General features: G+C 42.6%; 2 protein-coding genes across 2 annotated transcripts; both read left to right on the forward strand.

Annotated features, from left to right (window-relative positions):
- Positions 1-25849: 25849 nt before the first annotated feature.
- LOC122399462 lies at positions 25850-32553 on the forward strand. The gene is made up of 10 exons (XM_043400161.1): positions 25850-26450; positions 27080-27450; positions 27575-27794; positions 27880-28099; positions 28252-28544; positions 29939-30457; positions 30603-30976; positions 31284-31503; positions 31570-31789; positions 31953-32553. The coding sequence occupies exons 1-10, from the start codon at positions 25967-25969 to the stop codon at positions 32251-32253; spliced, it is 3222 nt and encodes a 1073-aa protein (XP_043256096.1). The 5' UTR covers positions 25850-25966; the 3' UTR covers positions 32254-32553.
- Positions 32554-33309: 756 nt separating this feature from the next.
- Positions 33310-42640, forward strand: LOC122399463. Its single transcript, XM_043400162.1, has 17 exons — positions 33310-33830; positions 33917-34287; positions 34692-34911; positions 34985-35204; positions 35388-35678; positions 36218-36287; positions 36428-37001; positions 37095-37462; positions 37539-37758; positions 37832-38051; positions 38516-38804; positions 38902-38912; positions 39374-39900; positions 40056-40426; positions 40647-40866; positions 40953-41172; positions 41727-42640. Exons 1-17 carry the CDS (start codon positions 33350-33352, stop codon positions 42025-42027), a joined length of 4974 nt encoding a protein of 1657 aa, XP_043256097.1. The 5' UTR covers positions 33310-33349; the 3' UTR covers positions 42028-42640.
- The last annotated feature ends 21535 nt before the right edge of the window (positions 42641-64175 follow it).

The following is a 64175-nucleotide window of genomic DNA, read 5'->3' on the forward strand; positions in this document are numbered from 1 at the left end:
CGGATTCGTACTGGAATTTTCAATAATCCATTGATAGGAGAAAAATCTTTGTTGTTAAAGGTGGAATAGGAGGTTGGACTCTCCGCGGAGCAGAGGAAATTGGCTCTAATTAAGAGGAGACGGTGCGGCGCGGCGCGGTAGCAGCTTGATATGTTTACGCAGGGGCTGCTTTTTAAACACGACCCGCTTCAGGGACCCTTTGCCGGGTGAACGCTGTTTAAACGATAACTCGATTAAAAGAGCCGGTCTGAACCGAACAACGGCATTTAATTAACAAAAGTGCTCACCGAGAGCTGTACCTCCATCCCAATTTAGTCGACCCCCACTCACCACCCCTAGAGAGTGGGAGTTTCTCTTCGAATTCTTCTATAGTCTGCGACTCCCTCCCCAACCCGCCACCCTTTTCTTTATCCAGGCTTTTGTGTTCCTTTTCACCAACGGCCGGAGAATAATTGCGAGAATATAGTACCAACGAGTAGTCTTGCTAGATTTGCCTTCTCTTAGCCTCTTCGTCCTTTATTATTTCCCGTTCTATTTCAATTCCGCACCCACCAATTTCCACTCAGGCCTCTTGACCGTTGGAAACTCGCACGCCAATCGTGGAATATCGAAAATATTCTAGCACAAGAGTGGAAAGCTTTCTGGTATCGAAAAGCTGCCTGGCTCTCTTCATAGATTTCTCACGAGAACGCATCCTTCGTGTGCAGCGAATTTTCCAGAAATTATACAAAACCATTTACTTGACTATAAATTAATATCTGTTTTAGACCTCTCGTACCTATTGGCCAATTACTTTAGGAAACTCGTCAAGTCGGAGAACTTTTTATATAACTTTACGATCAATGTTACCGATTACGATGAGCACGACAAACAATTTAAACGTTAAGAATTATTTTTAAAGATCAAACAGCGGGCTGTCAGATTCAAAGGATTAAAGTAATTGGAAACGTGGCGGTTGGTCGAAAATAGACGAGTCCGGTGAACGTCCGAGTCGTATCTGGGGGAAAAAGGACGAAGAGACGTTCAAAGGTTCGTTTCCTTTTCGCGACGTTGGCTGTTCGCTTTCAAATCGTTCGAAAATTAAACTCGCGATTATTTGCGCTTCATCGGGTGTTAAAATTCCTGACAGAGAGGGCGGAAGGGAAATTCCGCGATATAAGCACGGAACTCGGGGGGGATGCAGGCGCGTTTGAGACATTGACAAATCGGCAACGGGGCGCACACATGGCCGCGTTCATCGTAAATGCTGCTTTCAGCGTTTAATTCCACCGACGAGTAATTTGAGAGCGACGTTTGTGGAGCAAAATGGTCTCTTTTTTTTCAAAGTCGACTTTATTCGGGAATCAGCAATTTATCCGCACGTAAATATACACGCGAAAGTCAAGCGTTCCACAGTACTCTGTTCAGAACTTTAATTTAAAATTGTTTATCAGGAAACCGCGAGATTTAAAAATTTATCTCGCTTTGATTTCAACGGCCTGCTTACGCCGGAATTAAAAGCGTTTAAGTGGTTTTCTGCGAATGTAAATAGGCCGCGTATCAATATTCAAAATGTCATTTCTGAGCGGCGTATATTTATAAGGATTTCCGTATGACTGCAGAATGTTAAACAAATATTTGTTTGATGTAACGTGAAAGATCCTTCGATTCATGTATCGCATAATGATTCTTTAGCTGGTTCGCAATCGGGTTAAGCGTTTTTGAACAAGCAATAAACTCTTCCTGCAAAAGTAATCTTCTCACAAACTGCACTGTATTTTACGACCTTGCAATCTCTTCAATAAATAACTCCTTTTTTATCGGCGTTCACTTTTTCGCTGGTCTGGATTTTGCGCCAAAGCCGACATCCATGCTTCAGGTCGCCATCCTCTTTCCGCCATCCCCCCAAGATTGCGAATATAAAGGCCTCGATGCACTCTTGATTAACCCCCGGTGTTGCTCGGCTAAGCGTCGTAAGGCGGTTTTCGACCAGTTCTACCGTGCTCCTAGTCTCTCGCAGCCGCATTAAAAGTCTCCTTCTTTTCTCGCGGCCACTTCTCTCCTCGGCAATCTCTTTTTCACGAACGATAACGTCGCGCAATCTCGTACGACACTTTGTCATGCGAGATTCGAGCGCCCGGGGAAATATGATGATCCTCGGACACCGACGAGATAAATCTCCTCGGACCAACAAGGACTTTACGTACCGTAACACTGTGCTCGGTTGTTTTTTCGCCGCTGCTAACCGAATGGCAAATCACGTTCGATTCTCCGCTCGACAGACCTCGATAGTTGTTCAACGATTCATTGGGCCACGCTCGCTAAATATATCGCCTCTAAGGAATGTTGACAAGCTTACTACGCAGAGGTACGCAGTTGGTCAGTGCCTTTGATTGGACATCGTATAATCTTCTTCCTATAGACCCAGGTAGTTGGACCTTCATAAATTAGATTATACTACGATCAGATTCGCCAAGCAAATTCCCAACACTTTGTGGTACCAGCCTCTAATTCCTAGTATTAATTAGCCAGGTAGCTGACAGAATCGGTATTGGGGTCTAAAAGGTATACGTATTTCGTGACTTTACGCTTTAGAATTGTCTCGGTTTTCGCCCGTTGTGCATTGTACGCCACAGAGCCCAATTCTTTAAAGAATTTTAAATCGCTATAGCTTCTTGAAATATGTATAAACATGTACAAAGTTTGAAGAAGCTATTGTCAACAGGGTCTAAGAAAAGAAAAATTCATAAAAAGCGCCTCTTTTTAGCGTTCGAAACTAGGAGACTCCCTTAATCAGAGGAAAAGTTTCCACTCGGATCGAAGCACGAAAAAAGAAAGCCGATGGGAGGAAGATAACCGCGGTCCAACTTTGCTCTTCGTTGAGCCGGTCACCACATGGAATTTTAATTAATAATCAAGAGTTTTCGGCGTATCCGAGATACCACGTTACGCTTAAATTTATGCTGCGTAGTCTTTCAGAAGTTTTCTCATCTTCTGGACAGCTTCGTAATTTCGCGTGCACATAAATTTCTCGTTTGCTCCACGAAAAACTGATGCAAGTGCCATTTAATTGCCATTGCTCCACATCCTTTGATATAAAAGTCGAATATTCCAAAACAAGAGGCGATACAAGGTACCTTTCTTTTTTCTCGTGGAATTTAAATTTCGTGGGTAAATCGTGTCGGCTACTGTGCTCGTTAAAACGATACTTCCTTTCTCCACAATTTTCCACGACGTACGGTCGCACGATTTTACGAGCACGTGAGTGGCGAGCGCTCAGAAGCTTCACAGAAAACCGCGGTCGATGCATTTCGCCAAACGAATCGACCTCGTTCGCAGTCAGCGAAACGGAAGAGGAAGTCAAAAAGGTGTTTCGTGCTTGCAGTTCGCTCCTATCACCGAAAACGGAAAATCCATTTCAGCCCGACTAACAAACTTTTGTAGGTTGAGCGGTACAAGTGTTTTATGCCAAAGTTGGTCAGTACTGCAGACAAGTACGCGATGGGTCGAAGCAAAATGCCGGGACTAGAGTAATTAGCGTACGCTTAGAAGATATCAAAGATAGATCGTATCCCGAGTTTACGGAGCTTTCTGATAATTAAATTTCTGACCGCATCGATCTGAAACTTTCTACAACGATCTGTGGAGAACAGTATCGTGTGGTATTGTAACGAATAATCGCATCGAACAAAGTGGCCCTAAATTCAAAGACATTGGTCGCAATAAAAACGTTTGATTAACGCTGCCTTAAAAGATATTGATAAAATGATCTCCAGATGCCGCGTTACGTTCGGATGGTCAATGTTCCGTAATTTTCTCTAGCCACGAGGCAAAGAATCGGTTTCCGAACCGTCGAAGCTCGCCATACGTTTCTTCGACTGGATATTTGGTCGTGTCCGGTCGAGCTCGCGTTAAAATTAGATCACACCGGCTCCGTTATCCTGTATCAATATAGCGCACCCCCTTACGGAATCGAACGGGATATTAGTTTACAATCAGTTTGAAACATCGTTTCGTTGTCGGATATCCGGTATCCATCCTAACCAAAGTTTCTACCGACTCGGCCGGAATACGTATAGATAGTCCTCACGGAGCAGACGTTGCGCGAGAGATCCCAAGGGACCTTGTTACCACCAAGTTTAAATGCTTTCAAGGTGTCGGTACTGACCCAGTTTGGACGGCGACATTGGTCTCAGCCTCCGTGGAGCGCGTCGGTTTCCACCTTGGATGATGGTCCCGGGATAGTTGACAACGCGAACAACGAAAAGGCGACCGATCGATGGATTACATCCAAGTTTTGGACGTGTAACCTTGCTAGAGGAAAAAAGTATTCGGATTCTAGAGACGTGAGAATCACGATTGATTGTCGCAGGGGTTTCCTAACGCTGCTGGATTTACGTTCGGCGTCGTTAGCGGTAGAATCGAGTGGGTCCGAGCCCTTAGATAGAGGAGAATGCAGGTCAGTGGTCCGATCCCAAGCACCGACCGATAAATACCGATTAGCAACGGCCGAGCAACTCGGCCGGTCGTTGGCTGGCAACGTTCCGCGATTTCAGCCCCGCTCGAAATTTTCCGGCGAAAAATATACCCTGGCTGACGGTAATTGCGCGGCGAGTTCGCGGGGGGGGGGGAAAACGCCACAGCGGCCGGCCGGGCGAAAGTTCAAGAGTGGCCGATTCACCGGAGTTAACGGAGTTTCGTTCCTCTTTCGATGAATGCTGCCGCCGCCGCCGCCGCCACGCCGTTGAAATTGTTCGCTTCGAGTGAGTCGAACGAACCACCCCAACTCAGGCTGAACAGCCGCGAAGGCTCCAGCGATTTTACGAGCCCGTCGAGTGCCACGGCCAACTTTCGGTCGTAAGAACGGTTTGTTTGAATCGCGCCGAGGGTGGAGGAACCGGAGGCTCGCGGTCTGATTTCTTCGGCGAATCATCGACAACGAGAGCCGCGCCGCGCCGATTTCGCCCGGTAAAACCAGCGAACAATCACGCGTTAATTAAAAGGTCCGTCGGTCAACGAATTATTCCGCGGAGATTGAATCATCGGGATTATTCATTTTTCGGCCGGATTTCGCGCCGCGTTAACCACCGCTTAATTGCTCCAGACTTTTCGACGTTCTGACTCTAGCAACGTAAAATAAAAAATGGGTCTGTTCTTGTCAAAATTCGTCTAAATGCGGAAGCTTCTGATGAACGATACGAAAGAAATATTATCTTGGCCTCGAGAACAATTTAAATTTGCGGGTACGTGTGATCGTTAAAGATTCGTTGTGGTGCAAATGAAAAGAAATCGAGGTTGTTCGTCGGGTGACGTTCGCAGGAGAGAAGCAACTGAACAAAAAATCACAAACGAACGTCCTAGCACGTGGTTTTCCTCGAGCAAAAGACCTATCGTTTGTGTTCCCGACGAGGACGATTAATTATGTAGGTGCACCGCGGGTACGAAGCAGTATCGGTAAATGAAAAATCCACTCGAGCCGGACGTCGACGTGTACTCCTCGCACAACGGAGCGGGGCTGCATCGATTGCCAATCGAATTAATAGCCTCTACGGCGCTGCTGTGCAACGGTCGGTGCAGACGGGCAAGCGCACGTTTATGGACAAATACGAGAATGACGCGTGTATGTGTGCCTCCGTCTCTATAGGTGTGCGCTATTAAACGCGAAAGACCGCGTGTTCGAAACGCTTTTTAAAAGAAAGAGCAATAGAAAAAGGACGAGAACTCGAGGTTTATACCGTCTCTGGAATAGAAAACAGCGTAAACGCGAGCCAGAGAAACAGCAAGGAAAAGGCAGTACATACGATGCTTCGTGAATACAATTTAAAAGCTTCTAGCTACGATCCGCGGAGATCTTTAATTACTTTCACGCTCGATCTTGTATCGCTAACTACGATTCTTCGACTGCCCTTGAAGTATTTTCCAATATTTCCGAATTCTTGCTACCGGAACGTAAACATTTTTTTCGGATAAAAAATTCTCGACAATATTTACACCTACGTATTTATTTAAATACGCAGAGCTGGAGGTTTCGAGTGCGCCCGTACACGATCACGTGCAGCAGAAAGGGAGCTGGTTTTTTATTTATAAAACGGTATGAAAAATATCAGTCGTTAATGCTACAGAAGGGAATACGTTCCGACGTGGAACAGCGGCCGTGGCACGTTTTGCAGCAGGCAACGGTACCATGTAACTTACTTAATGGGTTGTGTGTTAAGCGAGCCTTCTGTCCGGCGCAAAACCGAATCCGCTCTTCGGTGATAATAAATCACCCGAATCCGCGAGCCGTGGCCACTACTTGCACGATACACGCCAGAACGAATAGCGTCCTTTAATAAACGAAACAACGCCAACGTTCTGGAAAGGCAAATGATAATGTTCACCGTCATCTGCCGTCCAGCTTTTCCCAATTCTCCGACCCCGACTCGATTTCGGGTGGCTTCTTCGACGACGTATCGCGTTCAGTTTACGACGTTCCGCCGTGCTCGAGTGATCGCCGCGGTAGAGTGAAACTAATCGCGACGGAGGAATCTTCGGTAGTCGGTATCGCGTCGCGAACGCGAAATAATTTAATCTCGTAAAAGTTCGTAGCCGTGAAACGGATACTTGTGTTGGCCGCGCAAAGTTCCCAGGAATGGCAAATAAGAAAGTTCGCGTCTCTAATTATTAAGAACGTCGTGCAAGCATCGTCAAATATCCGTGCGCGCGCGATTCTTTCAGTCGCATTCGCCGGGTGTCCGGAAGTTTTCTTCCGCGCGAACGTTTCGCCAAGTTTCATAATCAGATAGGAAACTTTCGGCGGAGTTAAAACGAACGGACGAGTTTCTTGTCAAACTCCCTTTATCGTCGTGGAAAACCGATTCGTGGATCCCAACTGCTTCCTCCCGCCACCCACCTTTTCCCACCCATCGTTCGTATTTCCCGTCGAATGCCTCCCGTTCCAATACGCGCCCGGAAACTAACGCTGGTAACGAAACGCATACTTCAGCCGCGTCGCTTTGAAGTTAGATTACCCGTTGCTCGCGGCATGGTTAAACTCGTTTGATCTTTCCCGGCCCGCGAAATTGCCGCTAATATACAAAAGAGCCGGAAACGATTCCCTGTAACCATTGCGAAAGGTAACCCGGCTACTAGGAAACGGCCCTTGTCAGACTCTGCCTCTTTTATTACGTATTCAGCGACGCGTTCGTAATTTTTCCTGCACACCGCCGCGGCATCGAAATCGCCAACACGCGTCCGAGGGAAATTTACATCAGCCATTTCGCGTGGAACGCGGGCAAATGTATGGTAACACGATAAACGGCCCAGAAATTTTTCCCTCGAATATAAGACTATCTGTGGGTTACTGTCTGGTCCACGGTCCGCGGTGTTAATAGCGGTGTAAGTTGTAATTTCTGGATAACGATTCGGTCTTTCGGTGGATTTTTTTCCTCTCGGCGAACGTTTCGGGTTAAAACGCTCGAGCGAGGTCGCGACTTCGGTACATTTTGCTCGAACAAGGTAAATGTCAGTATAGATACCGTGTATTCCACGTATCATATTCACCCGAACGTCTTTCAAACTACCAACAGCCAATTTTCCTTTTCATTGATCCACGTTTAAGAAATATCTTAAAAGTTATTCTATCGGTCGCAAGGAATTATAAGCGGGTCCTTGACTCGAGCATTTCATCGGACCCTTGGATAGTTTCCGAGACGTTTGGCTGTCTCCGGTGTCCTTCGAGTTTAAAGAACGGATCAAATTGACGAGCTTCGCGAACTTATTCGGAAGCGAAACGGCACCTCTGGCCCCGAAAAAAGAAGAGACCGGATTAAAGCACGAGAAGCCCAAGAAATTTCGCGGAGAAATGAAGACTTAAATTCTGACATTACCCCACTCCCAGGAACGAATTAGCTCACGGAGCTCGTCGCAGTCGACAGACTTTTCTCTCTACGGGCACCTTGACTCTGGCATTATCCCCCTTCTTCGTCCTCCCGAAGGGAAACATCGTCGGGCGAGGGAAGGCGAAACGTGACAAGGAGGAGCGTTTTATGCGTTCATTAGTCACGTGGACCAGATTGAATTCCTCTTGAGTTTTCTTTCGAGCTACAATCGTGAAACGAGGAAGCCAGGGTTACGAGAAGTTTCTCCATCTCGAGGATTTTATGAAAGGGGACCGCGCGGATAACTGTGGATAAATGTCGATTCTTCTTCGGGCGGTTCCTTTTTCCATTAGTTTGGCTGACCGACGAGGATCGAACGATGACGCGGCTACCTCGTAACAGCGCCGAAGGGCCATCTATTATCTGGTAGGGTGTGCAACAGCCAGGATAAAATGAACGGCGCACGATGGAGAGATAATTTGTCACTTTGAAGATCTAATTTGTAGCTGGAGTGACTTTATAAGCTGATTCGACTTGCCTGCAATGGCCGTGGGGATACCTTTAATGTATAATGAATGTTAAAATTAAGTCGCAAAGCGGCCCTTTCTCGAGTCTACCTCTTTCACCTTGTATACTTCAATCTGTCTTCTCTCGTTATTATCGCTATCGTTTAAATATATATTTACATAACACTGTGTACGAAGAAACAGAGGGCCATCAAAGTCCATAAGGTGTTAAGGTGTATGTATTCGTATACCTTGTCTGTGGTGAAAGGTTAAAGTATGTATCGGCCGGTACGTACTTACACAGGCATCTTAAATTGTTCCATACGCGGTGACGTCCCAACTGGAATTCTCTGTCGGCCTGGGACCACGGTGTATGATTTATTGCCGGAGCTGAACGGGCTTCTCGTAATTTATGCGCGCTGACCACGGCCGCCTGCGTCCTCTCGTTCCGCAATACTGGCTGCAATTTCGCGGAATGTTCGACGGGTCGCCGCCAAGTTGCAAAACAACGACCTGCCCACCCACGTTGGACCTCCTGTCGAAAGGAGTCATTCGCTTTCGATTCGTGGTTTCGCGCGCCCATTCGGAATCGCCGTGTTCCGTTAATTGATCCGCCTCTGTTGCGGCTCTGTCTCCCGATTCTGATTACTTCGGCGTGTATGCAACGCGCGCAGCTGCGCCGTACAACTACCCTTTGAGGGCCAAACACGTCCGACGTGACGCTTTCGTGGTCGGAGTGCTGAATATTCTCAGTCGTTTTCACAACGAAACCGATTCCGTTTAACTCGAGCAAGAACATCCGATCGATTTTATTTCATTACTTTCATCTAATATTCTTTGCTAAGTGGCTATGCTCTGTATTAACTTCCGGGTTGCATTCGACTCGGTGAATCATCGATACAGAGATGAGAAAAATGTTGATTTGGTCCCCACAGTTATCGAAAAAGTTTAACACTGGGACATTAATCCGTTACACGAACGAATCGTTGACAATATATGTATTTCTGCACGAGCACACGAGCGGGTCATTCCGTGCTGCGGTCAGCCATCGTCTGGGGTCCCTCGTTGTCCGGATCTGCTTTTGAATAAACCAACTAGCTTTTTCATATTTAACCGGGAATGTCGGTGTGCGCGTACGCAACCCGATCGACGATCAAACATTGAACACCGCAACCCCACAGATCGCGTTGTCGGATGCGTATAAAATATCAACGACTTGTTTATCTATTCGAATTACAGGGATCGTTTCGTAATTCGAAGGGGCCGAGGTTCAAACTTTTTAATTGGAAACGAAGAGAAGAGAAATCTGCGAAGAACAGCTCGAGTTTAAAATTCGAATCAACGGCGATCAAATGTCTGAAAGATTGTTCTTTCGTTTCGAATTTAAGCTACGGAGTACCGCTTGCCGGAGTATTTCGACCGTCCTTTGTTAAGGATTACAAACGTTTTGTCCACTGCGGAATCCTCTTTCCCAAATTAACTTCTTCTGCTGCTTAGACGAACCGCGTCCTTACCAGGAGGCCATTATCGTCGCAAGTCTGTCCTCTCTGTCTGGAGCCTCCCTTTCTTTGCGTTGGTGGTTTTGGCAACAAACTCGTCGTAAATTCACCGGATAATTCTTCCACTCCGGCGTTAACCTATATAACACGCGATTTATTACGGCTTATAACGGGTCGGTTTTCGGTGTCTCCTTGTTGCCGGCACCCATGAATTCCCTGCTGAACGCCATTTAAGAATCTGTTTGCTTGCCAAGTGCGAATTCGCGTTGTCTCGGTAGGATTCTTCGCTCTTTATCGAGGGACACGACGACAAGCGAGAACTCTCGGTGCAATGGAAGCCATTAAAAGCCAGGCTATCAACCATTTATTATTAAATACGGTTATACCTTCTGTTTCTTGTCTGGAAAGTAAGCACAACCCTTGCGGCTATAGAAAGCGTAATTCTGTAATTCCGATCGGATAAGGGCACTAATTTAAACATGATCGTTTAAACTATTTTAAACAGATTGAATGACACGGCATGCTTATGCATGTTTCACGTATAAATTTATTCGCATATAATATACGAGACGAGAAAAAAATCTTCTCCGCCCCTGGCGTCGGAAATCAAATTGAAAGCCGGTTAAAGACAACGTCGCTCTGTGACGTGGCGTCGCGGAATTAAATTGCGCGAAATTGTCAGGAATTCTCGGTCGCATATAAATTTCGTCCTGGCCAAATAACAGGAAACATTAACGGAAATTTATCCACTCACTTACGCTCCGCGTAACTCATCAACGATTTAAGGGGCCGTTACGGTTGAATCTCCTGGAAATAAACTAAATGTAGCTTAAACAAACGAACGTTCGTGATAAAACTCATTGCCGTCTAGCGGAGAAGCGGCAGCAGCCAACCCTCGAACAGCACGAAAAAGTCCTCTTTTTCCATTAATTCTACCGCACGCGACCGATAGCCTCGTATTTATCTCGTTCGCGATGTTCACCGATGAAACTTCCATTCCTGAAATTACAGGAAGTCGATTATTCCTATTTTTCATTTTCATACAATTTCACGTTATACCAATATATTTTAGGATGAACCAAGTTATAAAAATCGACGATAATTTCGTGACCCCTCAATTTTTCTGTCGAGCGTACTCGTAATGATACGCACGGAGAAGCACTTAATTAATTAAAAGTACCGTTCGATCGGAAAGAACTTCTCGAAACTGAATACACCGCCTAATTCCTCCAATTTGCACACCTGTGCACAATAAGGCATCGATCACGTTACAAGACGTATGGTCCTCGTTCCTACACATCCACCGGGAATTTCCTACACCTGCCGTGTCAGCACGTTACCTTCTCCAGTGCTTTCTTCTCCACCGAGAACGGTCTCGGTGCTTTAACTTCCCCAAGAGTTTAAAACATCGTGTCTAAGACATTAATTTATATTACAATACAATATCGTGCACGTTGTATAATTATACGATTGAAATGTTTAAGGATATTAAAATGGAAAGTTGAAGCGTATCGTTTCGAAAGTATCTAACCACTTAAAAAGAATTGAAAAATTATTGACAAGTATAACCGAACGAAATACGATGGAATTTCATTCTATGAAGGGAACGACGATATATTTTTGACACCGTCACGGGCTGACCGGCCGTTTACCAGTTGTACTACCGGTGTATCTCGTTTACACCGACCATCCCTCGAAAAAGCACAATGTTCCTTTCACGCGACCGCCGCGAAATTTACCGCGCCGCGCCGGTCAGGATTAATTTGGTGTATTTCCATGGATACGGATTTTCGCTCAGAGAAAACTGGAAAGGGACAATCGGTGAAACACGAGAGCGAGTAATTTGTTCCGACCGATACTGGCAATTCGGAAGAATTTCCACGATGTTTAAAATCATAGTTACTTGGCTTATGCTTGGCTAGATGAAACTGGTACAACGGAATAATGGTGGTTAAAGGAATCTATTGGGTACCACCTCCCTTGTCCTCTGTCGTTACGCTAATCATCTTTCTAGTTCTGCACAGTACATTCGTATAACGACTTTCCGTTATGCTCTCTCATGTGACGACAGGATAAGACGCAATTATCGGACCATTGCCATGCGAGCGCAATAATTCCAAGCTAAATCTCGCGCTAAATGTCCTTAATACGTGATACTATTACGACGAAATATAGGTTTATACATGCACCGGGAAGACATAAAGTTACTTGTCCCATGCGGAATGCAGCGTGAAAATTAGGTTTGTTTGCCAAGATATTTGGGTTAATGAGCAGTTGGATAAGCTGCAACAACGGTGCCTTAATACGAGTCTCTGAATTCATACATGATGATTTGTGCGGGATATTCCCAAATTAAGCGATCAAATTCTACGAATATATTTTACGAGTAGAATAAAAATATGTTGCATAGCATTACTTTCATACTTTTGTTGCAATTTATTAATAATAAGGGGGTAAGAGGATTTACTAATTCAATTGCAAGAACGTAGAATCGTTACGCTGGAATTTTTAAGTAAGGCGTTACGAATCTCTGTTTCTACGTAGCAACAAAGTAGAAACGTAACAAATTGAGTTTCCTGCTGTTTTATGTAAAGATTCCTGGAAACATTAGGTAAGTATATACATATGTATACAGCGTTGTACTCGTCGGCAGTCGGGGCCAACCAAGATTCTAGTCAGGTTCGTTTTCCTGATTTGATTTGAAATGCAAATGATAGCAAAACGTTGGGTCTCTCATTAGGCAGAAGGTACGTTTTTTTTATTTGTAGTAACGCTACGTCTAATGCGCACAAGCCGCATTTCGAAGCGAGAGAAAGTAGGATGAGTCGAGTTTTGAATATCATTGTGGTAGAATATCTCATTAAGATCAATCTGTGAGAAGAAAATGCATAGTTGCATTTTGTCTGCAACTGTTACAAAACTGTTCGTATTTTTTTAATTTCATACATAAATGGAATACATTAACAATAGGTAGAACAGGAAATATTTGTGTAAAACAATAGAATTGATTTTAAATGAAACGTAGTGCTAGTCAAGCCGATTTTCAAACACAAAATGGTCTCGTTTATATAAGTATTTTAATCAGAGAGGGTATCGATTTCTTTGCGTCACAAAGCCCTACTAAGACCGCGTCTCGGTGACGTCGATTCTTAAAATTCTCTGGCCCCGAACGCGGTATTTTAATTTTAATGGGCGGCTTAATTAACGTCCCCACGGCCACCGGTGGCCAAGATTCATCCTTCCCGTGGACCCGTTCGCGTAATTCGATTTTACAATGAGTCGCGGACGAGGATTTTTGAACACGTTCCTCATTAGACGATCCCGTTCGCGAACCCTTTGTGGAATTCTTCTTTTCCAGTCGCTCGAGAATTCACGGCGACGAGCGCGCCGCGGGATTAATTCCTCTTTATATGCACCCACCGGCGCGGCGTCTCATTTTCTCTCACGAGCTACCCGAGAATATGACAAATGGATCCCCGATCGTGGTTCCACGTGAATTTCGATGGGAGATTCTCCCGAGGACACTCGAACGGCGCTGGATAGACGGGGGGACCTGACGAGCGCTTTCGTTCCAGTCCCAAATCCTATTTGGATACGATCCCTTTAATCCGTTCCGGTAAGGGATTACAGGGATAATTTTGCCGAATCGATCTTAATCAGCTTTTCATCTGGTACAAACCGACGAGAAATTCGACGATCCATTCGAGACCCCGCGCCGTCAAGTGCTAGACACGCTCCTAATAAAACGTTCCATTTCGTCGGTGGTTTCACGCGCAGTCGTTTCAACCACCCCTCGTCGGTCCAACTCTCTTTCTAGCCGCGATATAAACGAACCGAGTTTTGGGAAAGGGGTTGCACGATAGAAACGGACCAGAGTCGATTCACGATCTCGAAACTTTCTCGATTCACCGTGATCCTACGTACTGTTTGCGATGGAAAAGCGTACCGATAAGTTGAAAAGTAGGATGATGACAGTGGCTGGAACGATCCTCGACTCTCGCTGTGCCAGTGTCTACGCCATTGCAGACTGTTCCTGAAACCAACTCAATTCTACGTTTCCTCGAACCGTCGATTCCGTTCGTTCATGGTAGGCAAGCTGATCGAGATTAATCGCATTCCGCCGGTCGCTTCAGCCTCCTCTGATCGACGACAGCGATTAATGCAGGTCGTCAGATTGCGCTCATGGTACACTGGCGTGTCCTCGATGCAAACGCGTCCACGAGGAAGTGTGCACTTCTGGTACGTGATGTTTGCGCGGGAGGACCACGTTCTCATTAACGGCCAGATGGTTGTTGACGTATCGTTCGCGCGTCATCGGTCGGCTCTATAATAGGAACGTGTCTACGAACACTCGCAAGAGACGAGCGTCGTTACAAACGTCTCGTTCGTTTCCGAGAGGATCGGGAGCACGAATCGCAGATCCTGAATAATTCATCGAGCCGTACTTTTAGGAGAAACTAGGATTAACAACCTCCACGTCGATCGATTTCTTTTTTATCGCGCGAATTCATAGTTCGTTAGCGTCTAGCCAGACAAGAGGCAGATACATGCATGCTTGGCATGCGCACAGCGGGGCTACCCGTTGCTCGGAGGACTTCCGTCGAACAGGTGTCCTGAAATGCCACGAAACGTCTAAGCGTTAATGGGGGAAAATAGAGTCTCTTTGAGAACTGAATTCCCATTAAAGATTAATAATTACAGCCGAAACCGGAACAAAATCCGACGGACTTTTATTGTAAAAAATTATCTCTCGAGCGAATCGTTCTTCTCGCGTGTGTGTTTCCTGCGTACCGTGTCACATCCGCTTTTAAAACGTCTCGATATTTTTCAGGCAGCATTCTTTCCACTTGGACGAATTTCATTGAAAATGTTGAATGTATCTGTAAAGCGACGCAAACTCGAGCAAAACGCATTTCGCGAGCATCAAATGCCGCTTGCGTTCAAAAATTCCATATTTCCGAAGCACAAAAGCGTCGTCGACGATTTTGCCTTGAACATCGATTCGTCCCTTTGTATCGAAACAAACGAGTATGCGAACGTGGAATACCAAGTGTTTGTTGTTTCACCATTTTCATTCTCGGGAATCATGTCGACGGGAGCTCAAAGGCAGCCGTGTTTCGCGAAAGAAATAGGAAAAAACACGAAATGCCCGTCGTACGATGCTTCGTTCTCGAACGTATTATTTTTCCCATAACGAGCCGAGAGCTAATTTTACAAGCATATACAGAATATCTCTAAACTTTTCGAACAACACGAAAAAAGTAACTAAAAAAGCCATTCTATTTTACGTAGCATGTATCGTTTGTTCTAGAATTTCTGGCCGCACGGACGAACGAACGACAATTATTGACAATTTACCACTATCTATATAGTTCTTCGTTGCGTTTGTATGCCCCTTAACTAATTTTACAAGCGAACCCACTCGGTAGTTGGGTTCGAAACTATGAGCAACGACCGGTTATTATCTGCTGACATAGAATTGTTTATAAAGGCTTTCGACTATTTTCGACTATATATAACAATACGACAGAGTGCACCGTGCCTTTAAGGTTGAACGTCTCATAAGAAACAATACTGTCGTGGGAGTTAAACGAGCGACTTCAACGCGAGTTTGTCGATGTCAATAGCAGAGGACCAGTCCTATCAGGAAAAACTGTTCTTTCATCGGTGAATAAGTGGCGCGAGACCGAATCGCTTCATCTCTCCATCTGGTGACGTATCGTGGCCAGCAAGGTCTCCTGTTCCGTCTACCACTGGGGCTTTTTGTCGGGGGACCATCTCCTGTACCAAGAACCAGCATCAACAATGCCAAGAGAATTTGGTTGCGAGCAATACCGATGGTATCGCAAAGACCTCATCGTGGCGCAAATGGTTACAACGGTACCGTTCAGATTGAACCGTTACAATAGTAGATCCGCATCTCTGAACAGAGTTACGATTTATGCGAAAATAAAATTCGTTCTGCACCATCCATTGTACCGTGTCGCTAATCATTTTAATTTTATGCTCATTGTATTTTATCGCGAGGAGTAGAACCTTGGTAATGTTTCAAGGATCACGCGTCGCAACGCTACGAAAGCCATTCTTATATCGTTCAACCGTTATTGAGAAACGGGACAGAGTAGAATTCCATTACGCGAACGAAGCAACCCCTCTTTCGCGGTCCAAAAAGTAGATACTTACCGACGCGGGTTGCTAGCACCGAGCAGTTGGCATCGCCAGACATGGACAGAAAAACATTTTCGTCTCGATAAATTGTCACCGGCACTACGGGCCTCCGCTTAATCCAGCTTTTTCGACCATTTCGTCCATTCGTACGACGGACGTATCGATTATACTATACGCGCGACGGAGTGGCTTCGTTTGCCGCAACATGGAGGACCGCATGTTTTTTCCTGCTAGACAGCCCGATCTGTAACTAGTTTTTTAATGGCGGATCCACCGACTGAACGGGAAGAGAGACACCCATCGCGTGAATCTCGTTAGCGTACGAACGACGAAGTCATCGTTTTTCGAAAATTCGTTATTTCGACTGGCGTCTGTCCGTGTCACGCGCGAAAGGATATTACACCGCCGTGAGCTTCGTTCTGAAATATTTTTACGACTCCACGGTGTACGTCGATTTCATACGTTCCCCAATATTGGATAATATCAAATATTCCGACGACGAGGTAAATATTTTTCTGCGAATGTCTGTGAATCCGTATATTATGTTTGTCCAGTCCAGCAATCGTACAAAGAACTCTACAGTCAAACTGTCAAGGATAATTAGAATCGCGATATTCATATAATACATAACTTCTCTAATTTCTTATTAAGACACGTTACGATAAATTCTCGATATTGAACGCTCGAAGAAAATAAATTTTGATGTTGTTCTATGCGTACTTTCCATTGCCTGAAAAACTTGTATTCCTGGTGCAAAGGAAACACGTGGAAGGAGTTAAAACGTGTACTGCAACTCGGGAAAATAGCAGAGCTAACATTCCGATGAAGTCGTTTAGAAATAACAGTTCCCTCTACATCTCCCTATGCCGGAATTCTTCGGTGAAACAAAATTGCATCGGTAGGACGTACTCGACTGCAAACCATTCCAACGATTCTATAAACTTTCTACACAAATCTACGTCCTTGTTCGATAACACGAATTCGGTAATTCTACACGTTGCACATTATACACATGTATTCACGTTTATTAGATTTAAATCGTGTATAAGGAAGTATCTGCGGTATATTTGGTATAAATACGAACGAGGGTTTCTTTCCCGTGGCGCGGCAGCGAACGTGTTAAAATCCTGTTTCCCGAGATTACGACTTTGATTACTCGCCACAAAATTTCACGATACCCCAATACCTTCGAACGTCGATCGAACACGTAAATTACAATATCGAGACCATTCCCGGGTATCCCATACGTGCGAACGATTCGCCGTTTCCTTCAATCTCTCCCAAAGCACGCGCAAAAAATCAACCCGAGAACGAGCCCGTTCCTTTTGCACGGGGCTCTTTGAAACGTATCGCGAGAATCGTCGATTTCCTTATCGACGGCACGAGCCCGAGATAAAGCGATTCGACCGTTACTTGGCGAGAAATCAATAGGCTGGTCGCGTGTGTACACCGAGGGTTTGCGAGGGATTGGAAATGGAGAAAAAAAAACGAGTGTGTCAAAAACAAAAAAAAAAAAAAAAAAAAAAAATAGAAAACTCCAGCTGCCGTTATCGGACTCTCCCGCGTCGGTTCTCTGGACGGCTGCTTTTAATCCGTTAAATGCCATTTCCTTGTACACGTCAGCTGCGGACCAATGAGCTTTGGAGGCTCCGAATGTCCGCCACTTCTCCTGCCATTCACTGCCAGAGGCTAGGCATCCTCAAGTGCTCTCTTAACCTATTCCGACGGGATTCCATCGGGATTCCCCGTGCGCGCGTACACGGCACCGCGTGTACCATCCAATCCTACGGTATCCCCGTCGAAGCGATACCGGAACCAGAGTCCCTATCCAGGAAATTGCAGTCGATCCCGGGCCGCGGATTCGCACCTGACCGTCCCGATCCTCCAACCTTTCGTCGTAAAAAAAATACGTAAAAAAGACATACGCCCTCCACCCACCCATTAAGCTCACCGAACACCTCCATTTTTCTCATATAGCGAGTGCTTCCACATTAACCAATCTCCAACTAGTTAATTTCCTCGTGAATTTCGGTCGGGGAAAGATATCCAACGTTCTAGGAATTAGCAGTCACCTGTGTAATTCCACCAATCGGAAGACTACGTCGTCACGGGCCTTTTTTGCTTCCCCGTTGTATATGTACGTCGACACACGGATTCCTCCACCAAGTCGTCCGTGACAATTTCCACGGCGACAATCGTATTCCGTCGGGAAAATCGGTACGCTCCCGTGGACTGCGATCCGATAATGCACAGCCCCGTGCGTATCTCATTAAAATTCGTTGCGTGAAACGGCGTCGAAGGAATGGTGAAAAGTGGTAGAGACGCGGGCATCCGTAAAACGTTGCTGGTCCGATGATGTCGTGTAATCGAATTCTTTTTACACCTTCCTCGCCTTAGTTTTCCTGTTTGTTTCGAGGAGTAAGCGAGTATCGGCGTAAAGAGAATTCACGATCAAACGGTGACGTGCTTTTCGAGGATAGAGGCGATTGCAGGGATCACTCTTTTCGCGAACGGATATTTCCTTTGAACGGGCAGTGACGCAATACACCGGGAAAATCTAATACTGTGATTCGGGATTAAGTTCGTGTTTGCGGTACGACTTTCGACGAGATTCCAGGAAAGAAGTTGGGTAATTTCGCTGTGATTATATAATATTTACTCGTGGTGGGAAAATCAAAGACAGCTTTATCAAAGTAACATGATTATATCGAAAGTATGATGAAAGAAGTGATGTAAAGGATAATAGAAAGAATGTTTTATAATAAATTGCGTGCGGAGTACTTGACCTTTGTACTAAATTTACTCCACGCATTGATACGTGGGACCAAAGTTTCGAGCACCGGTGTAAATGGAATCGAGCACTTGAACGTGGATCGTAACTCTTAGATTGATATTCGAACTGATACTAAGTCACGTTCTATACATACATAATACGAAAGTTTCTTCCCAAGTTCTATCGAATCCACAACGTTACCACAAATAGCAATATAAATTTACCGTATGATTTATGGTAAGCGAAGAAGCAGGCAGATACCCCTTTGATTCCCTGTAATTGGGGAGCAACTAATATCGGAAACTATCGTTCTTTCTATCAGCGACGCTATTATTAACAATTCTATCGAATATTTAAAGGAATTATTCGAAATTCGCAGCCATTAGTTCGTCCTTACCCGGGACGAAACTACATATTTAGAATAGTTTCGCCGAGGGGAACACCGATTACCAGGTCTCACCGCGAGGAGGTTGCTGCGACTGGAATCAAAGTTCCATCAATCTCCTTTTAGCATTTTTACAATCTGGATTACTAAGCAAGCTCAATATGTTAAAAGAAAAATCTTATTCTAATCAATATCATAAAAATTCATGACACAGTATGGAGACAGAGATGGCACAGAGTCAACACAATCGTATGTATATCAAGACAGTCGTATCTACTATATCCTGCCCGAATTATTTGTCGGATACTCTATGCATCATTTCGTGTTAATTGCAATTCGTATCGTTTCGGTTGTCGTTCGTCTCTGTTCCAACGGAACGACGAGTGGGGGTCCACGGCTGGAAAATTTACGACCCCCACCGCGAGGGATGTCTCGTCCGGTCGCATCGCTCAAACATTTTTTCACCCTTCCTCTTTTTTCCTTCCGTTTATATGCCTCTGTCTCCTTTCGTATCCCCGGGCCCCCGTCTCTGCCTACCGCCGAACCCTTTTTTCCCTGCCAGGCCGGCAGTGACGTCGAGATATCTCGCGGCTGGCAATGAACGGCCGACGCGAACGTAACGAACGGGTTTCGGAGCTTTTCCAGGACGCGAGTCAAGCCACGGATAAACTAGGAAATATTATCCCCGGTTGTATACGTTCGGAGCTTGTCATCTGACATCTCTGTTCGGTGAATCAGTGCTCTCGTTGTTTCGTAATGAACGCCAGATGCATCGCAACGGGGCCAGTTCGGTCTCCTTCCTCATTTTTTAAGGCGGTCACAGACCGTCGTATTCCCTGTACTTTTCGCGACTTTGATTCAGTGTTCCTTTCTGTATTTATACAGAGGACACGACGAAGCTGTTGTCAAGCTTTCAAGTCAAGCGGTAGGTACTCGTAAATATCAGTAAAAGAGGCTGCACGAACGTGGATGAAAAATTTATTCGTTTACAAGTTAAACTGTGCTAGTCTAAACAACTTAACAGCAAGTATTATCATATTGACACTAGATAACGCCAAATTCTCTTAAATCTGTCACTGTACATTGAGATCAACGCCTTCACAAGGCCATAAACAATTAATTGTACGCTAATTTATTCACATTGAGTATCGTGTAATCGTATCTGATCGCGATAACCGCGATAATGAACTTGAACGGGTAGGCACAGGTCGAAGCGGTATATTTCCGCAGCCTTATTTAAACGTCAATCTAGTATGCCAAAGAAACAGCGTATAATTATATTTTACCGCGATTATTACGTCAATCTAATTGACTACAATGTATTTATGAATACTTAATTAACGTCTTCTAATACTATTTTAGCAAATTACTAAGTAAACAATTCATTATTTCATTAAATATAATAGGTATATATTTTCTTCTTGGCATGGTATTTTCCAATAAAAAAAACAAATTGCATTGTCATGGAAAAATATGCAAGTCTACGTATATGTATTAATAGTGATATTGATTTGCAATATCTTCTTCTCATCGTTCAACATTTTAAAGTGTTAATATACGACCGTTGAACATTTCATACTTTACTAAATATCTTATAATTTGTGTCTATATTCAATGGCTCGATCTTCGTGTTAAAATTGTATTTCAGATTTGCATAGAGTGCACTCTTGTTATGATTGCGTAATGATACTTGATCGACATAAGTTGGTTTTTTTTTTATCACGTGATCGATGAACGTGACTGTGTCTAACAACAACATCCCATACGAATGGAAAGTCAAAGTTCGAGACTACGTATTCGTGATATCACGGGCAAGTTCTCTTGCAAAGCGGCGTGCAAAGTGTCACGGATACTTTATGCGTACGAGTTGGGCCAACTTATTTTTCCGACGATCGTACGATGATCGTGCAATTCTGCTCCTCTTCGTGCAACTTTCAGCAAGGTTCGTGCAACGAAATACCACGCGTTTAGCAACGTCAGCGCAAGGCGATTAGCTATCAGGAACAGGTTAACCGATGACATTCTGCGAGAAGAGGAAGTTTTGCCGTCGTTGGCGCGGTGTAAAAATGGCTTGCATGTCGGGAAACGTGAGTGCCAGGTAGTGCCGAGGCACGCGTCAGTCGACAAGGACGGGGCTCTTCTTAATTATGCTACCTGGCTCCGCACAAGACACAACATGCGAGCCGCGGTCGACGATTCCGAACCCTAGCGCCGGGACACACGATGAACTTGCAGAAGAATCCTGTTCGTGACAGGGCTTCCACGAATCGTTCGTTCGCCTGGCTAGACGCGATTAATATTCCTTGGACGACAGAAACGTCATTGTCTCCGCGGGCTGGACGAGAAAATGTTGTATTACGCGAACGCCGTGTTCCCATTTAATTTGTAAAACGCGATGTTATGCGGTTTGTAGTCAGGGGTAGGGAAATATATGTGAAAATTAACTCGAAACTTGACACGTTTCAAAATTGGCGGTACTTCTAGCCATAAGGTTTCTACGTTACGCCATATGACGTTAACCAACTGATATAATTTGTCTAATCTACATGTCAACATTTGCCAAATAATAGTATTGCAATTATCTTTGTAACTTAATGCAATGTTCGCTGTTATCATCGTCGTCAGATAATATGATAAGGAGAATCAAAATTCCAGAAACATTTCTATCAAATCGTAATCAAGAGTTAGGCGGTTCTCAAGCGGTTCTCTTTGACGATCGATTCTGCATCTCGTTACGTCGATACGATAAACTTTATGCCTCGATTGGTTTCTTTTATAATCACATGTTTGAAAAAAAAGAGAGAAACGTCATTAACTGCGAAAATGTTTTCCATGCGTGTGTAGGAAACAATTCGACGTCGTTTGGAACATGAAACCGAGGATGAGGCTTAGGAGTCTATTCACGGCTACCAATCATACTCGTCGATTCGCAAAAGTCACGCAGCTGGCAGTGCCGTCGCAGTTCCGTCATTTTTATTGCATCGACTGGCAAACTCTCCGATTAACTCTAAAGGGGAAGGATAGGGACTATTTCGCTTTTAAAGTAATTTCTGAAGCTTCGCGTTCGACAAACAGGTTTATCGCCGCAATGACGAGGCAGTTCCGTTTAAGGTTCGCAGATAATAACGCAAAAGAGAAGGAGTTCTGTATAGTTTCATCGAAATATTGTGCCAGTTTCGATAACGAGAATAAAAGCACGCAAACAAATAGTCTTCCAATTGCGTCAACGAATTTGAGAGATACCGAGAGATGGATTAAAGAGCTCAACAGTTTGCGTATATTTAAGATAAGTAAGGTGTTTAGTTTTCACTGTTCCTTATCGTTCGGATAAAAATATTATAAAACTCCAACTATTGCTCTTCTTGGAAAACCTGTTGTTTTCTGGTTCGAAAATTGTAGAAAAATATTCGATTCCGGTTAGCGTGGGCGGAACGTATGCGTCCCGCGTGTGTGGACGCGCTTCACGGTAAGTACACGTGTGCCCATGCAATTTCTTCGACGAGATGGGAAAGATCGATGGCACCTTGGCAAACCAGAGGCTTGCGCGACCGTGCAAGACGAACCCGACCATCCGTCGCGTATCTGTCGCGGAATCCGGCCAGTTGTCTAGCGACGCTCCCGTGCACAAAGAGACCGCGATCGCATCAGCTTGAGTTCACAGGTAAATGTTTGTCTTCTGAGAATTCGTTTCATTCGCTCGCTCGAGCATGCATACGCGAGTACCGCTTGCCAGAGCAAGTCGTGCTGATTGATACACAGCTTCAGATTCCTACCTACCTATCTCTCGCGTTTCCCTACTCCTCGAACCACGAACTTTTCGAGATTCCTCCACTAGCAAAAGAATAATTAAACCGAAGGAAGATATATAGATGGCAGATAGTCGTTTTACAATCAAAATACACGTATTGGCAGTTTTAACGCTCGCTCAGGGAGTTAATGGTCCATTTCCTGGTCATTAGGTTTTACTTACAAGAGGTCTTTTTATCGACGTCGGAAGAAAATCGTGGACAACCGATGGAAACTCGCGGCTACGGTCGTTCGCAGAATCCAATTTTGGCGTTCCCGCGTGAAAAGCTGTTCCGAACGGTCTTTTTACCTAACTTGGAGGAAATTGAATTCCTCGCGCGATAGTTCGGAGCAGGCAATTATCGGTGATTTAGCGGGAGAACAGTATCCCCATGGGGGTGGGAGGCTGGTTAAGAAACTTGACAAAGCCGGACGCAGAAAATCGTTTCGCTTCGCGTTACGTTACGACAGGCCACCGTGGGATTTCACTTTCCTGCACGGCGTTCGAGAAGGGAAATCGCTGGTCTGCGGCCTCGTCGACGGGAGGAAGAGACGCGCCGCGGAAAATACCGACGGCGAAAAAGAGACGCGGATACGCGTTTTTTCATCTATCACGGTCCGCTAACCGCGTCGAGACGCACTCTTACTTTCGAGCAAATTTCACCCGTTTAACCGAAAACGGTTTCGTGTCGCCATCTATTTAAATTGACCATGATCTATCGAAATCAATTTTCGCGATTCAACGTTTAATCGTAATTGTAACAAGTCAAAACGAAAGAATAAAACTTTGTTCGAAAAGTTACTTGGTTCTGGCACTACTGATATAATAGGTTTGTTTGCGCTAAACAGCACGACTCACTGTGCAATGTTTACCTCCTATTTTAGTTTTTCAAATCTATGAACGATATCGTTATCGTATCTACGGTACGTTTCATTGTTTAACAAACAATAGATTAACGAAAAATAAACTGATAGGAATACGCAACACGAGTGATTTGTATACTTTTGGTTGAAATGTATTTTTATTATCGTGTCTATACACGCGGAAGTCAAATAATGACGAATGCTCAATATGTCTTTACACGATCCTTGATCGAAGATTACCTCAAGCAAGTTACGACATCGTGTCGATGATTCAGCGAACCACTCGACCACTTTTATCTAATAAAGAAGTTGATATAAAAAAAATTGAGATCACTTCCACAAGCTTTTAATTACGAAAGAGCGCATAGACAGTGAGAACTCATCTCTGAATGAAAAAGCTTATACATATACGTAACTAAATCAATGTTCTCGAACTTTTCAATTATATTATTGTAGCACGGTTTATCGATTAAGAAATACGCACATTTTTTTAATAAAATGACCAAAGTAATATTAGTATTTTAAATACAGTCTTTACGTCGACATAAAAAATATATACATTGACTATTATCTAATAGTTAATCGCTGTATGTACTTTCAGATAGGAGCACTAAAATTGATGTTAATGGAAGTTAATGGAGGTTATTATTGAACCGAGACTCGAAACGTTCTAACAGCGATAAAATAACAAAACTATATTTAAGTAGTGGAAACGACACATCGTTTCGAAGAAGAAAGCCACCTGCATACGTCCTTTTATGTATAAAGAGTGAATATTATCTACATATGTATATGCAATTCGAGTTTCTATAATCCTACCCACCTTTGGTTCTAATTGAACAAGCTCATTCTTATCTACCACTATGAAGTTCATCGTTGCGACTAGGCTCGAAATCGTGTGTGTTCCGTGTATCGTGAAGCAACTGCAGTGCGCCAGGAGCCCAGTGATCGTTCCGACGCCATCGTACGCAATCATCAAGTTACGTATCGACCGTTATGGCTCGAACTGCATAAACGCGGACACGAAATCGTACTCATCACCAGTCATCCCATCTCCAACTTGAACCTGACGAACTTGGTTCGGATCGTTGCATTGGAATCATATGACATTACCAAACGAATCGATTTCATCCGAGGACGATTCAAACAAACCGCCTATTCAAAATTTATGGTGTCGTATGCGTGTCCAGTGTCTGTAGGTGTGCAGAACGATTACTCAACCGTTACACATTGTAATCTATGAGGAGAAATCTTTTAAAAAATTGCAAACTAATATCTTCTCAATCCTTATCGTGTTTCGATATCGCGAACGAGAATAGAGTAAACAGATTGTCGTCCTAGTGATACTCGACATATTATTGTCATTCTAGTGCACAAAATTAATAACATCGAACATTATATGTATAATAAAGAGTGTCAGGGAAACAGGAAGGAAGCAACATCGCTTAAAGTAAGATTCGAGCAACTCGTAATCAGCTATTCCATTCAAGAATGTTCCTTCGCTTGCCTTCGTTCAACTGCCACAACTTTGGCTTTGATTTCTTCGAACGGACATTTCCCGAGAGTAATGTCCCTCGATTGAACTTGTTCAATTGTATCCACTTCATTTACTATTGAAGTTGAACGATTCTATGGAAACAATTGTCCCGTGTGATCAATTCAATATTCCCCACAATCGTTCTCCAATAAATTATCCATAACGCGTCTTAAAGTCGCAATCGATATCTTTCATTGTGCAATTGCCAAATATATCATTCAACTAGAAATTGATAACCGATGCCAACTCTTTATCATTGTTTGATTATTTTTTATGGTAATGACGAAAATTAGCACCATGTTACTCCTTTTGTCGTAATCGATGCCCCTATCTCGTAAAATTTTGAAAAGCAATCTACCTCCAACCATATTATCTCCAGTTTTTACGTACCTGAGACTCACGGCGTATCAGAGTAATATCTATCGCGCGTGTTGCATCTATGGATATCCTGATTATCCATCGTGACTTGGCGCTAACGTTTATAATTGGTAGTGACACCAGTAATGTACGCTCTTGACGTTCACCTTGCGTAAAGTTAAAGCAACGTCGAGATCTAACATTTAGTAGTCTCATAACCGGCTACGACAACAGTTCATCCACGGCAGCCAACATGAGATTCACCGTCTCGATCATACTCTCGATCGTGTGTGTTCTCTGCGTTGTGAAGCAACTGCAGTGCGCCAGGATACTTGCTATCGTTCCAACGCCTTCGTACAGTCACCAAATTCCGTTTCGTGCATTATGGCTCGAACTGAACAAACGCGGTCACGAGATAGTGTTCGTCAGTCCGATTCCCATCCCGAACTTGAATCTGACGAACTTTACTCAGATCGACGTCGGGGAAACGTTCAGATCAAGGGAGAAGATCGATTTCATCAAGTTGCGGTTCGAGCAGCAGTCCTGGAACACCTATCTAGAGGATTATCTTCTCGATGTGATTGACATGATTACAGAAAACGTGTTCAATAATACGGAAATGCAAAAACTGTACGCGCCCAATAATAGCGGCGCGAAATTTGACGTGGTCTTTGTCGAGTTACTCTACACGTCAGCTCTAAATGCCTTTGCTCACAGATTCGACGCACCGTTAATAGGTATTCAATAATACGTACTATATCGACGCTTCATCCTTTTCATAGAAAATTATGCAGAGTAATCCATGAATCGATTGTCACGATACTTGACCAGATCCTAATATGTATTTTAATCTAAATTTTTCACGAACTAACGCAGCAATTTAACGAATTGTTAGTCGTTGCATGTCTTTCGGTTGTAAAACTAAAATAACATTTGTTTCTGTTGGACAATTCGTACGAAATCCAAATATCTTGCTTATTATACCTTGCCCTGTCGACCAAGTGACTCCAAGTGTGTCAGCTGTTTCTTGCACGGTCAATTTTGAATCCAACTCAACCAGTGGCATTAAAATGTCATCGAATTTAGTAGGTCAGCCACTCCTAACGCTATTAAATCTGCCACACGATATACAATAACAACATAACACGTATTCTACAAATAAACCCGATAAAAGTTAACTAGAAATGACAACGAAATTTAAACAAAAGTTACACATTTAGTGATTGTCTTGGAAAAAGTCGAGAAAAGAGAATATGATCGAATAGATACTTGGTTTAAAATTGTTATAAAAATCATTCCATGTAACCTCAGAATTTTAGACTGCAGTACCATTATGATCAATCACGCGTGCTTCGTATGATCATAGGAGTCACCTCGCTAGGAGTTACTGCATTTAACGAGTATGTTCTTGGCGGGCTCGTTATACCATCGCACGATAATACGTGGGAAATGGAAGCGAGAATAGGATCAAACTTGTCATTCTGGAAGAGACTGGAAAATTACCTGGTTCTATGGCGTCACATATACCTCTACTATCACAACTTTGCTCCTCGTCAACAGAAATTGGCTGAAAAATACTTAGGAACGGATATACCATCGGTACTCGACATACAGAAAAATACAAGCGTTCTCTTTGTCAATCAAGCCAATGTTATTGCATCGGCTCGGCCGAGGCTCGCGAACATGATTACGTTCAGTTCGATCCACGTGGATAAAAACCCAAAATCCCTGCCAAAGGTAATTTTCACCGGATGCTGATCAAGACAAACGTATTCGTAGCTTTTATGAGTACTAGAGTACTATATATTTCATTATTTAGCAGCTAGGAATTTAATCACTATTACCAGTTTCGTAATTGCAGGATTTAAAGCGTTTCGTGGACGAGGCTACGGAAGGATTCGTCTATTTCAGCCTCGGTAGCAACGCGATGAGCTCAGATATGCCAAGAGAAACTCTTCAGGTTTTCCTGGATGTATTTGCCAAGTTGCCTTACAAAGTCGTGTGGAAATTCGAAAAGGAATTGCCGGAGAAGCCGGACAACGTCTTCATCGGACCTTGGTTCCCGCAACAGAGCATCCTCGGTACGATCGAACGATTTCTCGATCGTCTTCGTGTCGAACGAAAATTATAAACTGCTTGTAATTCGCTAAACTTTTTGATTTACAGCACACCCGAACATCAAGATGTTCATATACCAGGGAGGTCTACAAAGTTCCGAGGAGGCAGTACATTTCACGGTACCCCTTTTAGGACTTCCGGTGTTGGCGGATCAGGACTATCAAGTGCGCAGAATGGAAGCACTCGGGGTCGGCAAGGTTTTAGAAATCACGACTATACAGAGAGACGAGTTGGAAAGTGCCATTCTAGAGGTCATAACTGATAAAAAGTAGGTGTATGCATACTGTAATGCCAGTTTTCAAGTGACAATTTTTTTAACGATAGATAAAAATATCACAAAGCAAAGTTTTTAGACGTTACTTTAGGCGATAATGATAAAATTTGCCTGCTTGCCACGACTTTTATTTGCGATTGTTTCAGATATAAAGAAAACATGATTAAACTTAGGAGTATGATGAATGATAACCCCTACGATTTAATAAAACATCTTGCTTGGTGGACGGAATACGTGATTCGTTACAAAGGAACGCCACATCTTTATTCTAACTTGGCTCACCAACCATGGTACCAATACTGCGACATGGACGTCGTTATATTTTTAACAATCGTAATATTTACAGTACTTTACAGTGTGCTCTGTATAATAGCCAAAATCTCCAAGTATTTGTGCAAGCAGCCGCGAACGTCCTCAAGAAATAAAAAACAAAAGTTTAGTTAACTATTTAACTAACGATAGGATATGTAGTTTTAAGTTAGTTTTGAAATCAAAGAAACTTTTATTTATAACTTTTTTTTTAACTGTTGTTAACGTATAATTTAACTTCCTTGAGTGTATGAGACGACATTTTTAAATTACAGAAAACAATATTTTTATGTTGGTTCTTTTTACTATTTATTAAATAACGTAGAATCTTGTTAACGTTTACGGCGATGTGATAAACGAACAATTTTCTCAAAGTTAGATAGTTTATGTATTATTAATTAACTTTATATCGTAAGAAATGTAAAATGTATGGGTGTGTATGATTGCATATAATATTAGAAACGTAATTTTTATTTTTGAAAAGTTACTTAAAGGTGAACCAGTATAAATAAGATGACTGCATTTCTCTATCTATTTTGTCCTTCAAAATATGATATATTTGGGGCTATATTTAGGGTATACACGTGTAAGTAATAGTTATTTCGGATAGCGTGTGTTCGATATTTATAGTTATTACTCTGGTCAGTTTGAAGTAGGAACAGTATTTGTAAAATCCATCGAATTAATTGTTTATTTGTCAGGGAATAAAGAAATCGCTTCGAGCGATTAAAATTCGGATAATAAATTTTTTTAACAATGGAAATAGAATCTTGAGTCCCTTCTCTCCATTTATTCCTTTAACAATTTCTCTCCTAATCTTTATATGTACTTGGTTTAAAAAGTAAAAAATGTTCTTATTTCATTTTTTTAACTATTACGTGTATATATAATACATGCGTAGTTGAAAATTTCAAGAAATAATCTCGACGATCATAGGCATCAAAGATCGTGCATTCAGTGATATGACCATGAACGTTACCAACGTTGGGTGTACTATACGTACGTATGTAATCTAGAGTAATCAAGAGCAATGCTTAACGTCATGGAATTGTGACTGACACCATTATTTACTGCCCTATTAACGTAATATTTCTCTGAAGCTCTTCGTTAAATTTATTTTCGATTGCGATTCGAATATAATTTCGTTGCATCATCAATCAACTCTAAAATGAGTGATGACTATGCATAAATTGAAACAGTTCCCTCCTCCCATTTATGCCTCCACCACCCAGGAGCAAACTTTTCTTTTATCAACATATATATCCCCCTCGATAAGCAACGGGTAAAGTTAGGCTCAAATGGTTGTATCGTTTATCACGCAATGTACAGACGTGTTGAATGATCGAAGCAACACGTACTACATGTATGTACATAAATGAAAGCTTGTTTCAATACAATAGTTAGCACTGCTACTATCATGATTCATCAATTACGTTTACAGATGGCAGTACCCACTGAATACGTTAATGTCATCGTACGAGAGTTGACAGGAAGATAGTGATGAAATAATGTTCAGTATTTAAGGGACCGCCTCTAGTAACGGTTCTGGTACGCAGAGCATCATGAAGTTCAACGTTGCGAGCGTGTTCTCTATCGCGTGTGTATTATGCGTTGTGAGACAACTTGAGTGTGCTAGGATTTTGGCAATAGTGCCGACGCCTTCGTACAGTCATCAAATTCCGTATCGACCACTGTGGATCGAATTGAATAAACGCGGCCACGAAGTCGTGCTCGTGACCGCCAATCCCATTCCCGATTTGAATCTGACTAACTTCACTCAAATTAATGTCGGAGAATCTTACACCGCCATCAGACAGCACAACTTTATCCAGTTAAGATTCGAACAAATGACCTGGTTAGATTTTGCATACAGCCATATGTGGGATATGGCTAACAACTTTCTTGAACCAGTGTTCAATAATACGGATGTGAAGAAGCTGTACGCGCCTAATAGTGGCAGAGAATTCGACATTGTCTTGGCTGAAGTGCTCTTCATGCCCGCTATAGGCGTCTTCGCTCATAGATTCAAAGTGCCAATGATAGGTAACGTATGACACTCTCTTTACCAAAATTACAGTACAATATCAAAGGATGCACGCCCATTTACATGTGCGATAAACTACGTAAATGTATTGGATGCAAGATAAAATACTATTACTGAAAACTTAATACATATGTATGTCCCTAGAACTCACTTCGCTTGGAATGGTTGGATTTAATGAACACATACTGGGTGGAATCGTTTTGCCTTCGCACGAGTCCACCTGGGAAATGGAAGCAAATACAGGACCAAACCTGCCATTTTCGAAGAGATTGCACAATTACGTGTCCTTGTGGCACAGTATATACGACGCTTATCGGAGACTGGTACCTAGTCAACAGAAGCTGGCTGAAAAGTACTTTGGAACAGGCTTACCATTGATAACTGACATATTGAAGGAGAAAACTAGCCTCGTTTTTGTCAATCAAGCTGATGCAATCGCACCAGCGCGACCAAAGCTCGCGAATATGATCACGTTCACTTCGTTTCACGTAGACGAAAAACCGAAACCTTTACCGCAAGTACGTTTCGTCGCGCACGAATCTAGAACTTAAGAAATTCAATTTCACTACAACATTAATTTTGTCCACAAGGTATCTAAAAAGAACTAAATGAATTTGTCAAGCACTAGCACATCGGTGTTGTTAGTTATTTAAATTTATCTCAATTTCTTCACACATCGAAAAGAAAGTAGTAAGAGTGATATCTTTTATTTTTCATTTAACCATTTTATTTGCTAAATAAAACAGAAAGTATAGCAAGTAGGGCGGAAATACGGCCTAACCGAAAATAATATATGCATCGCTAATTTCAGTTTTCTGATTGCAGGATTTAAAACGTTTCGTGGACAGTGCTTCGAAAGGATTCATCTATTTCAATCTCGGTAGCAACGCGATGAGCTCAGATTTGCCAAACGAAACTCTACAGGTTTTCTTGGATGTGTTTGCCAAGTTGCCTTACAAGGTCGTGTGGAAATTCGAAAAGGAATTGCCGGGAAAGCCGGACAACGTCTTCATTGGATCTTGGTTGCCGCAACAGAGCATCCTCGGTACGATCGAACGATCTCTCGATCGTCTTCGTGTCGAACAAAAATTATAAACTTTTGGATTTACAGCACACCCGAACCTCAAGCTCTATATATACCAGGGAGGTCTACAAAGTACCGAGGAAGCTGTGCATTTCACGGTACCCCTTTTAGGACTTCCGGTGTTGGCGGATCAGGACTATCAAGTGCGCAGAATGGAAGCACTCGGGGTCTGCAAAGTTTTAGAAATCACGACTATTCAGAGAGGTGAATTGGAAAGTGCCATTCGAGAGGTCATGACTGATAAAAAGTAAGTATATACATACGTGTGTGTGTGTGTGTGTGTGTGTGTGTACATATGTGTGGGCAACTTAAAAAAAACGAAAAAGAATTCATAATGGAGACTTTCTATTGCTTTGAAGGATGATTATAAAAAACACTTAATGACAATAATTTTATTTTAATTTTTTCAGATATAAGGAAAATATGATTCGACTGAAGGATACGGTTTATGACAGACCTTATAATTTAGTGGAGCACCTTGCTTGGTGGACGGAATTTGTGATTCGTCACGATGGAGCACCACACCTTCGTTCCAGCTTAGCTAAACAGCCATGGTATCAATATTGCGATATGGACATCGTAGTATTCTTGACGATCGTAGCATGTATAGTTATTGCAATCGCGTTCACAGTAATTATCAAATTTATCGGTTGTTTGCACAGCTTGTTAAGGCCAGGATTACCACAAAATCAGAAACAGAAGGTTAGTTAACGATGTAGAACAAATATGCAACATTGAATCAGTTATAATCGGCTGAAATCGCGTTTTAATATATTCTATAATATTTTAATGTTATTTAATTATAAAAAGTGATACGGGTCAGGAGTTTTGTAGTAACGAAGTATGCTGTTCAGAAATTGAAAATCTATATTTTTTATACGAGTGAATGTTTGTGAATGATCAATTGCAAAATCAATTATTTTTTATTACGAGTCTCGTACCAATTAATGTAAGATTTTCAGAAATAGCACTCTTTTTATATTTGCGACAGGACAAATGTTTGTAAATTCATAGGGCAATAAATGAACATTTTCAAGAAGAATATGTGTTTTCTGTTGTATTATACGAACATGTATAATTCAAATTCCTCGTGGAAAAAGACATCAAACGATTCTTTACCGTCTAGCGGTAATATTGAATGCTTTGCCCGTTTGATATGTTGCCAATCATGCGAGTGTATGATAATAAAGAAAACTATAATCCTTACCAACTTACTCCTACGTCTGTCGCTCGTACAATCATTTTGGAATTCGAGGCTTCGTTTTCAAGATACCAACAATTAAGGTTTCCACGTGCTTTAAGAAAGTTACATTACAATAAAAAGAGAATAATACTGGAACATTTATAATTGTCGATTATCACAAATACGGTTTACACAAAAATATTTCCCGACGCACAGTTCTCGGCAGCTTTGGTCACGTTTTAGTTCAGCACAAAAAGAAACATCAAAACGCAAATAATTGCCTTTTCAAACGTATTACATCACTGAAAAAAATTCCAAACCAAGTAACACGCGACCAGTTGAAGAATGATGAAGCATTTTCCATTTTTCCAAACACCCGTCTTACTGTATTTTTATTACGATAAGTGACACACGATTATGCAATTAGAAGCTGCTGTTATTTGTAGTTGTGGTGTCATCTAACTGGAGCACAATGACTTTACATTAACAACGTTTTTAATTAAAATTATCAGCGGATACGACAACGTAATCTGAATCGGATATATATATCTTTTACGCGATAGCGATTAAGAGGGGAGTAGCTTCATAACCGGCGCTCGTAATAGTTCAGTCGCGCTCGGTACCATGAAGTTCAATGTTGCAGCTATACTCTCGGTGGTGTGCGTCCTCTTTACTGTGAAGCAAATACAGTGTGTTAGGATCCTCGCGATCATCCCTACGCCTTCGTACAGCCACCAAATTCCCTTCCGACCATTATGGATAGAACTGAATAAACGCGGCCACGAAGTCGTTCTAATCACACCGAATCCCATCTCAAACCTGAATCTAACGAAATTCACACAAATCGACATCGGGGCATCTTATAAAGTTCTCAGAGATATCAATTTTGTGCATCATCGATTCGAACATGTTTCCTGCTTGAAATTCATAGAGGACAATCTATTTTCAATGGCCGAGGATATTACGCATCACGTGCTAAATCATACGGATGTGATAAAGTTGTACGCCCCTAACAGCAACGAACACTTTGACTTGATAATGACCGAACTTCTCATCACGCCAGCCATATACACCTTCGCTCATCGATTCAATGCTCCTTTAATAGGTATTGTTTCTTTCTACCGAACATATTAATCGTTTTTGTGGAAAATGATGGGGGCCATAAATCACGCATATTTTGTACGACCGTAGGACTTTCCTCGCTAGGAACAATTTCATTTAACAATCACATCCAAGGTGGACTCGTCTTACCTTCGCACGAGGCCACCTGGGAAATGGAAGACAACACAGGACCGAACCTGCCATTCTGGAAGAGACTGCAAAATTATGTGAATCTGTGGCACAATACGTACATTTTATACAATTACTTCATTCCCCTTCAACAGAAGCTGGCCGAACAGTATTTCGGACCGGATATACCGCCGTTACTTGACATACAGAAGAACGTCAGTGCCGTGTTTGTTAATGAGGCCGATGCCATGACACCAGCTCGACCAAAGCTCACAAACATGATCTCGTTCACTTCGTTCCATGTGGATCAAAACCCGAAACCACTCCCGAAGGTATTATACGTATAAGGAGATTTAAGTAATTCTGAATTACATAATTAGAATTTCACTTTTGCTTAATTTAACAAAAATTTGAAAATGAAAAAGTGTTATAATTGCATTAGATCTCATTGTCAGAAAAATGACAAAGACGTGTTGGCGAGGCTCGGTTATTAGGATTATATGTGTATATATATGTATATATGTATAACGTTGAGACCTAACTCGTGCCACCCAGCAGCAGAAATTGATGAGAATAGATCGTGATCATATAAGCGGACAAATTTTGTACCCACTATTCCGTCAATATTAACGAGCGACGACTATAGAAGAGACTGTAAACTGTGGGATATCCCCGAAGAACACTAAAGCACTATTGCTTTCCTTGAAGATAATTTTCTATAATTCTAAAATTACAGGAATTGAAGCATTTCGTCGATAACGCACGCGAGGGATTTATCTACTTTAGTCTTGGCAGCAATGCAAGAAGTTCAGATTTGCCGAAAGATACGTTACAAGTTTTTCTGGACGTGTTCGCCAAGTTGCCTTACAAAATCGTGTGGAAGTTCGAGAAGGACCTGCCAGGGAAACCGAAAAATGTATTCATCGGATCATGGTTTCCTCAACAGAGCATCCTCGGTACTGTAATAATTGTTTTAAGCAGCGATAGAAATTGTTCACCTTAATGATTGACGGAGATTTTGTTCCGCAGCCCATCCTAACATCAAATTGTTCATATACCAAGGAGGTCTACAGAGCAGCGAGGAAGCTGTACATTTCACTGTTCCGCTTCTAGGATTTCCTGTGATGGGAGATCAGCCATATCAAACTAAAAGAATGGAGACTCTTGGTGTAGGGAAACGTTTAGATCTTACTTCTGTCACGAGGGACGAGTTGGAAGGTGCAATCAAAGAAATCATAACTGATAAGCAGTACGTGTCATCCTGAATTATGGAAAATATTTTTTTCTACGCCAATCGGTGAATTTGTGCATTTCTATAACTCACTACAATAGAGCTTTAATAATGAAGAAAAATTCTAGAATGGGAATTAAAAATGGAGGGACAGAAATTCAAAAAATGAAGTTCATCTGTTAACTATATCGTATATTTCAGATATAAGAAGAAAATGATCGAACTCAAGGAAACCATTAATGACAGACCGTACGATTTAATGGAGCACCTTGCTTGGTGGACGGAATATGTGATCCGTCACAAAGGAGCCCCGCATCTACGAACCAGTTTAGCTAGACAACCATGGTACCAACGTCACGACATGGACATCATAGTATTCCTGACGACCGTAGCATCTATAATAGTTTTAATTAAGCTCATCACGACTGTCAAACTTGTCGTGTATTTAAACAAAAACAGTAAATCCATAAACCAAAAACACAAAATTAATTAGTCGTATAATAGTATTGTACGCGATATCAAATTAGCTTCAATTGCATGGAGAATGAAATGTTACGTGTTCTAGAGTAACGAGTGAATTATGTAATGTTGATAACGGAAGCAATACGCGTCAAGTGTTTCGTAATAACAAATCGCGATGACTTTTAGATACATATTGTTATTATTTATAACCGACAAATCGAATGTAATAAAACTATGTTCGAGCTATAATTAAATACTATGACACTATTCTTTACCTACATACAAACAAACGTCCCCACGAATGTCTCGTAAACTCGTCTAAATGTTTTTATCTAATTTTAATCTCCAGTGCTACTTAATAAAGCTTTGTCTAACATTACGATATATAGTGACGGTGCATATAATGTTAAAATTGTTGATTGTCTTTGCAATCACATGGTTACTGAACTTGCAGTTACTTATCATTAAAATTTCAGGGGATTTCACGTATTCGGTAATGATAATGCTAAGCTCTAGACGTCGCGTCTTCACATCCTTTTACGATATACAGCTCTGTCATTTATATCGAGTTGTTCATCGTTACTAGTCAATACAACACGAGCTATGCCCACAAATCACGAACGATTAAATAAGCCACGAGTAATAAAAAACATGATATAAGGAACACGCACCGCGCATGTGTAATTGGGAGTTGTTGTCACTTAAGGTTGCGATATCACTTGACTAGATATCATGACTTTGCAGTAAGGTATATAGATTAAACTATCATTGGTCACAAGCATCTGTTTAAAATAGACTCTTGGTGCAAGCCTGTTTCAAAGTTTAGTGTTTCTGTGACCGGCCTACACAGTGGATCATTCGCGGCGTGCACAATGAAGTTCAGTGTCGCGACCATACTTTTGGTGGTGTCTTTCCTTTTTGCCGCGAAGCAGATCCATTGCGCCAGGATCCTCGCGATCGTACCAACACCTTCGTACAGTCACCAAATTCCATTTCGACCATTATGGATCAATCTGAATAAGCACGGTCACGAAATTGTTTTCATCACCGCGAATCCTATCCCTAACCTGAATCTAACGAAATTCACCCAAATCGATGTCAGCTCGACCTACCCTGCTGTCAAAGAAATCAATTTCGTCCGCCTTCGATTCGAGCAGGTTTCTTGCCTGAAATTAATCGAGGACAATATCCTTCCAATAAGTGACAATGTAGTGGTAGACGTGCTGAATCATACGGATGTGAGAAAATTGTACGCGCCTAACAGCAACGAACATTTCGACCTGGTGATGATTGAAATGCTCATGATGCCAGCTCTGTATGCCTTTGCGCATAGGTTCAACGCGCCTCTGATAGGTAACTTTTTCAATAAAAAATTAACGATCGTTTAACGAGATGCGTATCTGGTTGTTCATCATCTTACGATCACAACACTTTGTACGATCACAGGTGTCACGACGCTAGGTATTACTACATTTAATGAGCACGTTTTCGGCGGGCCCATCCTGCCTTCGCACGAGGCCACCTGGGAAATGGACGCGAACACAGGACCAAACCTGCCATTCTGGAAGAGGCTGAAAAATTTTTGGGACTTGTGGCGCAGCGTGTACATCATTTACAATGAACTCGTTCCCCGTCATCAAAAAGTAGCCGAGAAGTATTTCGGACCTTTGCCGCCATTGCTCGACATACAAAAGAACATCAGTGTCGTGTTTGTCAATCAGGCTGAAGCTATGGTAGCGGCACGGCCTAAACTCCCGAACTTGATCACGTTTACCTCGTTCCACGTTGCTGATAATGTGAAACCACTGCCTCAGGTGCGTTTCATCGCGCTCGGATTATTGTTACCACGTCTGCACATGGAGATAACTATGTACAATTTTATGATCCCAGGATTTAAAACGATTCGTGGACGACGCGCGCCAGGGTTTCATCTACTTTAGTCTTGGTAGCAATGCAAGAAGTTCAGATTTACCCGAAGAAACCTTACAAGTTTTTCTCGACGTGTTCGCCAAGTTGCCTTACAAAGTCGTGTGGAAGTTTGAGAAGGATCTGCCAGGGAAATCGAAAAACGTATTCATCGGGTCATGGTTCACTCAACAGACCATCCTCGGTACTGCGATAATTGTTTTAAGCAGCGATAGAAATCGTACACCTTAATGATTGACGGAGATTTTGTTTTGCAGCCCATCCTAACATCAAGTTGTTCATATACCAAGGAGGTCTACAGAGCAGCGAGGAAGCTGTACATTTCACTGTTCCGCTTCTAGGAATTCCTGTGTTGGGAGATCAGATATATCAAACTGACAGAATGGAGACTCTTGGTGTAGGGAAACGTTTAGATCTTACTACTGTCACGAGAGACGAGTTGGAAGGTGCAATTAAAGAAATTATAAATAATAAAGAGTAAGTATAACCCGAGTGGCCGAGTATGCCTTTATACAAATGTATCTTTTTGCTTATTTCCGTGGATGCTATTAGGTTCTTTACAATTCTAAGCATATTTACTTATAACATAACAATTGCGTGATTGATATTAATACGACTAAACAAAACTGTCTATAACATATTATTGACCACGTGGTAGCAAAATAAGTTTCTAACTAATAAAAAATAAGTAATAATTTTATTTATTGATACACGAGATAAAACTACTAGTAAAATTGAAAGCTATTCGTACATATAAGCGTGATAGATAAGCGCGTATGAACACTTCTGTATGACATTCCAATTTCTGATACTATCTTTGTACGATGATGACTGTCAAGAATAAAAGATTAAAAGTTCACAGCCAAGTAATCGTAACTTTATCGATTTAATCATTCATGATAAAGTTTTCGTACAGACTACAACTATGTCGTGTTTTCCAGATATAAGAGAAAAATGATTGAACTCAAGGAGCTCGTTAACGACAGGCCCTACGATTTAATGGAGCATCTTGTTTGGTGGACGGAGTATGTGATTCGCCATAAAGGTGCCCCCCATCTTCGATCCAGTTTGGCCCACCAACCATGGTATCAACGTTACGACACGGACATTGTTATATTCTTAACGATTATAGGGTTTATAATAATTTCTAGCGTACTTAGTTTAATTGTCAAAGCTATCCTGTTTTTCTATACAAGGAGCCAGTCATGTTCCGCGAATCAGAAAAAAAAGGTTAATTAACAGTATAACAATACTCTACGGAATTAAAAATTAATAAAGAATGAAGTGTTGAGTGTTTTGGATGAAACCAAATACGTATGTAATGTAGTCGACGGACAAGTATTTTACTATTATCGTATCTCAAACAGTATAAGAACCTTAAAAGACTTTATCTAAGCAATTGTAACTTTTAGTATCACGTTTGCCATTGACATTGTCACTCCGAAATTCTAATATAATTACATATGTGTAAGTAAGAACTTAAAAAATTATAAATTATGTGATATTTATAGGGAATATGTAATTATTTAAAAATAAAAATGATTAATAATAATAAATAATCGTTGAATATTTTTCCTCGCGCAATAGTACATGCCAAACATGCATATCGATCTTTTGCAACGCGCGTCGATATAATGCATTTGACAGAAGTTAAGGTTGAACAAAGAAACAGATATCTCGCATGTCCGTAAATACTCAACTATCATGACTCGGAGATTACGATTCTGGATTGCATCGGCACTGATAATGCACGGTCATGATGCTCGTATCCCGTAAAATGACAACATCGGAACGTCTAGTAGTTCTACAACCGTTTCTAGCATCGGTTCGTTCGCGTGCATCGCGATGAAGTGTTCCGTCGCAACCATACTTTCTGTCGCGTGTGTCTTCTGTGTCGTGAAGCAACTACAATGCGCCAGGATCCTAGCAATAGTCCCGACGCCATCGTACAGTCATCAGATTCCTTATCGACCGTTATGGTTCGAACTGCACAAACGGGGCCACGAAATCGTCCTCGTCACTGCGAATCCTATTCCCGACTTGAATCTGACGAACTTCACTCAGATTAACGTTGCAGGATCTTACGCCGATTTAAGGCGAATCGAGTTCATCACCCTTCGCTTCCAACAGATGTCCTGGTTATCTTTCTTAGACCAGAATTTGTTGCATTTGTGTGACGTTTTTTCACATCAGGTATTCAATAACACGGAGATGAAGAAGATGTACGCTCCTAACAGTTCCACAAAATTTGATGTAGTGATGGCTGAGATGTTGTACATGCCCGCCATTTATGCATTTGCTCACAGATTTAACGCCCCCTTAATAGGTAATAGCACAAGTCGCGACAATAATTCTCACGTCCAGTCTAGGCATAGAACCAAAGAACTCTTAATTTTCCAATTGATTGAAACTGATTGAAATAATAGTTGGAGCCAAGTGATCATCGATTAAAACAACTACAACAGATTTGTATGACCGTAGGACTCAGCTCGCTGGGGATTCTTGCAATTAACGAACACGCTCTCGGTGGTTTCGTGCTGCCTTCGCACGAGTACACTTGGGAATTGGAAGCAAACACAGGATCGAACCTGTCATTCTGGAAAAGGTTGCAAAATTATGTGAACCTGTGGAGAAGTCTGTATTACATCTATCACGAGCACTTTCCCCATCATCAGACGCTAGCCGAAGGATACCTTGGAACGGATCTACCACCATTGCTAGACATACTGAAAAACACCAGTCTTATATTTGTCAATCAAGCTAATGTTATGACCCCAGCTCGACCGATGCTCGCGAATATGGTCACGTTTACGTCGTTCCACGTAGACGAAAAACCGAAACCCCTGCCGAAGGTAATCATTGTATATTAATCAAAGTCATCAGCACTGTCACTCATAAGTGGTCCAATCCGAAGAAGTAAAGTAATTATTGAAAGATGTAAAAGTAGATATCTATTCAGGAAAGGATAAAATGTTTAGATAAACCGTAAATAAAATCTTTGTAAACCGCTGATAAACGAGATAATGTTCACAAGTCCATAATCTACGTGAATCACTAGACTTTTAATTGCAGGATTTACAACGCTTCCTGGACAGCGCATCGGAAGGATTCATCTATTTCAGTCTCGGTAGCAACGCGATGAGCTCAGATATGCCAAGAGAAACTCTTCAGGTTTTCTTGGATGTATTTGCCAAGTTGCCTTACAAAGTCGTGTGGAAGTTTGAGAAGGAATGGTCAGATAAGCCGGACAATATCTATGTCAATCCATGGTTCTCTCAGCAGAGCATCCTCGGTACCGCTACACGCCTTTTCTTGGACGTATACGTCAGCGGCATAAATTATTGACTTGTTGCGATTAACCGAGACTTTGTTACACAGCACACCGAAACATCAAGCTGTTCATATACCAGGGAGGTCTACAAAGTTCCGAGGAGGCAGTGCATTTCACGGTACCCCTTTTAGGACTTCCGGTGTTGGCGGATCAGGACTATCAAGTGCGCAGAATGGAAGCACTCGGGGTCGGCAAGGTTTTAGAAATCACGACTATACAGAGAGACGAGTTGGAAAGTGCCATTCGAGAGATCATAACTGATAGAAAGTAAGTTTATACAGGGTGTTAAAATGTGGCAAAATTAAAAAGTTTCGAATCGTTCTGAAAAAATTATTTTCGGTTACGGGGATCGATTACAAATCATTTTTGGTGAATACACATACCCCCAAAATCCTACGCATTTTCGAGAAAAATCAAGACGAGTATATCCAAGAGTGATAGACAGAAGAAAAGAGATATTGAAAATCATGGAAGTCATCCTGTGGTTGAATAGTACTATTAGAATTAAATACAGGTTGGAAAAGAAATATCCTCCTCGAAGGAAGAATAATATGATAAGATGAGTAAGAGGAATAGGTACAATGTTGTGTAATTTTTGCTTAATCACGAGTTGCTTACCGAAACATCGATATGAACCATGATTCCGTCCGCGACAAAATTCGTTTCTCGATAGAATTACATTTGACGAACATTGTTTGAAAAGTGACTTGATAAAAGAGATAAAATTTCCATTGTTACAGCTACAAAAATTTTTATCTTGCCATTTTAAACACTGATGACGGCATATAGTTTTCAACACTCAAATGTTATAATTATTTCAGATATAAGGAAAATATGATTCGTCTCAAGAATACCGTCAATGACAACCCTTACAATTTAGTGGATCATCTAGCTTGGTGGACAGAATACGTGATTCGTCACGAAGGTGCCCCTCATCTTCGTTCCAACTTGGCTCACCAACCATGGTATCAACGTAGCGACATGGACATCGTGGCATTCTTGATACTCGCAACATGTCTACTAGTTTTAATCGCGTATAAAATATTTGCCAAAATCTTTGCGCATTTCGGCAATCAGGAATGCAGAGCATTTCCAGGAAATCAAAAGCAGAAAGTCAGTTAACCATGTGACGACAGGATATGCAACTTCAAAGTAATATCAATGAGTCAACGAAACAAGTTTCAACTGCACTGTATATTTGTAGTAATTAGTGAAAGATTAAATAAGGATTGATACAAAATTTCCTCGAAATCTCATGTGCTTGTAAATTTCGAGCAATCGCAAATAACGATAACAAGAATATTTTATTATAAAATACAATAATTGTATATTAATGCCACTGTGTAATTATTGTGGCCGGAAAATTGGGGTTGTTTGGATTGACAATGCGAGCTTGATAATTAGAAATTAATTATCGTATATTTTCGTTTGTGCGGCAGAAATTATTTGGGAACGAATGGCCCAGATTCGAGTGAATTTTGTCCCCGCGATACATATTTCAGTGTCCTTCGTTAAAATATATTGCCATTAATATGCCTTGTTGAATTAGATATCAGATCGATGTTAATCAAAATTGTTTTTATCGCTCGGCCAACAGGATACGTCATCAACGAGTTAAATGGAAACCGCAGAAAATTTATTAGGACGTTTCTGGGTTAATGAGTAGTCGACTTGCATCTGCGCTCGAGATATGCTATTTTCGAGTATGCAATGTAACCGCTTTGAAAATTTAATACGGCCGTGTAAAAGTTTGCATGATAGGTGCTTGCATCGAAAATAGCGACCAAAAAACATTTCACGACTAAAATTCTATATTTGTCTCTTATTTTTCCACTTTGTACAGTAAAATCATACGTTTCGGCTCTCGTTGATACAAGCTGATCGAAACAAAACTGCAACTCTTAATTTTGTTCATAAATAAACTGTAAATGTAAATATTTAGTAATCGATCCCATTTTATCGTCTATAATTTTAGCCCTGAAAAAATAAACATTTCCACGGGTTCAAGTTCTTTGGTAGCAGCTAGCAGTGAAAGCGTCGTTTTGAAACCTCAAAGGTACTTGCTAAACCCAAATTTGAAATTTAAAATACAGTTGCAACCGAACTAAAGGCTGACAGACAAACTATTCGTAACTAGGGATATTTGAAAAAGCGACGAAGGATAAAGGTACTGGCACGTTTGAACGATGAATAACTTTGGAGGGAAGGTGCACCGTCGATCAACAGTTTTACGATATCCGCAGGTTCCGATGCTCGATTCTTTCGATCTCTTAATTCCAAAACATTATTTGCCCATATCCCTGGCTGGCGATGTATTTCCTAGATATTTGTAAATAATAAGAATAAGAGAAAATCGCGCGCGTTGGAGGAACCGCGAAACCGTTTGTCACTCTGTAAGGGCACGTCTAAACAAGACGATCGGTGCTTGGACAAGAGCGAGTAGACTTTAAAGGACGCTCGACATCGATATTCGCAAGGCGGCTTCGCTTTGATGCTGGCTAGTCGACGATCAATAGATACGTTACGGGCAAACGGAAATCCTGGCGAGTACACGGATTCCGCAGCGGCGCGGCGCATTGAAATTCAGCGGCAGCGGGGCGTCGCGACGCTACCAGCCGATAGAGGCTGGAGGTGAAGTCGCGACGCCGCAATGAGGAAGTTCTTTTTCTCTATCGCTGGCCAGTCGTCGGACAAGGGGGTGGTCCAGCCGTTTGAATCCTCGAGAGTAAGGTCAGAAAGAAGGAGAGGAGGCGACGAACGGACGAGAAAGGATATCGGCTCGCTTCCCCCGGCTGAGAACTTTTTGATGCAGTTCTGCCGGATATACTCGAACGAAACTGCAACCGAGGAAACTCGAAAAGGTACCGGGGAGTCCCCTGTTCGGGGGTGGCCCCGCGGATCGTGCCATGCAAACTTGTATGCCTTGGCAAAAGCTCTCGCAGTGTTATCGATAGTACGTCTGATCTTGGTGGGTCCTCTCGTAAATAGTTAGGCGGCTGATGGAGCACGCTGGGATATTCGAGACACGAGCAGGAGAATTCGATATCCTCGGTTCGTTCATCTGAAACGGTAAGACAATTTCTCAACGACCGGGACTCTACCGGCAAGATAGATACAGGATCCTCGATCCCCGTTTTCGGAGATAATATTTACCGTTCGAACCAGTCGGATGTCCGCTCGGAACGTGGCTAACACCGACCTTTAATACCTTTAATACGATTCACGGCGACGTACGCGACCATTCCACGGTACGATGCAAATATAGAACCGCATTAGATCGCGATGATACGTCAAACGTCGCGACGGCCCGTTCGTTCTCGGCGTTTCAATTTTTCCCCGTTCGCGCGAGAGATTGCACTTTAAAAGAATCCGTTCGACGCGAATGCCTGGGCATCCGCGTTCCTTGAGAAACGACCTTTATCGTCTCTCCGAAGAACAAATCGCTCGTGTATTAGCGGAAAGTGATCCGACTGCTCCGCTGCTCGGGAAACGTAGATTACTTGGACTGAAAAATGATCGCTCTTAATCGTCACCACTCGATGGAACTGGATCCTGGAACTCGGGTTACAAACTGACCTCGAGCAGCGATCTGCAGCTACGAATTGCACAAACTGACGAAAATAGAAGAAATTACAAGGCATCTTTATATTTTCCGAGAAGAATGGGAAATCGGTTTTCAACCATCCAACGAGACACGCGAGTCACACTTTGGTCTCATAAGGAAGCAACAGTCCTAGTCCCAGTAGCTTTTCTCCGAGTTCTGCTGGTCTCTCCCAGCCTCTGCTGGCCTCTGCTGGCCTCTGCTGACCACCGCTTATATTTCTGACGACATATAACGATTACTACTGACTTCTGTCAACATCCGCTGGCCTCTGCTGACCGCTGCTGACCTTTCCTGGTATTTCTGACAACGTATAACGATTACGACTGGATACTGCTAGCCCTTCCCAACCTCTGCTGGCCTTTGCTGACCACCGCTTATGTTACTGACAACGCACAACGATTACTACTGACTTCTGCCAGCCAGTGCTGGCCTCTGCTGACCGCTACTGACCACTCCTGTTACTTCTGACAACGTATAACGATTACAACTTGCTATTGCCTGCCCCTGCTGGTCTCTGCTTGCCTCTGCTGTCCCCTGTGGCAGTGGCTGGCAGAAGTCAGTAGTAATCGTTATACGTTGCCAGAGATATAAGCGGTGGTCAGGAGGGGCCAACAGAGGCTGGGGAGGCTGGCAGTAGCTAGCAGTAATGGTTATACGTTGCCAGATGTATCGGAAGTGATATCTGAAATGATATACATATGTACTATCATACATAGGAATAATAAAAAAGAATTTATTTTTTTTCAATAATTCAAATATGATCAGGGGGTCTTAAAACGTAACTCCACGAGCTCGTCGGTGCTTTTCTGGCACCTCTTCTTACCAGGCACTCGTCCGGGCATTATCAGCTAACGGGACACGAGGCACGCTAGAACGTCCAAGTTAACATTAAAGGAGCCCAGTGAAAGCGTCGACTTCGTTAAAGCTTGTCGGGCGTTTCACGTTGCTTTTGTCCCGGTAATAGAGTATTAAGCAGTTGAGATCTGATAACACCATTCCTCCAAACAGTGTTCTGCCCTGCGAGACAAGTCGGATTTCAGTGTCGACGGAGACCCCGGACGATTCACGGCTGATTCACTGGAAGAATAAGGGTTTAAAAAGAGGACGGGCTTAATTTAAATGAGATTCTATCCAGCAACATTATCGATCTACCGTGTGAAAGCTGGAGCTTCGAAATACTTGTCGTTTCATTTGCATCCCCTACGAACCGAGGGAAACTTGACGAAGAAACAACAAACATAGAACCTCTTCTCTGTTCGATTCGTCGAGAGATCGATTAAAGAATAATAGCAAGGTGTTTTCGATGGCGTCGAAACAGTCATCAGTGTCCTTTTTGATGTTGTTAGGACGCTTCGTTATTTCCATTGTTTCCCAGTAGTTCCCAAGTAAAGTATCCCTTTGATTTTATCGAGTAGCTACGCTTTCAAAGGGATACGATTTACATCCGTAAAGCCTTAACGAGTATCCATTAGAAGAACCCAGAGCTGCGAAAACTTCGAGTGTCTCTTGAACGTCTCTACGTCTCCTATAAATTATAACTCACGATCAATGTCAGTGGTTTGGTCGTTCGCGAGAACGTAAACGAGAGACAATAACTGCGATATTTAGACAAAGATCGTTAAGCTCGGATCTGATTTCTAGTAGAACGATGCCATTAATGGTACTCGAAAATTGCTGTCATCGAAGTAACTAGGACCTTCTGGCATCGCGATCCAAGTTCTGGTACGAGGTCAACGGAAGTCAAGAGCGACTCGAGGGGCCGAGGGTCTCGGAGGGCCGATTTAAATGAGATTTTATCCGCGACGCTATTGATCACGTGGCCAGTGCAGCAGCGCAACGAGATACTTTAGAAACGTTCGTGATTTTCTTGGCGTTTCTAGTTCCTAGGAGAGAAACGACGAACCGTGGCCAACATCTGGGCGCAATCGCCGGACAAACTTTTCCTTCGACCGATACAAGTTCTCCGCCGTTTAACTAGTTTCATAGTTTATAAATATGTGGTCCGTCGCGGTGGCGTGCTGCAATTAAATTTCCTGCAGCTCTTGTTGCGCTCCCGAGGAATTTTCTGGTTTCTGCCCTCCCCTCCTACCGATGTCAAAATTTTTAAAGAGCTAGAAATTCTGACGCGCATCGATGGAGTTTCCGCGGGAATTACGGAGCTATGCGGTTCCCTCGCACAATCGTGAATAAAAAAAGAACCGCGGAAAAGTTGAATAGGAAAATTTCAAGTAGCCGATTCTCTACGAAAATTTCACGTTTCTCTGATCAACGTTCGAATCATTTACCAAGTATACTCGAGTTACAGTCTTTTATTCTTGGAATGCCTGACTTCTGACAACTCTACATTTATCCGAGTAGATTTTGAAAAGAATGGTAAACGCGATCGAATAACCGTAAACCTACGAATAAACAACCAGAGAAGAAAACAAGTCTTGACGAAACGCGTGTTTTATAGTCCTGAAAATGGTTACAGTGCATCGGTGCACGTGATTACGATCCCACCAATCCGTCCGAGTATTTAAAGAAAGTGTCGCCGGCATCGCGCTAACGTGACTATACGATTGGACGGGGCGAGAGCACACTTGATGCCTTGGAAAGAGAGGAGTTGGCGTTAGAATACGAGATAAGAATGCTTAAATCCGGGGAAACAAAGCGAGAAAGAAAGGAAAATGTACAGAATGCGATACTGAGAAGTTGGAACAAAGAGTAGAAGAGAGAAACTACGGGGAAAAAGATAAAAGTGGCGCTGGCTCAAAGAGGAGACCGGAGAAAAAGCGTGGCCGAAGTAGGACAGAAAGGGAACAGTTGCTGGCAGGGAAATAAGAGAGAAAAAGGAAGCTCGTGCAAAGAATAAAGCAGACTAAAGGAAAGAATACGATAAAGTAAAGAAGTGGAGCGAACGAAACATGCTAAAGAGTAATGGAGCAACGGAACTGCTGGAAAAGTAAATGAACTTGATCTACAACACGTAAGGGAATGTATGCATAGATTTCGTTAATTTAGTCGAGCTCGGAGTAAAAATTGATAGGAAAAGAAATGGTTGAATCTCTTCCCCCTGGTAGATGGTATCCCTTTGTTAGCCTCGAGTCTCTCTAAATCGTACCATCGATCACTGACAAAACGAGCCCTCGGCGTTACGCTCGCACGGATATCTCAACCACCGGGAAATTACGCTCGCGATACTTTGTAAAAGATCGTTTGGAGAGAGGAGAGGAGAAGGTGGCGCGAGGCGTGATGTCGCCGCGACAAAGAATGGAACAACGTTGCGGCTCAAAGGGAATTCTAGCCGATATGGTGGACAAAGGGCGCGGACGCGCGAGCGCGGGTGCATGTGTGTCGGATAACCGTAGCGATGTCGCATTGATAACACAGCCACGCGTCCCCGTGTAGTTATACAGAGCCCGATCACACAGCGGCCAGGGTGTGTACAATTACCCGGGATTTTGAGGGCGGGCCGGGAGGATTCGCAGGAAGGAAGAGGACGGGCGGGCGTCTATCCGAGTCGACCGCCGAATGAAATACTCGCAGCGTATGGGACAACCGGTCGTTGGTTGAGCGTGATGGAATTGGTAGATGGACAGATAGCTGCGGTGGTGACGTCGTGTGTCGATGCGCCACCGGGTACCATTCGTTGAATTGTCCATTGATTGCCTTCGCTTACTATTTACACCGGTACAATTACCCAATAGCGGTTGCGGAACATGAAACGGAATCGAGTTTGTGGAAGTCTCGGCAAGGGTGAGGCCGACCCTCGCGAGAATAACTCCTAGGGGAGCTACACCGAATGCTCTATTATATAATTGAGGTTAGTGTGCCAGCAGTTGCTCCACTCGACGCTAGATCACTCTTCAACCCCTCTTTCGGACGTCTCGATTCGTCGTCCATTATTTTGCAACTTTTTAACATTCGCTATAATGGAATAATAAACGTCCAGGCGCAGGAATCCCCTGAAACGCGCTTGATATCGATACGAAGAGGAAGTCTTATCGGAAACTAAGCGGGCATAATTTGAATTTTCATTAAGTAGCATTAAGGATTTCCCAGTCGTTAATGCACGCAACCTTCCTGATCCAGAGACCACGAACATGTTCTGTTCCCTGGCGCGCCACTCTTTTAGGAGCTCCTCAACTCGGAATAATTAGCCCTTTCATCGTTATCCGAGGCATAAAGGAACGAGTAGCGAGCGGAGACTCGTCAGGCTCTAGTCAAAGTAAGGAAGTTTTCTCTTGGGATCCTTTTACCGACAGGGTTTAATAAAAATCCTCGTGAATCGAGGCCTTTGACGAGTCGAACCAAGATTGTTAGGTAGTCTTATTGTCAAGACCACCTGCAACTGACCTTTTCCATGACCATCTTTCTATTTTTTTAATCGGTATAACGAATTTAATTACGTGGAAATGAACAACTTGTTTGCGCCCGTATAACAGAGTCTAGGAAATTTTAGAATCCATTAACGAATTTTTCAAACCGACATTCAGGCGAGTGAAGTGGTATCGCGTACAAAAGCCAGTTAACGAGTGAATCTAGTATTCGTTAGTCATGAATAAAATGAAATTAAGTTGAACGAGATTAGTCGAAATGCGAGTGAAATGACGCCAAAAGTCTGACCATATTCGACTGCATCTACTCGCGGGACCACGCGATGCTGGGATCAATTTTACGCATCTCGCGCGGTTTCAATTAGCCAGGCCAGGTTATATCTAATGCATGAACAGACAATTTAAAAATGACTCCGTTTTGATTGTTTTGGAGCAATGGTATCAAACTCGTATATCAACACGGGCCACCAAATGCACTTTTAATTCGTTTAAATATTTCTCGAACGCATTTATAAAAATCAAAATCGGACGATCGACCGAGTCTTTTGTTTTGTTAAATACGAGACGCTATTTTGACTTTGCGTTACTGGTCGAAGATGCAGCCTAGCTTGTCGGAAAGTGTACACCGTGCACAATCATACACTGCAGCCAAAATGCTTACCAATGTTCGAGAACTCGTGTCCTTCCAGAGAACGAGGATCTGCCTTGCTCATCGAAACGGAAATTGGCCACATCTGTGCCGTGCTCGTTACTTCTACGGTCGAATCCGTGTAGCCCGGCAACTGTTATCGGCAACTTTGAACGCCCGGCTCTCTAATTGAACCGTGGAAAACTGCATCGGAGAGTGCGTCGTTGTTTTCGTGCAGCTTCCTGGAAAAATAACAATTATATTCTTCAAAGAAAAATGTTATTTTAGCGGCGTGATCCGATATTAAATTTCGAGACACATGTAAGTACGTGTTCGCTCCTCGAGTCCATTTCGATCCCTGACTCGGTTGCCCCGACGTATCCACTTTCCCTTCGTATCGAGCTTTTCCTCCGTAAACGTGCATCAAACAAAATCAAGGATCTTCGATAAGAAATTCGATACAAAAGGCGGTAGAATCTATAAACGAAAGTTCTTTCAAAAGTATTTCATTGGACGAATTTCTAGTTCACGAAACGTATCAATTTGATATACATATTTTAACGAATCATATTTTCCTCGAAATTGCGTTGAACAATTTTAAATACAGCTGCGTCGATTAAATGAAAATTACCAGATACTCGAAAATTGTTGGTCTAGTAATTTGTTTCAACTGCAAACGAGGCAAGCAAATTCCTTCGGTCGTTGTGAGTTTATCGTAACAATATGTCACGCCCTAATTCGTTGCGCCGTATCATAGTGCTCGGCGAGAATCCTGTTTGAATAAACGCCGCGCGCTCAAACGCATGCGGTATTAATTCCACACACAAGACTCGTTACCCGGACGACACACAACGTGGATGAAGATTTGTCTGCGGGCAACGTTCTTGCGCGTTCTGGGAACGTGAAAGGAATTGCATTTGACTGACGTAACAACTGCAGTCTGCTGTTAAATGAACGAGCTCTAAATAGGTGCTTATAATTGCGAGGTAGATGCAGCTTTCTGGTCCGTGGCAAATTTTTAATAAGATATTTAAACTTTTCCAACTTGGATAACCTTTCCCCATTAATTAGAGCTTTCTACTTCTTATTTTACAAGCTAAAGCAATTGGAATATATTAACCTTTTGTTAGTCGCGCGAGTGACGTATCACCTACTCTTATATTTCTCTCCATAATTCTAAAGTGGTTTGAATTAGTAACGTGTCCTTTTCGGAATATTCCCAACAGTGTACGAGCAAACGCGTTTAGGTCTCTAATTTTACCATATAAGTGTCTTCCTTGTTAAAAATAAATAAATTTGCTACTCGATAGACCACTTAGTGATACGAAATCGATCAATCCTCGACTCGTTTCGTGTATGCATAAGAGTAATTTGGCAAAATATGCGAGCGGACCAGTCTGAAATATTGGGATTAATGAAACCGAAAGATCTAGTTGAGAGTCGGGCTGGGTCGCCCAAATGGAACGAGTCGTATCTCTTGTTTAAGATAAGTTGACGTAACAAAATGGTGGAGAACGAAGTTATACGATTATATTTCCGTGACCTGACTTTTTATGTAACTGCAACGGTGCAGCTACACGTTGCAATTGTACCCATTTGTTAATGAAACTGCGCATCTTCCTCGAACAACCATTGCACCAAGTATATGAAATTACTGTACAAGGTACGAGATATTTTTTTAACTGTCAGTCGAAAGGAAAAATTATAATCGTTTTGAAACAAGTGATTTATCTTGGGACGAAGAACAAAGTACGGTTCATCTCTATGATTACTTCGCTACCCTTAAACCTTGATGTCAACAGTTCAACGACGACGACATCCTGATCCTCTTATTATAAGATTCAAACTTAATCCCTGCAAGAAACTGAAAGTAACAAGTAAATCCTCTTTTACACGGATTTTCCGTTCCATTACATTACATTAGTCCTGTATACGTATAAAACTTCAAACATAGATTATATTAAATTTTACTTGATATTATTAACAGCTTCCTTTGACGACATTTACGCTGACGAAAGCTGCATATTGGGCTCGAACGACATTAATCGCTGATGGAAATCCTTTGGTCCGGTGTCCCCGCGTATCGTGCCATTTTTGCTTGCACTTCCAGCGATGTAATTAATCATCGGTATTGTATCATCCGCGGCAATGACACTTGAGCTGGGCGTTATCAGAACACGCGCACGTGCACCGAAAACGCGAACAACAGCCTGCTGGTTGCAAATAATATTCGGTTGCCAATACGTCGGTAGTATTTGCTCAAGGTCGTGCAAATTATGGCTGGCTGGAACCGCGTTCAAATGCTTATGCAAACGACGCGCAAGATATTCATTACGCGCGTCGACGGGTACGCGGGAGCACAACTGTTTTTCGTGTCAACCCTCGGTGATGCTGAATCCTCGTCAATGAAACGATACGTGAATCGAAAACCAATCGAAATGTCAACTTTCGTATCACCGAACTCTTTTTTTTTTTTTATCTGACAATCAATTTTTTGCAAAGCTTTTCAACGGAAGAACGAGCAGAAGGCCAGACGATTTCCATCGTTTGCAAACGTTGACTCGAAAACCATTTAATCTGTTTTAAATTTTTGATTTGGGACGATAGTACGAAGCAAACGTCATAAATCACCTAGAAAAGTAAGGTATCGTTTATATGTATAATTCAAACCTATTGAAATTCTGAATATCTTTCATCAACAATGGAAGCTTATTTCGATTGTGAATAATTATGATAATGTAAGTGTCTTTTGAACGCAAACAAGATAATGTTTCACTTGTTCGTTTATTTCCACGGAACGGATCCTACTATATTTTTCAGTTTTATCGTCTCGAGCGTCTCTGTATACGTATGTATGTACGTATTACTTCTAGTATTTTAAGATTCTTTATTCTTCTCGAATTGTCCGAAGAAAGAAGTTGTGCTGCATCGTTATCGAAGCAACGTACCCTGAGCAATTATTCGCGGTATGCGAGCAAATAGTCCCGCGCATTTGCTCCCTGAAATATTGAACAGGTTTCGTTTCGTCTAATGCCGAATGCAGAGACGGCCGTGTATTATTCATGCCATAATTACCCAATCGTTAGCGTTCGAGCCAACGCGAGAAAAGAGCTACCCAATATTCCATTCGTCGCTGATCAATGCACTGTTCCTGTAATGAATTTCCCGTGTAATATATGCCCTGACAGAGAGGAGTAATGTTCGCGCCGTGTATCCGGCGCGAATGAACGGTTGTAATCGAGAAATGGCGCGGAAGGATCAATGTTCTAATGGCGCAAATATACGAAAAAACTGCAACTCGCTGCCGATACGGCGAAAACGAATATTAAACGTTTATTGCGTTCCTAAATTTCCGCGTAACGACATATTTAATTATAATTTATTATCGACGGCGCGATGGATTGTTCGACAAGTGGAATAATTTGTACTAAATTCTCCATGAGAAATGGCTTTTATACCTGTAAAGAGGATTCTGTAATTCCGAAATGCGCTCTGCCGTCGTATTAGAATATTAATTTCCGATTTAATAATACAACGATTAAGAAGTCTGTGAAATGAAAGAGTTAAAGAGCTTCGAAGCTAATAAGCACGCCTCCCTCCCAGTGATTGGTCGGTTAAGCACAGAATATTAATAACTCTGCTTCTTCAAAGAAAACCTCTCGAAACATTCCTCCGATTTGAACGGGATGAACCAAGTTTCCGTGATTCGCTTCATTTATCTCTTTCGTTCGAAAAATGATCGGTCCACTGACCGTTCAAGACCTTAATCGATAGAAGGGAGCCTCGACACGAAATATAAAAAAAAAAACATTTCTTTTCGTGCATCGATTACAGAAAATAGCAACGGTTGCTGGTTCAAGATTTTCGAGGTTTCAGCTTTTAAAAGTTTATTCGAACTTCCGGTGGGCTACGATTACTCCTGCAACGAGGGTACTCGATGGTTTCAATTGTAGCTAGGTGGTACGAACAGACTGATAGATGTAGATACAGGATTATTCGGTAGCCTCTGGTGCACAGCGCAATTATCGATCCGTATATCGCAATTCGAGAGAATTTGGCGAGGCCATAAATTTCGCTTACGCATCGTCTAGACGATGCAGGTATTGCAACGTCTTATGTCAAATTAATAACCTGAGACTAATCCAAATGGCTCGATTCAATCGGAACGCGTTAGGTTTAATTGATAAACTAGACCACGGTAACGACCGAATGTTAAAAAAGTGTATATTCGAACGTTTCGATTGCAGCGTATCGTACGATGCTAGAAGGATTACATTTATAGAATGTAAAAAATGATAAAACGAAACGAAGCACAATTATAGCAGGGTTGAAATTTTTTACAAGCGCGTAAAATTTATTCGCCCGCGTACGTGATTTTTTAGCAGTTAAAAATAGATGAATATTCGGCGTCATACAAATTATTTAATGGAAAACGTCGCTGAGTTTAACTAATATCGCGTACTGTGCTTTCGTTGAACATTCGAGTTAGCGTTCTAGAGAAAATTCAATATTCATCTGCCGCTGTTTCTAGATTGTACAGTGCGTTTTGCAGTTCAAAATGTACTAAGCGCTGATACGACATGACGGACGAAGGACATTCGTATACGTTAAAAGATAAATTAAAATCCACGCACGCTCCAGCGCTTTTTAATTCGGCGCAAATTTACATTTCTCCTCTGTAAAAAGAAGTTGTTCGAATAAATATCAGTCGTTGGAGTATTCGAATTGGATTCGAATTATATTCGTAATTGCCGATACGTTCAAATATTTGGATAAGGAAAAATTGGGCAAGTATTCACCGATTCTAGTTTCGCATGCACGTCCTTCAAATTTGCACGGCGGTTCATTTGTTCGTGGAGGGTAATGCGCCGCGTCCCGGTAATTGCAATATTTCAGCATTACGTTTTAATACGTTCATATATTCCCGTACGAACGGCGACTGTTGTTTTTCGCAGAAAGTTGGTCGGACGTTGTTCCCGCGAAACAATATTTCACGGGGGCGAACCGAACGCTTCACGTGTTTTGACACGCGTCCCGGCACAGCCGACCGCGCGCGGCCTCAGAATTTTACCGTTGATCAAATCTCGTTAATGAGGCGAGGATAAAGCGACGATAGGTGTTTGATGACGTGTCGCATGCCCGGCCGAGTCGTTAATTTAACGATTGCCGATAAGCGCCCGGCGATAGAATTTCTTTCTACGTCTACCTCTGCATTCTCCCAATCTCCCCCCGCCACTTGGGATTTTATCGATAATAAATGCGATTTATATGTAATTTATAACACGCGCATCGTTCGAATACCGAATTTCCATTATATCGGAAAAGCGTTTGCTCATTCACGCACCGTTTTAACATTCTACCAGTGCCAGGATGAAAATAAACCGCACTGTTCGATCTCGGATAATCGTGAAAATTCGAACGTTCTTTACACGAGATCAGTGACAAAATTGGGAAGGGAACTCGGATAGGAACTCTTCGTGTAACCTCCGTATTCGGATTATCACCTTTGTATATAAATTCTTGTAAATGTACAACTGTGATTTTTTCAATTATCGTTTCACCAAGAAATCGACGATTCGAAAACAGAGACGCTGTGGAAACTACTATTTTCTCTGTTTGATAGGTATTATATCTGGTGGTGTGGTTGGCGGCGAAACGTAATTGATAACGAAACAACGCATAATTCAGGCTGAACGCACGGCTAAAAGCAGAACACGTATACGCAAACACCTACGGTTGCATACTACGCTCCGAATAATTTGTGAGCTAAACAGTTCGTTACGAGACACTCATTTTCCTCGCCCGATGCATCGAAAATGTAAATTCGTTGGGCTTTCGTCCATCGAACGAAAGGTTTGTGCCATCCGCACGCAGCAATCGCACAAACGTTCGAAGCATAAAACTATTTTTCCTCGAAAAGAGAAGATCATTTTATTATTTATCTCTGGGAGTAACGTTCATCTACCTTCCGACAAAGGAACCAACCAAAGCGACAATGGAATACTTTAAGCCGATCGAGTTCCATCTTGAACCCTGTCTGTCGTAGTCTGTTATTTGGACCTGGATACAGATCCAGTTCCATGTACCTAGCGGTATCTGTATCGAATTAACTAGAGTCATTGCTATCAGATTCCATGGGCACTGAGAGTTCTCTGTATCGGGTTCTACAACCTCAAATTTGTTCCTACCAAGCTCCCCATCGTGTTCTAGGAGACCAAAATTATACTCCACGCATTACGTCGTCTAGATCGCGTTTCCTACGCAAGAGAAATAACCATTAAGTTTGGTCTTCACTTTGAACTATGTACATATTACGAAGCAATAAATTGCATAACATTAGACAATGTTAGTGAAAATTTCACGTTCGAACGTATTTCCTTCCCGGAGGAAGTCAAGCTATTAACACAGGAATCTGAGTAATTAGCCAATTAATACATCCATATCCCGTGGTGCTATGTATAAGCGGCGGCTATAATGTAATATTAATGATCCGTGAATCTCCATTTATAACGATACGGTTTAACGGTGATCCCTCGTCCCTCAACTCTGGACCCGATTCAACCTTTGGTGGATGCGTGAATTCGCCAAATCATCCCTGACGGGTTAGCGATATATCCATATTTCGCACGTGGCTCGAATCGAGAGAATTTTCGGGAATGCAAATTCGATTTCGTATTTCAAGGGTGTGGATCGATAAATGGCCTACATTCGCCGACTGTGCTATTCCAGGGAACGGTACTTGAACTACCGAGGATACGATCTTCGAGTAAGTTCTCGCGTTACCAATTGCGCTCTTAGTTCCCACGATTTCCTCGATCGATAGTCTGACGGATCAAACGAGACCCTGACTACAATATACAGAGCGTTCTCCAAGCCGAACCGGGTCACCTAAATATTTCACAAACAGTTGCGTCCAATTTTCAGCTTCGATATCCACCGATTCGATATTCCACGATTGCCTGAATAAATAAATTTCGAAAACTTTGCACCTGTGATTTCTCGTCGGCGCGTGTTTTCTCCAACGTTGATTCTTGAGGGGCCGAATTGTCGCGGGATCAAATACAAACGCCGCGGTGGCAGGTTTTTCAATGGAAGAATTATTGCGCGGGCCGGTTCGACGAAAAATTCAATCCTGGAGAAAGGGTTGCTAGATTGAAATCGAGCACGAACGCTCCATATATCACGGTTTCGATTTTCAAAACAGACCGCAAGGTCACAGAAAAAAAGAACCATTTGAAACGGGAAGCGTGTCGGTGGGCATTATATTCGGTGAAAGGCGCGCGGGAGGGATGATGCGCCAGAGGATTTTCGCGGTTCGAGGGACAATCCGTGCGTTTGTGTGTTCCTTCGTGACGACCTTTGTCAGCGGCGGCCAAAACGGGTTATCGGTGATTGGTCGAGCAGTCTGAAAGCATGTACGAGGCATCAAAATGCGGCGATGTCGATTCGTGACAATGCAGTCGTTAAATAAACTGCCGTATCCCCAAACAATTTTTTCCTGGCTAACGACGTCAGCTATCGTTCGAATAGCGGTTATAGACAGGATTTAGAGGCACGTAAAACATACATCGACCGATACCAAGCGCCATTCGCTTGTCAATGGGCCGTGATCCCGGAATCTGCCAGTCGGAACGTGTTTGTACAAACGATCGTCGCATCCGTGTGTCGCAGCTCTAGTTTTCGACTCGACCAATATTATCAATCCTTCATTATGATAACGACCAACTCTATTTATCTTTATTTCGAGATATAAAATGCTTTCAACTCGCTCGAAAATGCGAATTGACATTGACTTCAAAGCCGAATGTCCTTTGCAGACGTATATAACTTTTTTTTTGCATTTATCGCGTGACGCGTAATTGCAAAATTTTGTTTATAGGAAACTTGTACCAAAGCGCCGATTCGCCTCGCTAAACCCTATGCACACAATTCCGCTAGCTGAATCGCTCCATCGATCGACACAGCGTAATCTCGTCCAATTAGCCTTTATCTGCAACGCTAAACGCGTGGAAGCACATTTTGACGTGGCTGTTCCCTAATCGCGCAGGAAGAACGCGATGCGAACGATAAAACAATGAAATCGTTGCCTGACACGTCGCACGCGGTTGGACGAAGCATAGCTTCAAATTGGCAAGAGCACGAAACGCGTCATTTTTTATTCTCTATTTTCTGGAAACCGTGTCTAACGATGTGTTTATCAGATGCTCGACGTTCCGTTGCACGACCGGAATTCCTCGAACGCGACGATCAAGATCCACGCGAATTATTCAACGTTTTTCAAGGAACCCAAGTTACAAAATGCAAAAGAAAAGAGACACATTAATATATCGTGAAGATTTTACGACAACAAAGTTGGCAGGTTTCTTTAAATCGTTTGCTATCCCCCCACATCCGTCGTGATCGTTTGATAATTTATATGCAAAAGTGGTGAATGGAATAATTCGTAAATTTTCCTGTTGCCCGTGGACTCGCGATCGTCTCTTATTTACTTTTCCCTTTTAGTCCCCGAGTCTTCCTATACTTACGAGGGTGTCGTCAAGTATGAGATTTTATTGCAGCGAAATATCCGGGCCACGTAACGATTCAGCATGCACCAAGACGTGGCCAGACTCGGGAACGAGCCGACCCTCTTGGGAAAACGCTCTCGTACACGGTTAGCCCTCTTTGCGATTTTTGAGATACAACTAGGCGATGCTCGAGAAAGAATTCTTTTAAGGGAAATAAGTAACCGCTAATTCATTGAAATCGCGGAGGGCTTATTCGATATTAATACACCAACTATTTAATGAAAATTACAACGTTATAAGGGTCTTCGGAGTCTGGAATATATTATCTTTAAATCGATTTAGGCTTTTACTTGTTAGGCACTGCTTCTTGTTCGTGTCGCCAGGCTAACAAGAACTTTTTAACGCCTCGATCCATCATGATCGGTCTTGCGCGTTCCCACGTACGCAGGCAGCCATGGGTCTATTGCATCTGTCTTCAGATTTCCAGATTTCTCTTATCAATCACGGCTTAGATCGATCGCGGTGCTCCTTCCCGCAAAAATTTATCACCTACGAGTAAACGTACTTTCAGTTGCAACCAAAGTCGAGTAAATTTTATTCGTGCGTTCTACCGCTCTGATATACTCGGGAATAAATTGTTCCTAACATCTTTTTCATCGATCTTGGCCACGCAACCGTAGAATTTTTATTTAATTTTTCCTTTCCCGATTCACGGTTGAACGGTGAAAGTTCGGTAAATAGACGGAGAAGGTTTCGAAACCGTGCGAAAACAGTTTCTGCGTTGTCAGAATACACGGCCGGTTCTATAGAAAACACGATGAAATTGGTAGTCGGGGGAAGGTAAGTAAACCCGTATGCATTTCAGTACGGATATGGTGACCGGCTTATCACAACTAGCGAGGCGCTGCGGTTTATCGTGGATCGTGTATGCATTGTGGATATAGACTTGTATCGTTATTCCAGATACCACACTCGAACACGTACATTTTATCGTATAATCGTACCGCCTGCTGCCATTAATCGTGGCTTGTCCTCGGCACCCTTTCCAAACTTACCAACTGCCGCCGTTCAATTCAATAACTATTTCGCGATAATTCAATTCCCGCGCAGCATGATAATGGAGATAAAGTTTATATCTAGTTATCGTTTATCCTCACTGGTCACCAGGAGCACCAAAACCACGATAAAAATAAGAAGGGAACGTACGGAAAAGCAACACGCATACATGTATCCTTTCAATTATTTCACGTTGCTGTTTAAAGTGCATTTAAACCATTTTTACTTGGTCAAAACACGAACACGAAGGAGATAATATTGCCAATTTAATTATTAACGAGCAGTAAAATTTTAAATTGTAATTAAAACTTTTAGGACTCGAAGCATCGCTCTGCATCTCAACAGCGATTGACGTACTTATAGTCAACCCACGAGAACTTTGTCCCGTATTTTAAATTAAGGACGTAGATAACGACCCTGTGTTGCATGCCTGCATACCAAACGCAGCAGAGTTTTGCAGAATGTATGCAAAATTCAGGAAACCTCTTGAAATATTCTCATTAATGTTTATGCATCTCCACTCCTACCGGAAACACACCAGGAATGTTTGAAGGAAACAAATTATAAGGATGGCGCACAGTGTACCTACGCGAACGTATCCTATGAGTTAAATTACGAATTTGGAGCTTTCGATCCGTCTGCATTCGTCAAGTCCAGTATCGAACTATCAAGGTATCGATCCAACGAAATATCAAAGTACAGAACTGCTGGCACATGGACGCATCCAAGTACCGCAATATGTACTCTCAAGTTTCGATGCTTCCGTTTCTCTGAAATAAAATTAACATTAAGCCAGTGACCGAGAGACCGAGACCATTTGTCAATTTCAAGATTCGATTCAAACGATCCAAAGTTTGGAAGTTTCTACGTGACGAAGTATAGCTTGAACAAACCAAAAGTAATTGGTAGAAACTCACTATCGAAATATGAGTTCGGTGGTTGCTAATACCGTACAAAATGCATCCATACTTTTAACGAGGATGAAAACGACAAGATCGCGAACAATTATCCTGCGTGAAACGGAAAGAAAATTTCTCCTAAACTTTTGACGTGAAACGAAGTTTTAAGGATGAACCGTGCTGTCTGCTTTTCATCCGCCTCTCTCATTTTATTTCTCTTCTCTTCGTTCCAGTCTATTTTTTTTCCTCCAGACGTTAGCTCAGTTTTATCAAACAGCGCGTCGGCCATTTACATAGAAAAACCTCGGAACTTTTAATTACGCTCAAAGCCGAAGCTAATACATTTAGCGACGAAAGGTACGACGGATTAGCGCACATATGTGCATCGTTCAGCGTCTTGAATCTACCATTAATTTTCGGGGAATACGTCGCGATCCCTTCCGAAATTTCCATGCTCCTTTTTGTCCCTTCCGTTTCGCCGATTCGAGGAGAGGGCGAAACACTATTAGGAGAAGGATCTCGCAAAAGTATTTCCGGCCGGTTGGTGTCAAAGACGTGCGGGAACTCGAGGCGTCGCGTTACATACCTAAGTAGCTGCCGCGAAGACACTTTGGTAAAACACCTTGTTCGCGTTAAGAGGCTGTTCAGTATGCGAGAAGAGCTTCGAACAGATTAACTTAGCTCTGTCGGGGCGACGCCAGGCGACGCGACGCCGCGCGACGGGTGTTGGTTTGATGTTGACAGAGCTCGCGTGCCACGTGACTGCACCAAAGTGATTTCGATGCCGACGACTATCGGTTTCGAGGGAAGAATTGCCGCGTCGCTGGTCACGATTCACAATACATATCCATTCTGCTCTTAGGGGGCGAGCGTGGCAATACCCGAACGAATCGATATCCGTTTCGAGTGTAAAAGTAGCCGAAGGCAGTCGGTCCAAAATATCGTTTCGAATAGCTGTCCATCTTTGTTAGAGCATCTACGGGAAATAGAGACGCATTTAGAAGTTGCTTGTCCTGGTTCTGATAAATAAATATGTATTCGCAAACTGATCCTTTTTTATTTTCATGAACATTCCAAGACTCCCAGAGGTGCCAAAAATAACAGATACTCGACGTCCTCGCGATCTAAACATAGTTTTACATTGGGCATCGAACGCGTAACCGTTTAATCAGCAAACACGCGAACGCATCCGAAGGAAATACGTTCATTGTTCGAAACTTGTAACCGATACCGTGCACAAGGAACGACGATCTATCGCCGAAAGTGGGATTGTTCTAAGATTCGTGTTTGTACCGAAGCGCATATTCCCCTGACGAATCTTGCCTCCGGTAACGTTTGCCGCGTCGAACCGTAAATCTTACATAACATGGCGGTAGTTATCAAGGAACGTGTCTAACCAATGCAAACGGAATCGCACAAAATGGAAGCGCAGCTTGTAACTTGATTCCTCGATACGAAGCACGCGAGTACTTCGTACGGGCAGGCACAATAATTCAACCAATATCGAGTAAGGTTATAAGTGAGGTGGTAAGAGCAAAAGTGCTTGTATTTACCCCTTCGATGCCGCGGAACGATAGTCTGCCCAATCGTTCATTTTAATGATACCGCAAGAGGAGTTTGACCTTTCCAGTTACAAGCCCGCCAATTTACAATTCTTGCCATCGGAAATATTTATCGCCGTGAACGTTCCCGTCGACGTTCCATCCTTCTATCTTTGCCCCCTCATGTCTAATAAATTGCCAGAGACAATACGGTGAACGTCTTAAAAAGCGTTCCATGAAATCGTGAATCGAACCATGTTAAGTCAATATCGGTATATTTAATTTTACTTTGTCTCTGGACCGTAATTCCAACTAAGCCGCAATATTTTCTCATTATCTTTCTGTGCTCGTTACAATATATCTATTCATCTACTGATATATTTTAAATTCGTTTGCCCTGTAAAGGAATAAATTTCAAATGTCATCGCAATCCTTCCATTCGTTTTCCACGTAACAGAAATCTAAACTGACAGAACTACATTATATATTTATCGATATGTATATTTGTCTCGTCTCAATTTGTAGAAATTTCATTTTTTACATTTAAACTATTTTATAAACCGTGTTCCATTGAAACTTGTAATATGAATTTAATTTGGGTACAGCAATTTTCAGCGCAGTCTCTGCTACCGGCGACAAATTTGTGTCAATTAGTTTGCCTGGGTTTATGGATATCTCGAAAGACTCCCGGAACACGACCCGTCCGAGGGTTAATTTAATATCAGAGAAAAACATTTTACATTCAACGTTCCGTAATAGAGAAAAAGGTTCGTCTACAACTTTATTAAAGGAAGCTGTAGCTTCAGAAGGCAGATAAAAAAGTTCCAAATGGAACAGTGAATCACAAATTGATTGTTCTGCATTCTTTTCATCCCTTAAATCAGCGAGTCCGATGCAGCATTTACACAGCCTCTGCCATGGAAAAGGGAACGGAATCTTATTCTTTTTTACAGTATGTTATTTAATTTGCAACGCAAACGCGGCAGAGAATTTCTGTAAATATCTGTAGTAACGCCGTAAACAACAGTGGCAATTTGTTAGCAACGTGCCACATGTTTTGGACACTCGAAACGTACGATGTTTACCCACCATGTTTACGTAATATCTATTCTGTGCGCCATGAGTATCTCTCGGAATATTGTACGATCCGCTAACAAGTATGAGGACGAAATTTTGAAGCGCTATTGGACGGACCGTGAACCGTACGATAAGACATCCAGCATATTGAGATAAATTCTCCATAAATGTTCCATAAATGGATAAAGAGAGAAGAATCGCGTTGCGCCATCGGATCGAGAAAGCGGCGCGTTAGAATTCCAGGGGATTTTATTTTTAAAAAGGGTGTTGACGATTCGTGCCGAAAATGCTTCCGAGCGAGAATTACAAGAAGGCCGCGCAACTCGTTGAAACGGAGGTAAATAGTCTGGAGTTCGTGTCGCGCCAAGAAGGACGTGGGGATCGGGCACAGGGCAGAGGGTTGCTGGGAGCGTATATTTGAATTCCCTCGAGGTGGATTCTTCGGCGACGGTGAAGCAAATTTCCCCGTCGACTGGCGCAGCTTGGTTCGCTGTATTCTCTTTTCCCGGAAAGGAGAAATTCGATCAAAAATCCGCGATCAAATAAAAACATTAAAATATAATATCCAACGAATCGGCCACTAAACGGCTTCGAGGATAAAGAATCGGGTTCGCGCAGCTAGCCTAATTGTTGTTACTCGGTCGTGGTAAAAATTTCATCCGTTACTGGCGGGAAAGTTTATTGCGATTGCCGCGGGTAACCGAGTCGCGCGCATACACCGGAAGTCAGCAATGTGTGATTTACGATCGGCCAACGGGGAGTTCTACGCCGGTGAACGAGTACACTTTTACTTCCGGCTGTGTGCTTTTAAGCACGGGAACGGCGTCAATCTCGGGGGCAGCGAGCCCGCCATTTAAACTTTCGCGTCCGAAATAAAAGTTGGCCGCGGCCAGATGGCTGCTCGCCAAAATCTCATTGTCGGTTGGAAAAAATTCTATTTACCTTAGAACCGCATCGAAACCTTACATCGTCCCGCGCGACGCTTTAGTTCTTCGGGACCCCGTCTCCTCGACTAACAACCACGCGAACGTGACGGACGTGACAAAACAATCGAGTGGGCGAAAAATACAGCAAACGCTTGCTGCAAACGGTGCCCCAGAAACCTTTGGCGTATCGTTACAAGCTAGCACGCGTGTGATTTAATTTCCCTCGTATCTCTTGCACGATCCTGCAATCTATCCAGATTAATTCCAACAGCGATGAATCATTGATAAGTCGGAGCGTTTGGGAGACGACAGCCGTGTTAGCAGCTGCTCGTTATTCGAGAGACCAAAGTGTAAACGAGGCAAGAAATAATCGCGTATGCGAGATGGAGTCGGACTCGTACACCTGGTTTTCGCAACGGACGAAGCTTATAAATAGGATTCGAGTCTATATTATTCCAGCAACTCGGTCAGGGACTAGACTCGGACCAAAGAAATAGTAACGGTAACGTTGCAATGTAATTTACTTTCTCTCCCAGAATATTCGGAATTCTTTATGAGCGCCAGACTGTATCTCAGTACAGAGACGACTTGATCTCGGTAGACAGGGAGTTGGTCGGAATATTTCCAGATAAGCAGCGTCGCATCGCGTCGCCCCGATAGAAACGCGAGCTGCGACTAATTGTAAAATATCGTCAGTTTCCCCGAGAAAGAGG

The sequence above is a fragment of the Colletes gigas genome, unplaced genomic scaffold (genome assembly GCF_013123115.1).
Source record: "Colletes gigas isolate AHSC1104 unplaced genomic scaffold, ASM1312311v1 Colletes_gigas_Sc00013, whole genome shotgun sequence".
NCBI lineage: Eukaryota > Metazoa > Arthropoda > Insecta > Hymenoptera > Colletidae > Colletes > Colletes gigas.

Bases quoted from the DNA above. Each gene is read 5' to 3' on its own strand.
- LOC122399462 (XM_043400161.1), top strand. From the start codon at position 25,967: ATGAGATTCACCGTCTCGATCATACTCTCGATCGTGTGTGTTCTCTGC. The intron at 26,451-27,079 runs GTATTCAATAAT...GTATGATCATAG, and splicing joins ATTCGACGCACCGTTAATAG to GAGTCACCTCGCTAGGAGTT. The intron at 27,451-27,574 runs GTAATTTTCACC...TCGTAATTGCAG, and splicing joins ACCCAAAATCCCTGCCAAAG to GATTTAAAGCGTTTCGTGGA.
- LOC122399463 (XM_043400162.1), top strand. From the start codon at position 33,350: ATGAAGTTCAATGTTGCAGCTATACTCTCGGTGGTGTGCGTCCTCTTT. The intron at 35,205-35,387 runs GTACGTGTCATC...CGTATATTTCAG, and splicing joins GAAATCATAACTGATAAGCA to ATATAAGAAGAAAATGATCG. The intron at 40,867-40,952 runs GTACCGCTACAC...TTTGTTACACAG, and splicing joins CTCTCAGCAGAGCATCCTCG to CACACCGAAACATCAAGCTG.